This window comes from Rattus rattus, chromosome 3 (genome assembly GCF_011064425.1).
Source record: "Rattus rattus isolate New Zealand chromosome 3, Rrattus_CSIRO_v1, whole genome shotgun sequence".
NCBI lineage: Eukaryota > Metazoa > Chordata > Mammalia > Rodentia > Muridae > Rattus > Rattus rattus.
This window is the reverse complement of record NC_046156.1, coordinates 14474777-14545955: the sequence shown is the minus strand read 5'-3', so window position 1 is coordinate 14545955 and position 71179 is coordinate 14474777. Positions and strand designations below refer to the sequence as shown.

Here is a 71179-nt window from a genome sequence, read left to right as displayed (position 1 = left end):
GGGAGGGCTTGGGATGCTGCTCCTCCATGACTGATGGCCATAAACCTCTCTACGGGGTGGGGGGTGCTGTGTGTGTGTGGGAGGGGGGCTGTAGCTGTGTGACAGGGGCCTGGTGCCCAGGAACAGGTGAAGCGCCTACCATCTTGTCAGTGTCTCCTTTCTGGCCTTAGCTCGACCACAGTCCCACATCTTCTTTTAAACATTTCCCCATCTACTTGTCTTCTGGAAGAGGCCCAGTCCTGTAACTGGTTGAGTTTCTCCCTTCCACCTGCCACTAGAAATACTGAAGCCAAATTTATGGCATACCACCAGCAAATACATGTGTTTTTAATGCAGTAATCTCTCCTTTGAGTCTGTTCTCCTACTGTAAGTTTTCCTATCTTTTTCCCATTGTATCTACTTTTGTAGGAGAATGAAAGTAATCAGCACGTGACCAACTGCACCCTGGGTAGAGCATCCAGACTGCGTATTAAAGACAACAACCCCAGGGCCGCGTGAGTTCTCCCGGGCTGAAAGCCATATTTAAACTCATAATTTCGAGAGTGGAAAGGGGATGTGTGATGCCACATTCCACACTTAGAGTGTGAGACTTGTGCTAGAACACTGAACTCTGCCATGAGTCAAAGCGGCCCCCATGCCCTGGGCTTGTAATAATTTAAAACTCTTGCCTTCAGAATGGAGAGGGCATTCGGTCAGGGGGTTAGGGGAGTGAAGTTTCGATAAATATTTTGACTGTGCTGAGTCCAGATATTTCTGATAACTTTCTTTACAGCTCAGAGTAATAGGGTTATTATTAAGATGTAATTATAAATTCATTTTTAATTTTGAGGCAGGGTCTCATGTAGCCCTGAGTGTCTTAACCTCTCCCTGGCTGAGGCTTTGCCTTGAACTCCTAACCTACCTGTTCCTGCTTCTCCAGTGTGGAAATCAAGCCTGGCTTTTGTTTTCACTCCTGCAGAGAAAGGTAAATAACCAGAGGAATTTGGCAATAGTATAAAATACAGACTTGTATTTGTCCCAGTCAATCTGCTTACAAAAAATGAGCAAACCATTCCTGTGACCATAATTAGGGGTCAACTTAGCCTGTTCAGATGAGAACGACTCGAAAAGCCATGCATTTTGGATAAGTACAGTTCTCTAACAGGGAGAAAGCTCTTCTAATCTAAGTAGGAGCCTAAATAAAACAAGAAGTCCAGGCACTGTAAGCGCCAGGGAGTTCTCTAGGCTGCTAACCCCAGGATAGAAGTTACCTCACGCACCACCTCCTCCCCAAGCCCCTTCCTTCTGGGGCTCCCTGTGTATTTTGCCAGCCTCCACATCTGCACTTAGTAACGGTAAAGAAAGTGAATCATGGCCTCACACAGGACAAGTTACCTGCTTCACAAATGTGGAGAGCTGAGGGTCACAGAGGGAGGGCCTGAGGAGGAACTGGTCCTGGGCCCTGATTCTCTCCACAGGAAGTCTGGTGCACAAGAGAAGAACAAGCTTGGTGCTTAATCAGCAGAGCTGGAAAGTCAGGCATGGCGCACATACCTGTAATCTCTGTACACCAGAGACTGAGACAGAAGGATTGCCATGATGAGTGCAAGGCTGGCTTGGGTAACATCGTGGGCCCTAGGCCAGGCTGAGCTACAAAGTCAGATCCTGTGTCAAAATTAATTAATTAATTAATTACTCTTTCCCTCTCCGGTCACCACCTGGAGAGTAGCCGCCACCATGTCAAAGCATGGGTGATAGAAGGTTGTTCGGAACTGCTCGTTTCTTTTTTTAAAAAGTTTATTTATTTATTTATTATATACAAGTACACTGTAGCTGTCTTCAGTCACACCAGAAGAGGGCACTGGATCCCATTACAGATGATTGTGAGCCACCATGTGATCGCTGGGATTTGAACTCAGGAAAAGCAGTCTGTGTTCTTGACCACTGAGCCACCTCTCCAGCCCCCAGTTTCTTGATCACGAGGAATAAGCATAAATACAGCACGGAGTTCACTAATCTGAAGGCCCGAAACTCCTTCCGCTACAACGGCCTAATCCACCGCAGCTGATGGCAAAAGGGTCATGGAGGCTATGAAACGCAGATCCGGTCAGCGAAAACCTGCCGCTTCTTAGTGAGCACCACCACCAAGGAGAATAAGGCTCGGGCTGCCCACAGCAGCAGCAGGCACGTGATCTGAAAGAAGAAGCACCGCCCTGACCTGCGCTGACCTGCGCATGGCAGCCATCCGCAGAGCCAGGGCCATCCTCCAAAGCCAGAGCCTGTGGTTGTGAAGAGGAAACGAACCCGCCCCACCAAGAGCTCCTGAGCCCCACACCCCAGAAGCAATAGAGTCCACTGACTTGTTCAAAAAAAAAAAAGTAATTAATTACCAAAAAAAAAAAGTAAAGAGAGAATGAAGAGTCAGAAACGTCTGAGGGGAAGGAGTTGAGCGTTGCTGTTGAACAACAGGGAAAGGCTGATGTCACTACGCTCACAGTTACTGTCACCTGGCCTCCTTTGACCTAGTGTCTGTAGTAATTTCTTCTTCCTCAGATCCCTCCTCTGGCCTCTCTGGCAGCTGGGGCCAGGCACGCGGCCTTGAGTCAGTCTCATATTAGCAACCTTAGCTGAGGTGAGGAAAATACGAGACGGTACAGGGAAGAATGGCCCATTGTCCAGAGGTTTGGGGCCGTCACCACAGGGTAGCCTGAGTCTGGTGTCTTGTCTCTTCCCGACGTGTGTGAGCTGCAGTGTCTCACTGTCCTGGTGCCTCTAGTGCGGTACCACTACACCTGACACCACACCTCTGACACGGAGCCTCTGGTGTTCTTAGCGTCCTTTGCTAAACATTTTCCTAAACTGATCAGACTGTGGTCTGTTTTACGAGGAACCCTGCTTTCCGCAAGTAAGTATTCTCAGATCTTTTGTGCGTCTCCGAAGCTTGTTTTGAAGCTAGGTGAGTAACAGATTCCTCTTCTTGAGGTTACAAACGTAATTTATTTCTTTGAAAGTTTCCAATTTTGCTTTCTTCTGGAAGGAGAAACAAGTTCTTGCTCTTAAGATAGTTGGCTTCTAAAAATACCAAGGAAGATGGGAATAAAACGAGGTAAGAACATGAAACATGAGACTTGGTTAAATTAAGCCAAGGCTACCCATTAATTACCTTTTGTAGCATTGCTTGATGGCTTTCGTTAGATTCCATGTAGGTTAAATTCCATGAATGCAAACTTTTCTTCTTTTTTTTTTTTGGTTCTTTTTTTCGGAGCTGGGGACCGAACCCAGGGCCTTGCGCTTCCTAGGCAAGCGCTCTACCACTGAGCTAAATCCCCAACCCTCAAACTTTTCTTCTGATAAGCTCAAAGTCACAAGTCAAAAAAGTAAAATTAAGTAACTTTAAGTCAGCAACAGAACAGCCACCAGTTTTGGTCAGGCTCATGAGGTCCACTCCAAGCACCCCTGACTATGCTTTAGAATTGATTAGGAGGACAGACACTGAGGTAAACACCTGTGATGGTTTGTATATGCTCAGCCCAAGGAGTGGCACTATTAGGAGGTGTGGCCCTGTTGGAGTAGGTTTGTCACTGTGGGCGTGGGCTTCAAGACCCTCACCCCAGCTGCCTGGAAGCCAATCTTCCACTAGCAGCCTTCAGATGAAGATGTAGAACTCTCAGCTCCTCCTGCACCATGCCTGCCTGGATGCTGCCATGCTCCCACCATGATGATAATGGACTGAACCTCTGAACCTGTAACCCAGCCCCAATTAAATTTTACCTTATAAGAGTTGCCTTGGTCATGGTGTCTGCTCACCATGCGTCAGCAGTAAAACACTAAGACAACACCTAAACAAAGATTCGCCATCAATAAACAGTGATGGTAGTTATGAGTTGCACAAAACATCATTTTCCAGGAGATATTTGACATAAAGAAAACTGAAGAGGGTCAGTCTTATTCACAGGACCCAGCCAAGCCTAAGTTGGCTGAGTAGCCTGGACCACCTAGTCAAATGGGTCTACACCCTCTCTCCCAGCATGGACAATTGTGTGAGGGGTCAATGCAGTTCCCACTGCTCATGTGTTCACAGAGAGAAAGGAATCCCCCCCAAAAGAGAGGGACAGATACACTGCACTCCCTTCTGACCCTTTCCCTCCTCTTCCCCAAGGCAAAGTGGAACGCAGGAGAGGTGACCACCGTGTGGCTCCCAGTGTTGGGAGAGAGCTAAGGATGCCAGCCCCTCTTCCATCCAAGCATGGAGGGTCCAGGGATAGTGCCCGCCATTTCTCCCCCATAGTCTCAGTTCACTGCTTTCGGTCTCAAGCTGTGTGTGTGTGGCAGACTCACGGCCGTCCAGTGACTTGGTGGCTAGGTCTTTCGCAAGAAACAGGTTTCTTCGTAAAAACCCATTTGCCACAAGTCAGAAGCTATTTCATATCTTCAATCTTCCCCCGTGTGCATGCGTGTGTGTGTGTGTGTGTGTGTGTGTGTGTGTGAAGACATGTGCATGCCACAGTATGCATATAGAGGTTAGAAGACAAACTTTAGGTGAATCTATTCTCTCCTTCCACCATTCTCTCTGTCTCTGTCTCTGTCTCTCTGTCTCTCCCTCTCCCCCTCTCTGTCTCTGTCTCTCTATCTGTCTCTCTTTCTCTCCCCCCTCTCCTCTCTGTCTCTCTCTCTCTTTCTCTCCCTCTCCCCCTCTCTGTCTCTGTCACTCTATCTCTCCCCCTCTCCGCTCTGTCTCTCTCTGTGTCTCTCTCTTTCTCTCCCTCTCCCTCTCTTTCTTTCCCTCTCCCCCTCTCTGCCTCTCTTCTCTGTCTCTCTCTCTCTCTGTCTCTCTGTCTCTCCCCCCCGGTTTTTGAGATTTGGTTTCTCTATTTAGCCATAGCTGTCCTGGTCCTCTGGCCTCGAATTCAGAGATGTGCCTGCTTCTTCCTCTCAAGTGTTGCGATTAAAGGCATTTACCACCATTTTTTAATCATTAAACTTTGGTTGGCTCTAATGCAGTGACAGATCGGGGATGGGGGGGGAGGGCCAATGTAACAGACTCAGCATGGTTAGATTGGCTAACTGAACATCTCAACTCACGTTGTTCGAACCGACTAATAAAAGAGGGACCAGGTGGTGTGCTGTTGGTGTGCAGAGTGTGGAGAGGGAAGGGAGCCACTCCCAGATGGACGGCAAGAGAGGACGGCCAGAATTCCAAACGTTTAGCCAGAGAACTTGACTTCCCGTATCTCACCAAGCTTGAAGCAACATTTTAAAAGCACTAACTAGCAGCATAGGGGGGATCTAGGGACCGCAGGTGTTGAGGATAAACAGTGCAGGGTCATACCCATCCCCAGGTTGATATGAGCACACGGTGTGTGTCCTACCGGCTTACAAGGTTCTGCAAAGATATTCACAGTGTCTATAACAGAAAACTAGGTTGCTGGTCCTCCTTCGGCCCATCGCCTTTGACTAGAGAGAAGGAAGGCACACCACCTCTTCAATGAAACCTAGAAGCAGTAAGAGAGGACTTCCCAATTTTAATTTAAATCCAGTAGAACCATCCACGCAAAACTCCTATTTCTAATCAAAAGCAAAGAAGAAGCTGGAGGAAATGCACTTCACTCTCAGGAAGGAATAGCCAGCATGGACTTGGCATTGAACTAGTTGGGAAAATTAGAAAATAATTTAATTGTTGGATGGAGTTGTCTGCAGCAGGAGATCTGTGTTTACTGGTGTGGCTGAGCTCCCTATCACTTCCATAGAGAAGTATTTCATGACTCCTAGTCGAAGAAGACCCTTCTTCATTTACGTGCTCGCATTGGCACAAAACCACAGCTCTCATCTTAACGGGAATAAGATTCTGAAGCCATTTTGAAGGACCATGGCCGGGTACCCCAGATGTGGGCTGCTTCGAATTCCATGGCTAACATGGATTCATGAAGTTTCATAGTTCTCCAGGACAAAGAAAGTCATAAACAGAGGCAAGTTTACAGTGCACTGGTATGTGCATTGTAGAGGTGGGCAGTGTGAGACGGGAGAGCTTTTCTGCAGGCTCCGGCTGCTGTGGGGTAGCATTCTTACCTTCTGGGTTGGTGGAAGCTAATGGTCTGCTAAGTCGATGGATTCTAAAGGGCGTCTATCTGTCAGTCACAAGGCATTAGTCCAGACATAGTGGGGGACAAGGAATGGCTCTTCTGGGGAGACTAGAGCTAGCCCAAGAGCAGGAGATTAGCACCTGGACCTGAAACATTCCAATCTCTCCCCAGTACTGAAATGCTAGTCAGTCAATCAATCCCTGCAGACAGAGCTTCTTCTCTGCTTTCCTCACACGTTCTTGCACAGGTTTGCACAGACACAGTCTTTGCCACATGGTGTGATTTGACTGAAGACTCATGTGTGAAACCAACAATGCTATGTGCTGTGTTCACAGCGCCATGATGAGGAGGGGTGCCTCTCTGCTTCTCTTTGGTTTCCAAGGTGCCCCGTTTGAATATACCTGTTTATATTTCACTTGAGAATAGCTTTGACCCATTAGCTTGTCTGTCAATAACAAAATTACAGCTGTCATTGAGGAGGTGAGAAAGAAATCACCCAGCGTCTCCCGTAAGGGGGCTTTCTATTTTGCCAGTGACCCAATTCAGCTGCTTTCAAGCTCTGTAATTATCACCAGCTAAAGGAAGTTTAGCTAACGGTTCCGATGTCTTACTCTACTTGGAAAGAGTACACAATGCATAGGGGTGGGGAGGGTTAATTTTTTTTTTTCTAACCCAAGTAAAGAAAGTGAGTTTTCTTTCTCAGTCCCTGAAACAGGTGGCCTGCCAGCTCCTGACCCATTAGACTATAATTAGTGCTTTTTCTCCAGGTCAAAGAGATGTTGGTTTTGACATTTTCATTGGACTCAAAGCACAAGCCAGTATGAGTGTGCAGGTTAGAAAGTACAGGGGGCGGGGCATTTGCTGCAGAATTTCTTTCTTTGCTACTCACTGGATTCGAGTAGCACTAACTCAGTGGCATTTAACCTGGCCACCAGGCACCCTGCCACCTCATTACTGTGCTCTGTTCGCACAGTTACACACTGATAAAAGGCCTCTTCATCCCAAGCTCTGCCTGCTCAATCAGAAAGCATGAATAACATTTCCTTCCCCAGTCACGCACCTCCCAACTATGCATTCCATCAATGTTCCCGGCCACGGTGCTTAGCGATTCGGTGGTTTTACAAGATGCATATCCGTGGTCTGATCGGGTGGAATTAGGAGGCAAACTGCTGCAAAGCCTGGAAGTTCTCAGACCCACGACCGGCATGGCGACTCCGGACATTCTGAACGTGTGGATGGAAAAAACAAACAAACGTCCAAGTGTGCTTCTTAAGCTTCAGTGAATGGAACAACCTGAATCTTAAAGTACAGATATCTACCAGTCCCTGTTCTTGTCATTTCAAACTGCTCTTCTCGTGACTCTAACAACAGGGCGTACAATGACTGGGGACGCTAACCGGCCTCATTGGTTCTGAGCTCCCTGCTTTCACTCATTCAACTGGAATACATTGTATAGTCCAACTGAGTGCACCAGTTACATATTTCCAAAGGGTTTTGGGAAAACATCTCTGTCCTGTGGGAAGATCAGGCTGAGCTCTGATCTTGTTCACTCCGTTTTTTTGTGACACTGCAGCTTACCGTCTATGCCTTGACCTGGGGATTCCATGTAGCAGCACCACACGTCTCCGTTTTGAGCACCAACACAGAAGCAGGATGAGTCTGCATCATGTTTGTGTAACAGACACTGCCCAGCACCACCCACGAGGCACAGACTGGTCCCTCACGCCTTAAAGTAAAAGTTGCCATCGATAAAGTTTTCAAAGTAGACTGGGAACACGTGAACACGCGTGTCTACTAAGACTGTATCCAAGAAGCCAGGGCCAAAACCTATTAAACTGTTACATCAATGAGGGGCATAACACCTCACTTGACCCTATAAAGAGGACACACTTAACACGTGATGGCTGACAGACCCCACCGACCTGTCACCTGACCACCTAGTATGTACACCAAGGGACAGACAGCCCAGGCAAAGAGCTCCCAAGGGGCTGTGACCCAGCATAGACATGTGACACTGCTGCCCATCCTCCCAGACTTATCACACCCTGTGTGTCTGTGGTCTGTACCTCTGTGACTCAGCCTGGCCCCATGGCCCTGCTACTCCGCTGTTAGCTCTACCGGCCTCTAGCTGACCTCCACCGAGCTTCTCATTATCTTACCCAGCCACCTGCAGAGACTGTCTCTGCCTCCAGTAAGGCCCCTTTGAGCTCTTCAGTAACCTACATATATGCAAATGGACACATGTGTAAGCCAAGCTGTGCGAAGCATGATGTGTGATCTGGATGTTAATGTCAGTGAGTAAGACTGTCATCAAAGAACTTGTATTTGCCAAGGGCCAGATAGCAAACGAACCCAACTACATTCTAACCCGCAGCCGACCAAACTGACCTAGCTTGTGAGTTTAGTGTTTTAGGACTCCTGACACTGTGGAGAGACATGAGCGTGTCCATCCACGTTTCTGCATTCTCCCGTAGTAGGCAGACAACATCGGCGTGTTCATGTGGGCTTGCCCATCCTCCCAGACTCATCTGGGGCTACGTCAAGGCACGACATCCACCCACCCTTTACTCTGGATGTTCTAGAACTTACACAGCTGTCTTGTCCAGTTAGGAAAACTTGAAGAATGCCAACCCACTCTCTGCTGTGCACTCTTTCCCACTGGAGCACTGTAGTGATGGGAGAAGACACAGCTGAGAGAGTTACAGATAGAGTCCCCTAGTGCTTCCGATCTCTATTTAACCTGCCATGCTGTCTATAACCACTGTCTTGGTGAAGTGTTAGGAGATAGCGGAGAAGAAGGCAGCTCTCCCCATTCTGCGATCCCCTCCAACCCCACCTGGCCTCCAAGGAGCAGAAGAATATTCAAGGTTCTGTCTGTAGCTGCTGCGATGGAGGTAGAGGTCTCTGGGTTGGACGAGAAGGCAGGGTTGGGAAAATGGTTGGTAATGAATGAGTAGCTACTTGAGGAAAGGAAGCCGGTGGCATCGCTTTGCGATTAGAATGATCTGGGGAGCAATTAAGTCTCGCTGGGATTTTTGAGGTTCAACAGAGGCAGAAACCAGCATCTTGTCTCAGAGGGATTCCCAGGAGTGGAGGTGCAGAGAAGCAGTGATCTAGAATCATCTAGAAGAGTCTCGTGGATGGGACCCTGGTGAGGGTAGCTGAGACGGAAGGGGCCTCTGGTTGGCCTAGGTTTTTATTAGACAACCCAACAACAGGGAAAAGAGAGAAGAGCAAGGTGGTGAGGCCCAGTGTTTGTCAACAGATGGTCGCCACTGAAATGAGGTAAACCACCTCTGCCGCCGATGCTTGGGTCAACGCGGAAACCAGAGCTCTCATCTTAGAGGGAATACGAGGTAGTTCATTCTGGAGCCTTTTGGGGTGACCCTGGCATGGAGGAATTCAGGAAGTTTTACAGAACAAAGAAAGTAACAAACCTTGGCAAGTTTAAAATGCATGGGTGAGCAGGGCCCAGCAGAAAGGTGGCTTCAGCAAGATGGGGAAGCTTTTCTATAGGCCCATGATGGTGTCTGGTGACACTCTTAGCTTTTGGGTTGGCGGAAGCTAGTGGTTTGCTATTACAGATTTCAAAGGACATCTATTCAAGGACATTAGTGCTGGCACAGGGGTGGGCAAGGAATGACTACTCTGGGGCTAGAACTAGCTAGCTTAAGGTAAGGTAATTAGTCTCTGGACTTGTAACACTCCAATCTCTCTGCAGTACTGAGCTAGGTCAGCCAGACCCTGCAGATAAAGCTTCATTTCAGGAGCCCACACTTACCTTCGAACCCTCAAAGTCTCTCCAACTGAGACACAGTCACAAGGAAGAGCTTGATCAGCCCCTAGAGCTGAGGTTCCCTCCCGTTGAGGAAACAGTGAGACCGAAAGGGAGAAGTAGAAAACACAGACCTCTGTCTCTTAAACACTTTAGTTTGGGCCCTAAGCTCTAAACTCACACCGAGGGGCTTGGGGACAGAGCTCAGGGGTCGAGAACGTGTCTATCACATGAAAGGCCCTAGTTAGACCAACAGTGCTGTGAACCCACACAGAATTCTCACCCTGCCTAAGAAAATAACAGCAATGGTTAATTTGAGCAAGGAGGCTGTTGCTGTGCAACCCAGACTGGCTTTGACATCCCATCCCCCTGCCTTAGCATTCTCTGTGCTTCTCTATGGAAGTCTTACAGTCAAGCCTTGTGGTTTTAAGTCTTCAATCTGTTTCCAGTTTGGATCCGTTTTCTCTTGCTTTTTGGTATTTTTTTTAAATCTTCATTAAAATGCAGTTATATCATTTTCTTCGTTGACTACCCTCCCTCTAACCCCTCCTGTGTCTCCCTCCCTCTCAAATTCACGAATTCTTTTTTTTTATTATGTGACATAACCACATATTTATCTCTATGCATATAGACACATACAAATGTAACGATGTCGTGGCTAACCGCTTGGTATTTATTAGATAACAGGTTAGGGAGCTCCTGCCTTGGAAAGGCGTCGTTGGTCGCTTGTAGTTCTTTGTCTGGCACAGGGAAGCTACTGCTATTATCTCAATAAAATAGCTGTCACGTGGATTTTTTTTAAATACTTGCTTATTTGAGCCAACATCCAAATAAGGTACACGCACCGTATTTGCTTGATACGTTTGTTGTGTCTCCTTTTCTTCTTCTGTAAGTTTCTTCCCCTCCTTATTTTTCTTTCCTCCTATTGTATTTACTGGAAGAACCAGATCTCGCGCCCTGCAGGCTTCTGTACACTCTGGCCCGTTGATCTCTATCACACCCTTAACCAGCACCTCTGTCTGCTACTGACTCCATACTTCCTGTTAAGCTATTCTCGCCTTCTAATCTTCCTCCACCCTTTCAGTTGTGTACAGCCTATGATATTCCTGAGCCCTGTCTGAAAACACAACCAACGGGTAAGAAAGATTTGCTGGGAGGGAGGGAGGGGAAGTTGTCATGATTTTCAGTGACTTTGAACTTTGACCTGTGAGAACCAAGACTCACGGGCTTCACTGATGAGTGGCTTTCCCTTCCGTTCTACCGTCTAACCAGTGCTTATTCACGGATGGCTCCCATTTCCTCAGGTCTTCCTCGGAACACCAGCCAACGCAAACACACACAAAGCATTCCTACATCCCGGCTACCCTACCATAGTGTGTCTATTGTCCTTTTGTTTAGCAGACAATGCCTGGTGGCCCTGGGATAGCCGATCCATTCTTATTCACTGCCGGACTGAGGTTTTCCTCAGAGAACAACTTCCGTTTCATTAGACATATTGAATGGCTGACTTATTTCCAGACAGACTTCCATAGAAAAGCCAGACAAGGTCTTTCCCCTGGGAGGCTACTCTGCTACTATGGGGCAGCATTTGATATACTCGCAGTTGGGAACTTGTTCTGAAGGCAAAGCCCATGGGAGAGAGGGTGCCGGGCCATATTCAGAGCAGAGTGTTGCCATTTGAAAATCAGATAAGCTATGGTGGGCTGGCGTTACCGTAAGTCCCTGTGTGTGTGACTGCTGGGGCACGCGGCTATCATTTTAGCTTAGCCTTTGGATGATAGCAGCATTGGTTAATGTTCTCTTTCCTGACCTCAACACCTTGTCATCCCTAATACCCTTAAAACCTCTCCATACCCTGTTATGAAAGGAATAACACATATATGAATATATATGTGTGTGCTAGTTAGCCAACTACATTCTTAGACTGGCTTTGCTATAAATACTTCTCAGTTGCATACATGCTCAGATCTATCCTATCATTTTGAAGAGTACAGTTATTTTTATTGCACTGAGTTTCAGTTTATAACAAATGAATTTTGCAAGCAGACTAGGGCATGGGGAAAGGGAAACTCTGAATTACATTACTGGAGGAAGTGCATTATGAGTTGGAATGTCAGTTTGTGAAGGGAACATTGACAGGCTCAGAAGCAGAAACTGACGAACATGATGAGATGCGTTTCCCTGACAGGGCATTCATTCCTCAGGCAGAACCCTGTGAAGGATGGGATTCCTATTCAGCAGACAACACCAGGCTCCAATGCGTTTGGGTTGGAGGGGAATGGAAAGTAGGTGAGGCTGGTCTTGGCAGCTTGCAAAATGGATTTCTCATTTAACTGCATGTGTGGCGCTGTGTTATGATCACTCCTAACAGAAACAAGTGAGGTAAAGAGAGATTAGGAATCTTGCTCCAGATAGAGCAGCCAGTAAGTAGAGTAATAGGATTTGAGAAGAGGTGGATGCCATCTGCACGTGTGTCTCACCCACCCACTCCACCCACCACTCTCTACTTCATATGCCCATCCCACAGGGCACAGGCCCCATTGTGCGTGTCTGCTGAGTTCCGAGCAGCCTTCTCTGGAGACTTAAGGGCATGACATGGCTGATGACTGTATTGCACGGTAGCTCTCCAGTCTACAGGGCATCCTTGAACAAATTGCTTCTCCTCCCAGGCTGGGCTCAATTCTTAAGGTTCCTTGTACTTCTTTTTTTTTATTGGATATTTTTTATTTACATTTCCAATGTTATTTCCTTTCCTGGTTTCCAGTTCATAACTCCCCCATCACATCCCCCCACCCCCTTCTTCTATGAGGGTGTTTCCCTTCCTCAACCACCCCCTTCCCACCATGATATCCCCCTACACTGGGGGGTCCAGCATTGGCAGGACCAAGGGCTTCTTCTCCCATTGATGCCCAACAAGGCCATCCTCTGCTACATAGGCATCTGGAGCCATGTGTACTCTTTGGGTGGTAGTTTAGTCCCTGGGAGCTCTGGTTGGTTGGTATTGTTGTTCTTGTGGGGTTGCAAGCCCCTTCAGTTCCTTCAAACCTTTCTCTAACACCTCCAATGGAGACCCCATTCTCAGTTCAATGGTTTGCTGCCAGCATTTGCCTCTGGCTGAGCCTCTCAGGAGACAGCTATATCAGGCTCCTATCGGTGTGCACTTCCTGACTTCATCAATATGGTCTAGGTTTGGTAGCTGTATATATATGGGCTGGATCCCCGTATGGGGCAGGCTCAGAATGGTCATTCCTTCAGTCTCTGCTCCAAACATTGTCTCCATATCTCCTCCTATGAATATTTTTATCCCCTCTTCTAAGAAGGACTGAAGCATCTGCACTTTGGTCGTCGTTCTTGAGCTTCATGTGGTCTGTGGGTTGTATCTTGGGTATTTCAAGCTTTTGGGCTAATATCCACTTATCAGTGACTGCATATGATATGTGTGTGTGTGTGTGTGTGTGTGTGTGTGTGTGTGTGTGTGTGTGTGTGTGTGTGTTTGGGTTACCTCACTCAGGATGATATTTTCCAGTTCCATCTATTTGCCTGTGAATTTCATGAAGTCATTGTTTTTGATAGCTCAGTAGTACTCCATTGTGTAGATGTACCACATTATCTGTATCCATTCCTCTGTTGAAGGGGATCTGGATTCTTTCCAGCTTCTGGCTATTATAAAGAAGGCTGCTATGAACATAGTGAAGTATGTGTCTCTGTTATATGTTGGAGCATCATGTTGGTATATGCCAAGGAGTGGTATAGTTGGGTCCCCAGATAATACTCTATCCAATTTTCTGAGGAATCTCCAGACTGACTTCCAGAGTGATTGCACTAGCTTGCAATCCCACCAAACCAGAGGAGTGTTCCTCTTTCTCCACATCCTCACCAGCATCTGTTGTCACCTGAGTTTTTTATCTTAGCCATTCTGACTGGTGTGAGGTGTCAGGGTTGTTTTGATTTGCATTTCTCTGATGACTAAGAATGTTGAACATTTCTTTAGGTGTTTCTCATCCACTCGATATTCCTCAGTTGAGAATTCTTTGTTTAGCTCTGTACCCCATTTTTAATAGGGTTATTTGTCTCCCTGCAGTCTAATTTCTTGAGTTCTTTGTGTATTTTGGATATTAGCCCTCTATCAGATGTAGGATTTGTAAAGATCTTTTCCCAATCTGTTAGCTGCTGTTTTGTCCTAATGACAGTGTCCTTTGCAATTTAATGAGGTCTCATTTGTAGATTCTTGATCTTGGAGCAGAAGCCATTGGTGTTCTGTTCAGGAAATTTTCCCCAGTGCCTCTGTGTTCAAGGTTCTTCCCCACTTTCTTCTATTAGTTTGAGTGTATCTGGTTTGATGTGGAGGTCCTTGATCCACTTGAGCTTAATCTTTGTATAGGGCAATAAGAATGGATTGATTTGCATTCTTCTACATGCTGGCCTCCAGTTGAACCAGCACCATTTGTTGAAAATGCTATCTTTTTTCCACTGGATGGCTTTAGCTCCTTTGTCAAAGACCAAGTGACCATAGGTATGTGTGTTCGTTTGTGGGTCTTCAATTCTATTCCACTGATCTACCTGCCTGTCTCTGTACCAATACCATACAGGTTTTTTTTTTTATCACTATTGCTCTGTAATATTGCTTGAGGTCAGAGATGGTGATTTCCCCCAGAAGTTCTTTTATTGTTGAGGACAGTTATCGATATCCTGGGTTTTTTTGCTATTCCAGATAAATTTGCAAATTGCTCTTTGAAGAATTGAGTTGGAATTTTGATGGGGATTGCGTTGAATCTGTAGATTGCTTTTGGTAAAATGGCCATTTTTACTATATTAATCCTGACAATCCGTGAGCATGGGAGATCTTTCCATCTTCTGAGATCTTCTTCAATTTCTTTCTTCAGAGACTTGAAGTTCTTATCATACAGATCTTTCACAGAAGTATTTTATGTTATTTGGGACTATTGTGAAAGGTGTCATTTCCCTAATATCTTTCTCAGCCTGTTTATTCTTTCAGTAGAGGAAGGCTATATATTTGTTCGAGTTAATTTTATACCCAGCCACTTTGTTGAAGTTGTTTATCAGGCTTAGGAATTCTCTGGTGGAACTTTTGGGGTCATTTAAGTAAACTATCTTATCATCTGTAAATAGTGATAGTTTGACTTTTTCCTTTCCAATTTGTATTCCTTTGACCTCCTTTTGTTGTCTCATTGCTCTGGCTAAGACTTTGAGTACTATATTGAATAGGTAGGGAGAGTAGGCAGCCTTGTCTAGTTCCTGATTTTAGTAGTACTGCTTCAAGTTTCTCTCCATTTAGATTGATGCTGGCTCCTGGTTTGCTATATATTGCTTTTACTAGGGTTAGGTATGGGCCTTGAATTACTGATCTTTCCAGGACTTTTACCATGAAGGGGTGTTAAATTTTGTCAAATGCTTTCTCAGCATCTAATGAGATGAACATGTTGTTTTTTATTTGAGTTTTTTATATAGTGGATTAAGTTGACAGATTTCTATATATTGAACCATCCCTGCATCCCTGGGATAGAGCCTACTTGATCATGATGGATGATCGTTTTGATGTGTTCTTGGATTTGGTTTTCGAGAAGTTTGCATTGATATTCTTAAGGAAAATTGGTCTGAAGTTCTTTTTCTTTGTTGGGTTTTTGTGTGGTTTAGGTATAGGTGTAATTGTGGCTTCCTAGAAGGAATTGGGTAGTGTTCCTTCTGTTTCTATTTTGTGGAATAGTTTGGATACTTTTGGTATTAGGTCTTCTATGAAGGTCTGATAGAATTATGAACTAAACCCATCTGGTTCTGGGCTTTTTTTGGTTGGGAGATGTTGTTGTAAAAATATAAACTATAAAGAAAAGTATTGTTTTCTTTTACCTCGCTAGGTCCAGCACCTCAGTGCCCCAAGATGTCTGCTAGATATCTTGGCAGAAACACATCCCAACTCCTTGGCAGCAGCCCAGTGACTCCAGCTACCACACACTTTCCTACACTCAAACTGTCACATAAAAGAACACACAACACAATAATCTTTGACCCAATTGGTAAGATATAATTGCCCACCTAAACATAATAAGCCCAGTACCATCCATCCCTTAAAAACATTAATAACAACTTGTAAATACACAGAGTGGAATCTTAACGTCACCTGCCATGGCTTCTCACCCTCTCCCTCCTGTCTCTCCTCCTTTCTGTTTCAGTCTCCTCCTCTTCCTTCAAACTCTTCTCCCCCACCCATCCATCCTTCTCCTCCAGTGACAGGCCTCCTTCTACCCTGTACCTGCCCCTCACCTGTACTTTACAAATTCAATGGGGAGAAGGTTCTGGTGAAGTCACCTGTGTCCTGAGTACTGACTAGACAGCTGTCCTTAGGGCAGTGGAATTAGCATCAAAATACAGATAACTTCAGGGTAAACCACAACAGGGAGACTTTTAATTACTGCTTCTATTTCTTTAGGAGTTATGGGACTATTTAGATGATTTATCTAATCCTGATTTAACTTAGGTTCCTTCTATCTCTCTAGAAAATTGTTTGTTTCATCCAGATATTACAGTTTTGTTGAATATAAGCTTTTGAAGTAGGATTTGATGATTTTTTGAATTTCCTCAGATTCTGTTGTTATGTCTCCCTTTTCATTTCTGATTTTGTTAATTTGGACACACTCTCTGTGCCCTCTGGTTAGACTGGCTAAGGGTTTGTCTATCTTGTTGATTTTCTCAAAGAACCACCTCTTTAGTTTTGTTGATTCTTTGTACAATTCTTTTTGTTTCTACTTGTTTGATTTCAGCCCTGAGTTTGATTATTGCCTGCCTTCTACTCCTCTTGGCTATATTTGCTTCTTTTTGTTCTAGAGCTTTTAGGTGTGCTGTCAAGCTGCTAATGTATGCTCTCTCCAGTTTCTTTTTTGTTTCTACTTGGTTGATTTCAGCTCTGAGTTTGATTATTTCCTGCCTTCTACTCCTCCTGGGTGTATTTGCTTCTTTTTGTTCTACAGATTTTAGGTGTGCTGTCAAGCTGCTAATGTATGCTCTCTCCAGTTTCTTTTTGGAGGCACTCAGAGCTATGAGTTTTCCTCTTAACACTGCATTCATTGTGTCCCATAAGTTTGAGTATGTTGTGCCTTCATTTTCATTAAATTCTAAAAAGTTTTTAATTTCATTCTATATTTCTTCCTTCAAATTGTCATTGAGTAGAGCTTTGTTCAACTTCCATGTATATGTGGGCTTTCTGTCACTTTTGTTGTCACTTAGAGTCACTTAGTCAGTGGCGATCTGATAGGACGCATGGAATTATTTCAATTTTCTGTTGAGGCCTGTTTTGTGACCGGTTATATGGTCAGATTTGAAGAAGGTACATGAGGTGCTAAGAAGAAGGTATATTCTTTTGTTTTAGGATGAAATGTTCTATAGATATCTGTTAAATCCATTTGGTTCATATCTTCTGTTAGTTTCTCTATGTCTCTGTTTAATTTCTGTTTCCCTGATCTGTCCATTGATGAGAGTGGGCTGTTGAAATCTCCTACTATTATTGTGTGAGGTGCAATGTGTTCTTTGGGCTTTAGTAAAGTTTCTTTTATGAAAGTAGGTGCCCTTGCATTTGGAGCATAGATATTTAGGATTGAGAGTTCATCTTGGTGGATTTTTCCTTTGATGAATATGAAGTGTCCTTCCTTATCTTTTTTGATGACTTTTAGTTGAAAATTGACTTTATTTTATATTAGAATGGCTACTCCAGCTTGTTTCTTGGGACCATTTGCTTGGAAATTTGTTTCCAGCCTTTTACTCTGAGGAGGCATCTGTCTTTGTCACTAAGGTGTGTTTCTTATATGCAGAAAAATGCTGGGTCCTCTTACATATCCAGTCTGTTAGTCTATGTCATTGATTGAGATTATGAATTATGTCTATGAATTGAGTCCATTGATGTTAAGAGATATTGAAGAATAGTGATTGTTGTTTCCTGTTATTTTTGGTGTTAGAGGTGGAATTATGTTTGTGTGTCTCTCCTTTTTGGTTTGTTGCACGAAGATTACTTTTTCGCTTTTTCTATGGTGTAGCTTCCCTTCCTGTGTTGGAGTTTTTCATCTATTATCCTTTGTAGGTCTGCATTTGTGGGGAGATGTTGTGTAAATTTGGTCTTGTCATGGAATATCTTGGTTTCTCTATCTGTGGTAATTGAGAGTTTTGCAGGATACAGTAACCTGGGATGGCATTTGTGTTCTCTTAGGGTCTGTATGACATCTGTCCAGGATCTTCTGGCTTTCATAGTCTCTGTTGAGTAGTCTTGTGTAATTCTGATAGGTCTGTCTTTATGTGCTACTTGACTTTTTCTCTTACTGCTTTTAATATTTTTTTCTTTTTTTTGTGCAATTGGTGTTTTGACTGTTATGTGATGGTTGGAATTTCTTTTCTAGTCAAGTCTATTTGGAGTTCTGCAGGCTTCTTGTATGATTATAGGCATCTCTTTCTTTAGGTCAGGGAATTTTTCTTCTATAATTTTGTTGAATATATTTACTGGCCCTTTAGGTTGGGAGTCTTCACTCTCTTCTATGCCTACTACCCTTAGGTTTGATCTTCTCATTGTGTCCTGGAATTCCTGGATGTTTTGGGTTATGAGCTTTTTGCATTTTACATTTTCTTTAACAGTTGCATCAATGTTTTCTATGGTATCTTCTGCCCCTGAGATTCTCTCTTCTATCTCTTGTATTCTGTTGGTGGTGCTTGAATCTATCACTCATGATCTCTTTCCTAGGTTGTCTATCTCCAGGGTTGTCTCCTTTTTTGATTTCTTTATTGTTTCTATTTCCATTTTTAAAACCTAGATGGTTTTATTCAATTCCTTCACCTGTTTGGTTGTGTTTTCCTGTAATTCTTTAAGGGATTTTTGTGTTTCCTTTTTAAGGGCTTCTACTTGTTTACCTGTGTTCTCCTGTATTTCTTTAGGGAGTTATTTATGTCCTTCTTAAAGTCCTCTATCATCATCATGAGATGTGGTTTTAAATCCAAATCTTGCTTTTCTGGTGTGTTTGGATATCCAGTATTTGCTTTGGTGGGAGAACTGGGTTCTGATGATGCCAACTAGTCTTGGTTTCTGTTCCTTAGGTCCCTGTGCTTGCCCTTGCCATCAGATTGTTTCTGGTGTTAGCTTGTCTTGCTGTCTCTAACAGTGGCTTGACCCTCCTATAAGCCTGTGTATCAGCACTCCTGTAGACCTGTTTTCTTACTGCCAGATCTGGGAACAGAGATCTGTGGGACTCGGTCAGCTCCAGGCACAGGCAGAAACCAGGAGGGTCCTGTCCCAGACTGCTCTTAGGTTTGGGTGTCCTGAGGCCTCCAGGCAGGTTGCTTGGAGCAGAAGAGTTGGTCCCACCTCTGCTCTCAGGTGTGTCAGTGCTCCTTGGTGACTAACTGGCTTTCAGCTCTGGGTGCAATACTCTAACTCTTTTAGAAAAGGTAACCTCAGAACACAGACTAAACCAATCGTTACCACAGTTTGGGCACTGTAAAGCTGAACGCTATGCCGCGTCTCTTATGTTTCACTGCCGACTCTGTATTGCCCTGGGATATTAGCTTTATTCCCACAGATTTCCTGTAGGCCAGGCTGTCCATCCCCCTCTCCTAAATTGAAGTAATAGCTTCCTACCTGGCCTTCTTGCTCCCAATTTACCAGTGCCACCTCGCTTGTCCATACAACCTTTGGAGTAGCCTTGTTAAACATTACATCAGATCAAGTCCTGCCCTGTCCCACCTAACTGACAGACTGATTTCCCCCACTGTTTTTTTTTCCTTTGACATTCCACTTGCACAAAGTATTAATGTTATAAAAAACATCTAGAACCTGTGTATGTGGCAGAAGTGACTGTTTTCAGATTGGACTAAGAAACCTAGGAAGGAAGAGCACCCTGTGTTCTGTGTATGGTGGTGAGAGATGAGGCCAATGACATCACAGGGGTTCTTACAAGAAAAGGAAGAGGGCAGGTCACAGGCACTGGAACACAGCACCCTGGCAGTTTGAAGACGGAAGCTAAGGAGCCCAGGAATCCTCTGGAAGCTGGAAAAGCAAGGGAACAATGGAGAGAGGGCAACCTTGGCCCTGCATGATACTTTGAATTCTGTCCAGTGAATCTATTCAGGACTTCTGCCTGAACCACAAGCTGCCACTGTGAGTTACAGTATGCCACTGTGACTCTGACCACTTTTTCCTGACCCATTTGATGTGAATCCCCTCTCACGGACCTTCCATGACTCAGACGTACCGATCTCACTCTTGCTGGTTCAAGACTTTTGGGTTTACTGTTCTCCTTGCTGGAGTGACCCACCCATACATATGACTGCTGCCTCTGAAGACTGTCATCCACCACTCATGGTCACATACATTGCCAGCTTTGGAGAAGATCAGATCAGAAGGAGCAAAGTGCTCAGATAGACTGAAGTGGGGCTTCTCCTAAACGCTTGTAAGATGGACCTGTTATGAAACGCTTCTCCCTCTGTAGACCATTGCCCTTGGAACCTTGTCAGATTTGGAAACTAAGGACAAGTCAGAGAAGTGTCCTACTCATTCCTTTTCATTTCAGCATTTCGTCGGTTGCCACAGAAGATGTCCAAGAATGGAAGCGAAGATCTTTGCTGACCACAGCACCTGAACCATCTTCACGGAGTTTAGAGCTTCTTTTCTGTTTGAACAGCAAGCTCGGTACTTACATCGTATTATCGCCATGGGAAAACACAAACATCCATTCAGCTTCTTCCCAGGAGGCCAACTGAGAAGCAAGTCCCACAATTCCTTGCAAAGATGGCGCTTTCCTCAGCCTGTGGGCGTGGCCGCAGGGTTGATGCCCCACACACACCGAGGGCAACGTGAGTCTCCTGAAACGTGTCTTATGGCACTGGTGTGGGCACGTGGAACCCAGGCTTGATGGAGTTAACGATCATCTCAGACCATTGAGCCGCAATGAGAGAGATGCGTTGGCTGTGAGGAGGAGGAGCCGTGGGTCTGAGGAGCAGGGCAAGAGGCTGCAAAAGCTTCTTACAGCCCGCACCTTGGTGACCAGTCTGAGTGGGAGATGCAGAGCTGCCTCCAACAATCAGGCTCGTGTCGGGGAACGAGTGCTGCCTCTTTCGAAGTCCTCCTCCCATAGCTCCACACTGTGTCCCTTTGTGTTGTGTGACTGTGACTGAGACTCCCTGGCCAACACCGAGTCTCATAGCCACCTTCAAGTTTAGGGTTGGAATCAATGTATCCTAAAGCTGCTTCCAGGACAACAGTAGAGATGCCTTTTTTTTTTTTTTTTTTTTAAAGCCTTCACTTTTTTATTCTTTGTGCACAAAGACTAGCACAATCGGTCTCACTGGGTAGACCGTAAACTAATCCATTCAGGTCGCTTAATCCAACTTGATGAAGCCTATGTCTTTGACGTGCTGATGGAAGCACTAACTGCACACGCTCAGCCATCAGACCATGGTGGTTAGAGCAGACGAGGCAAGAACAAGAACCCTGGCCGAGCTTCCGTGGGCGACTCCAGTTCTTAAGGACAACCAGGATGCTGTCCTGGTTGTGGGAATAGGAGCTGGGTAGTCCAAAGAAAACATCTTCTGCCCACTCCTGTTACTCAAGGTGGACTTTCAGGCCTCAGGACTTTAAATTGGGAAGATAATTTTGAAGATTTCAGGGAGGAGAGATCCCTAGATAACCCCGCCTCACCAGCAGCCCACTCCACTCGCAGTAGGAGCCATCTGGTCTGGATTTGTCTGTTGTATCCACTCTGCTTACTGTTCCAGCTTCAGGCCCTCTGCTTGTGAAGGCAGCTTAGCAGCATTTAAATAAGCTGAGCTCTAAAAACACCCTGATTATAAACAGCTCATCGTGTGTTAGAAATGCAAGCTGCACTTTCGAAGATGGCGGCCTCCAGAGACCACGGCAGAGTTTCTGGCCCCTTCTGTTTTGTTCATTTTGCTTTATTGTCCAGTATTGTTGAAAAAAAGAATAATATATTTGATTTTCAACAATTACCCTCCTACTAAATAATAAATAAATGATATAGCAAACCTTCTTTACAGATAAACTTTGAAGGACCAATTTTTGTTCTGTAAGGCAATGCGTGTTTGGACATTTTAGATTGTGCTCGCATCCCTATACTGGGTCTGCAGGAAAGAATGAACATGAACTTAAAAGTTTAACATTACATTGTGTGTGTGTGTGTGTGTGTGTGTGTGTGTGTGTGTGTGTGTGTGTCTGTCTGTCTGTCTGTCTGTCTGTCTGTCTCTGTGTTTTTGTGTCTGTGTTTCTGTCTGTATGTGTCTGTGTGTCTTTGCATGTGCGTCTGTATGTAACATGGGCATCGCTATGCACATGTAGAGGTCAGAGGACAGATTGTAGACGACACTTCTCCCTTTCTACCCTGTGAGACCCAGGATTTAACTCTGCTTGTCAGCCTTGGCCCCAAGCAACTTTACCCATAATAGGATCTAAAAGGGGTTGTTTTTATAATGGAATCCTTCATGAGTTTGCACGCTATCCTTGTGCAGGGACCACACTAATCTTCTCTACGTTCCAATGTTTAATGCACGGCAGAAACGAGTACTAAAGGTTTAGTTTTGTATGGAATTGGTAACTGATGGTGTTAATAAGATTTTTCTGATGTAAGTTGCCAACTTAAAACAAAAATTAGACTAGTTTTTACCTTTCTCTAAACGTCACATCTTACGATCTTTACTTAATACTTTATAAGATTTATGAATGAGCAGGTAAGAAACATTCAATGCGTTGAAACAATTCTACTTGGATATGGAATAAACTGTAATCTAAACACACTTTAGTCATACATATGTCCTGGGGCCTCTTTCCCTGCAGGCACTTCAGTGGGTGCCAATGGTGTTTTCCTGTATCTTCCATCCCCTTTCCTTGGGTGACAGGTTTCTCTCCCTGTGGCCTCTCCTTTACTGTCTTTTCTGGTGCGACTACCCACTGCAGCAACTACCCACTGACCAAAGCTAGGCTTCTTGTCGCCTTGTTTCTTAGGATGCCGTGGTCCAGTTGTGAGGTAACTAGGTGACCTCTAAATAGAGGAAAATAAGTCTAACTGCTAAAGGGCTGTGCTACACACAAAGACAAAAGTTAAATCAAAGACTTTAGCTTTTTTTTTTTCTGTAAAAAGAAGCAGGAAAATATGGTGATGCCTGGAGAAAATAATATAAGCAAGAAGGTTGTTTTTTTAAATGTTTGTTTGCTGATGAGAACGATTTGTCAGTGAGAGAAATATTTGAACCTAAGATGTAAGAAAGCGTCTTATGGGTAGTTGTGGGAGAGGACCCTAGGGGACAGAGAAGATGGTGCTATCGTGCAGAAAGGTGAGCTGCTGCTCTCCCACCACAGAAGGAGAGGCAGAGTGTGTGGGCAGAGCCGCAGGGAGAAGACGTGTTTGGTTGTGTTGCTGCTGGTGTTTGTCTTTAAAAATATGGCCAGTGAAGTAGGAAGAGGGTGGCGAGGTTCTGAAGCAAGAGACAGGATAATCAAAGAAGACGGTTACTAGGAACACGAGGGTTGATTGGCAGCACTGGGGGATGGCTTAATATTTGGGGACAGAATAACCATAGTTTTCTTCAGACATATTTAGACTCTAAAGGGCGGTAGACAAGATAAGGAGGAGGTAACTCTAAATCCGAGGATGGACTTGGGGAGTGGCCTGAATGCGAATCATCCTCATAGACTCGTGTATTGGAATGTTTGTTCCAGCTGGTGGAACTGTTTGGGAAGGGTTAGGAGGTGTGGCCTTGTTGGAGGAGGTGTGTCCCTGGAGGCAGGCTTTGAGTCTTCGACAGCTCACACCATTCCTAGTTAGCTTTCTCTCAGTATCTTTATTGTGACTCAGATGTCAGCTCTTGGCCACTGCTCCAGTGCCATGCCTGCCTGCCTGCTGCCATCATCCCCTCCATGATGGCCGTGGACTCTCACCCTAGGCAACCATGAGTCCCCAATTAAACGCTTTTATACACTGCTTTGGTGCCCTGTCATGGAGGTAGAATAGTAACTAAGACAGGTGAAGACAATGCAAAGGAAGCATTAGAAATGTAAGAATATGTTAGAAGGAATGTTGTGATGAGGGGCACTGGGACTAGGGCAGACAAGAGAGGAATGGGGGTCTTGGGAGATAAATGGTAAAAAGTAGGAGGGCCAACAGAACAAAGTGCTTAGCAAAGCAGAATGTTTAGATCTGGGGTATTGTATTAGTCAGGGTTCTCCGGAGTCACAGGATTTATGGAAAGTCTCTCTATATTGAGGGAATTCACTGTGATGACTTACAGTCTGTAGTCCACCCAGCAATGGGCAGCTGTGAATGGGAAGTCCAGGAATTCAGTAGTTGCTCAGTCCCACCAGGCTAGGTGTTTCAGCCGATCTTTTGTATAAGCTGGAATCCTGAAGACGTAGGTTACAAGAGATGTGCTGGCAGGTAAGGGCAAGCAAGCAAAGGATGAAACCTTCCTTTCTGACTTATGTAGGCCTCCAGTGGAAGGGGTGGCCCAGATCACAAGTGAGTATCACCGTTCCTAGACCTAAGCTTTTCTTGGAACTTGCTTTGTCCCAGTCTGGCCTTGAATTCAGTGATCTGCTTGCCCATCTCCTGGGATTAAAGGCACGCACCAGCCTAAGCTTTTCACAGTTCTTACGCCTCAAGATCTGGATCAAAAGCATGTGTCACCCCATGTCAAGATCAGAAGCCCGTGTCTTCCAGTCTCAAGATCTGGGTCACAGGTGTGCCCTCCATTTCTGGATTGTGGTTCATTCCGGATGTAGTCAGTTGACAACCAGGAAGAGCCATCGCAGGTGTGATGGGGTGGAAACTGAAAATGTGGGAGTAGAAAGTTTGAGATGAAGGTGATTGGCGGGTGCAGATCTTTTAAGTGACAAGGGAGGAGAAAACGGTGACCAGTTGCAGAAGCAGAATGACAAAAGACAAGCTCACTGGGGATGAAGGGGCTGATGAATGGAGAGGTCATAGAAGAATATGGGCCATCCATCTAGTATTAACCTTACCAGGAATAATGGCAAAATAATTAAGGGGAGAGCAAATGCCCCCACCAAAGGACTACATGGTAGAGGTTTGCATCCCAGTGTGGCTCTACAGGGAGGTTGCAGAGCCTTTAAGAGGTGGAGCCTGGTAGAAGATCTCTAAATCCCTGGAGGCAAACCCTCAAGGGAGTGTGGAGATGCCAACCCTTTCTTGATCACTATCAGGATGGTTCTGTCAATTGCTGAGCTCTTTATTCGCTGACCCAAAAGTGAAGGGACCAACAGATTACAAACTGAAAGTTCCAAAACTGTGAGCCAAGACAGACCTTCACTCTGTATAAGATTGTCTTAGGTATTTGTTAGACAATACAGGAGTCAACAGGAAGTTCACTAAGACAGAGAGACAGTCTAAGGAGAGAAGCTTTGACTGGTGTTAACAGTGGTGTGGAAGGGACAGCCAGGAGCGAGTGAGCTGGGCACATAACCTGATGGCCTGGTAGAACATGACAAGCAGGAGAGAAAATCGATCCACACTCACACAGACGGCAGAGAATTTTGTGGCTCTGACAAGGAGCCGAGATCCTGTCAGGGTTAAAGGATGAGAAACCACGCAGAGAACAGTGTGGTGAGCAGGGGATTTCTTTCTGATGACAGAGAGTTAAGAATGTGAGTGGGAGATTTGGACCAGAGAAGCCTGGACATTCCTTGGTCACAGAAATATTGACAGGGTCATCTGGTGGTCGCTTAAAGAGGGAATATTAGTTCAGATTATTCTTGGAACTTGAGTTAGGCAAATCTGAGATAAGGAGAGAGCAGGACTAAGAGAATCCGGCTGAGTCAGGATCTGTTCTTTACTCCTGCAGCCCTTTGCTTTAAGCTAGCACAATTCCGTCTTTACTGCAGTCCTCACTACTTTTCCGTGCCATGACTGTTGTCTCCTGGTGTCTTACATGGCTTATCTGTCTTTGCCTGATTCTCCCCATGGCCCCAGGGTTGTCTCTTTGTAGATTGTTGTTAAACAGATGCCTCTATTGCTCACCTCCAAGTACGGTTTTTCCAGGGCTTCAAGTCACAGCACTAGAGCTAATAAGATGGCCTCACATTCTGGGCTTCTGCTAAGTGAGTAGATCAGTTTTTGTTTTTGCTACACAGAGGGGAAGAATAACATTTTTAAAGATAACTTTTATATCGATAAATTGAATCTCCAAGAAAGTTTGAAAAAAAAAAAGAAAAAAAACCCAGCTTCTATAGAACTGATTGATAGGCAAAACGGACAGAGAGAGAGAGAGAGAGAGAGAGAGAGAGAGAGAGAGAGAGAGAGAGAGAGAGAGGATATCTACCCAAACTTTTGAATAATAACCTGCTCTAGCTGATACCCACCAGGAAACAGATCTTGGCTGGTTAACACAGCTCCGTAAAAGGTGGCTAGCAGGGTTGAAAGGTGGCTAGCAGGGTTGAAAGGTGGCTAGCAGGGTTGAAAGGTGGCTAGCAGGGTTGAAAGGTGGCTAGCAGGGTTGAAAGGTGGCTAGCAGGGTTGAAAGGTGGCTAGCAGGGTTGAAAGGTGGCTAGCAGGGTTGAAAGGTGGCTAGCAGGGTTGAAAGGTGGCTAGCAGGGTTGAAAGGTGGCTAGCAGGGTTGAAAGGTGGCTAGCAGGGTTGAAAGGTGGCTAGCAGGGTTGAAAGGTGGCTAGCAGGGTTGGAGAGCCACTCACAGTTAAGAGCACTGGGTGCTCTCCCAGGGGACCAAGGTTTAATTCCCAGCACCTTCTTGGCAGCCCACATGTCTGTAACTCCAACCCCAAGGAATCCGATGACCTTTCCTGGCTTCCACAGGCATCAGACACTCATGTGTCGATGGACACTCGTGCACATAAGACACGCACATGCATACATTTTAAAGTCCTTTACGTTAGGCTAACCTAGACTCTGGGTGAAGGTAAACAGTCCTTAGTGAGGTCAATGAAAGCCCAGCCATGAAGGCTACTGAGCAATTTATTCCATTTCACGTAGGAGCTGGGTTTCCTGTGTACAGTGTTTGTGTCCGTGATGACTGCAACCGGATTCTGATCACCTTGGAGAGACCTTCCATTGTCTTCAGTTTTCCCACTTGCCTTCATCCTTGTATCCCACGCTGTTACATGGCCACCTGTAATTTTTCATCTCACGCTTTTAGCAGAGACCAGATCTGCTGACCGATGAGCCCCAGGGACCCTCTTGCCTGTGCCTCCTTCGTGCTGGGAAAACAGACACGACACCACACCAGCGTTTTACATAGGATCTGGATGTGGGACTCTGGCCCTCATGTCCACAAGGCAAGCACTTGCTAAACAAACGAGGCCTCATCTCCAGCCCCAATAAATCACTTTTAACCCGCTTCTCAGTGACAATTTGCTCCCCAGTCATCGCAGTCATTCCCCTTCCCCATGTCAGCAAGACTTTTAACTTTGTGTATCTCACGCACCTGGGGACAAAGCATCGTAGCAGGTGAGGAGGACCCATGGCAAGAACAACTGTGGGGTGAGCCCCGGTGGCTGTGAAAAGAGGGGTGACAAGGAGACCCTAAGCGCAATCTCAGGCAGACTAGGTTAAGGAGACAATATAGAAGAGAGGAAAGGACACGGAATTGACTGACTCTCAAAATTACTACACTAAGAGGCTCTTGAGACCGGGATGGGCTGCTGGGGGAACATTAGCCCATTCTGAATGTTTCCACTAGTTAATCAGCTATCTTTCACAGAAGTGATGGAGATCAATAGAAAAGAGGAGACTGGCACCGGCAGATGGTTAGGAGGGGCGCTCGAGCGACCCAGCGCTGAGGTGCACCTTGGAGGAACTGCTAGCCCCTCCCTGCTCATCCTCATCTGCAAGTACAGGCATTAGTGACAGGATTATGGGATTAAGGGGGTTTGTGTGGGAAGCACTGAAGTGTGCTTCAGAGGGTGGAGGCACTCCGTGAATAGATGAGAATACTGGGAATGGTTACACGTGACACAAATGGACAACAGCTCCAAATGTTACAGTTTTAGACACATCGGGTGGCTACCTAAGGAAACTCGTTTTCCTCACAAGCCAGACGAAAGGCGTGGTTTTATCCTTCTTTGTTCTTTGTTCCCTTTTAGTAGCTGCTGTATGTCAGACCACAGTTCTTGTCTGGAGTTTTCACTTTAAGGACACTGCCCCTTGAAAGACCAAGGACACAGAAATAAATGAAACAGGAGGTGCTCAAGCTCAGGGATCAAACGGTGGCACGTTAGACAGAGCTTGTGATGTCACTGTTTCCAGAGTGGTGAGAAGCTCTTGAGGGTTTGTCCCCATCTTTAAGTCACAGAAATGCCCCTTCTTTCCATCTGTGATGCTCCTTTCTCCCTCCCCAACCCCTCCACACCAGCTATAAATGCAGCTTTTGCCCTCCCCTCGGATGTGCAGGGCTGTGGCCTGTCTACTGTTGCCAGAGTTCCAGGGAGACCATGGTTAACCGCTTTCTTTATTTTTGGCTCAGTCCAACTTAGAATTTTCTCTCATATTACTTTTTGCCAATACTTCCGATTGTCTTAACCCCCCATGTTTGGTTCTAAATTTGGGGTTTGGGCTGGGTGGCATAGTCAAGTTGAAGCCTATTACAGAGCTTGAAAATCCCCGTCTGAATAGTGCTAACTTCAGGCACAGCTGTTAAGATAAAATAAATCCAAGGCAGCCCAGCAACTAAATACAATCGTTTCTCTTCTTAAAGGGACAGGCAGACTTACATGGTGGTGTCTGAAGCGTGCTGTTTTAATTGGTGCTGAACTGGTCACATATGAAATTCTACATGGCTGTTTTGATTTTGATTGAGAGAGGATTCTACTCAACAACAATTCAACGTGAGCAGTAATCTGCTGATAGTTACTGAGTATGTCTGAAAACAAATTGTAAGTGCCAGAGAGATGGTCCGGTGGTTAATAGTGGGTACCGCTCTTGCAGAAGACTGGAGTTCGATTCCCAGCACCCACAGCAGGCAGCTCACAACCACCTATAACTCTAAGGTGATCCAGTATCTCTGACCTTCTCAGGCCCCCGATTTACATATCCCCCAAACCCACCCCCCACATAATGAAAAAATACAATAAAAATTTAAAAAAAGAAACTGCCTAGGGAAATATAAATCATAAGAAGAAATACAGATTCACAGATAAGACTGAATTGGCAATTGGAGAATAAAAAAGGTTCAAACATTTAGTGGATTCCAGCAACTTAGCCTCCTAAGAGTCTGACCTGTCTTGCCGGAAAACCCATTAAAATCATCTCAGGACAAAACAAAACAAACTAAAACCTACTTGTAATTGATGATGGAAAACTCTTTCAAGAAAATTAAGGAATGGCTCCGACCACAAATGTACGCTAGAAACTTTTGTCCTATCCCGGCATGCTTGTCATGTAAGAGGATCTATCAGAGCTTCCCTGTAAATATCAACAGTACACCTCAGATATGACTCAGTTCGTAACAGGATTATCTGCACGTCACTCTTCCTGGCAGGTGTCTGTTACATAAACTAACAGCGAGCAGGAAGACACAGTCATGTGGTCTGAAAAAAAATTAATAAATTTTGGGGCCATTGCACTTATCAAAATTCTTTTCCTAGTTATGAGATAATTAGAATAAACAGGACTCTGGAGACAGCTTTGCCATGCGAGAATGCAGGCCTGAGCTCCATCCCATGTAAAAAGCTGGGCGTGGTGATGGCACACCCTCAAATCCCAGTGTGGAGGGGAAAGATAGGCAGAGCCCTGGGGCTCACTGGCCAGGCAGTGCAGCCTAATCCACTGGCCTCCAACCCACTGAGAGACCCCTTCTTCCAAAACCAGTACGCAGAGCACTGACGCTGATCACGCACACGCACACACACACACACACACACACACACACACACACGCACACGCACACTCGCATGCACACACATACATTCATGTGCACACAGCAAAGAAAGTAAACGTAGTTCTGAAAAGCTTTCTTCCCTTCAACGTATAATTCTAACAAAAGTCACGGATCAGACCGCCCTGTAATGATTTGGATCTTAAATGCCCCCAGAGGCTCACTCCCAGATGGTGGCACTGTTGAGAGGCCGGGGAACTTTAGGGTGTGGAGAACTGGGCATGGTGGCGTGCATACCTGTAACACCAGCATTGTGTGTGTTATGGGGCGGGAGAGAAAACAGGAGGAACGCCAGGACTTGCTCACAGCTGTGCTAGTTCTAGGCTCAGGAAGACACCCTCTTCCTAAGGAATGAGGCTCAGAAAGAACAGGACGCTCAACATCCTCCTGTGGCCTCTGTGAGCACACAGCCACATGTGCCACATAGGAACTTTCAAAAAGAGATTGCACCTCGTTGGAGAAAGTGTGTGGGATGATGTCACAGATGAGGCAGGTACAGGATAGAATGAGGCCTGTCATTGGATGAGAAGGAAGGATGGGCGGGAGAAACGTTTAAAAGCGGAGGAGGAGACAGGAACGAAAGAGGAGGAGGGAGAGAGTAGCCGGGGACAATATGGCAGCTGACGTAAAGATTCCAAGCTGTACCTTTACAGGTTGTTATGAATATTCTTAAGGGATGGATGTGTACAGGGCTTTGTATGGCCAGATGGGCAATTATATCTTATCAATTAGATCAAAGTTATTGTGTTGTGTGTTCTTTCGTGTGTAGATTTAAGTGTAAGGGAGTGTGGGGCAGCCGGTTTGGGCCGTCACAGAGTTGGGATGTGTGTTTCTGGTATGGAAACCAGGCTTGGGAACTAGGTTGGTAGAGAGATTGCTGCCAGGCTCAGAGAGAGGCCTTCGGCAGTGTGATAGGGGATGGAGCAGAGCGGGTGAGAGACTTTGCTGACTGAGAATTAAGATATCTAAAAGATATCTTGGGGCACTGTGGTGCCGGACATAGAGTGGATAAAATAAAGATAAAATAAAGATAAAATAAAGCATTTTATTTATTATATTTTTACAACAACAAAAGTGCCCCTAGAAAGGGGTCTGCCCCGGCCTTTTCCTCTTTACTTCTCAGCAACCAAGCGATGAGGAGATCGGTTACTCACAAGCCCCTTAATATTCTGAGTACATTCCCCCAAATAGTGGAGCCAACTCGCCATGTCCTGAAACCTTTTTTAAAGTGTTTTGTCAGGGGGTTGGGGATTTAGCTCAGTGGTAGAGCGCTTGCCTAGCAAGCACAAGGCCCTGGGTTCGGTCCCCAGTTCCGAGAAAAAGAAAAAAAAAAGTGTTTTGTCAGAGCAATGGGAAGCTAATACAAGCCCCACGGTTTTTCTTAATTCCTCCATGCTACTAGCATGAAGAGGTCCTGTACTGACTTCCATTAACATCATATTTGTACCAGTGAAACAAAACGTCACAGCCTCAGTTCACTCCTTGAGAGCGTTGTTGGTTTTTGTCACTGTTATTATTAGATAGCACTCTTGGTTGAAGGAACAGCAGCCTAACAGTGGCTTGGAACCTTTGTGAGTTACTAAACAGAACGCTCAGAGGAAGGCGGTCCCAGCAGGTGTGGAAGTTCAGGGACCACCACAGGCCTAAGAGGCTAAGTCAAACTGTCAAAGCAGGTAGCGTGGTTCAGAGTTTAACAGTCATCGTTTCCCTGTCTGCCGAGGAGACTGGCGCTCCTGTTGTAGACAGAGACCTTTTTTTCTATTGCCTGGCCGCCACCATTCAGCAAACACTCGCTAAAGCATGAGGTCAGACTAGGACTTGGTGAATTTATATGCAGAATCAAGTGTTTGAGTTATTCGAGTTATGCTGGATTGTGCTTTTAAACAGATTTTTGTATAGCTAAATGACATTTTGGGGTTATGTAAAATCTTTTAGTTCTTTGGAAGTTTTTTTTATTTGTCAGCTGAGCAAAGGTCTATATTTAAATTTTCAAATCTAAGAGAACAGAGCAAACTATACTGTTTTTAAAAAGACAGGGGCATCTGCTGTTTGGGAAGATAGCTGTGTGTGTATGTATGTGTGTGCGTGTGTGCATGTGGCGTGTGTGTGTGTGCATGTGGCATGTGTGTGTGTGTGTGTGTATGCATGCATGTGTGTGCGTGTGGCATGTGTGTGTGTGTACACGCACACCACTTGTATACTGGAAAGGAAGGGGAGACTGAGCAAAGGCCAGGTATCTGGAGAATAATTGAGGGAAGTTTGTTTGGGGTTAAAGGATGGTATGAGGGCTAAAGTTGTTTTAAATTTAAATTACATGCTTAAGAGACCTATAAAACAAAAATGCTTCTAACCTGTAAGTCCAAGGACAGTAACCCCCTGGAATGCTGGGGATGTTGTTCATGTGAGATAACAAGCCATGTGTTTTCATTTCTGTATACAAGGTTGGTTGCCACAACTACACAGGATGTGCTAGATCATATAGAGGAGGGGAGTATGTGGACAGGATATGTCGGGATGCAAGCTTGCCTCTGATTGGATGAAGATGGAAAGTACATACATAGCCTTGTGGGTTTTGCCTTTAATAAGCACTGGACTGACATAATTAATGGCATTTTCTGGGAATCTCAGATATGGACTTGGCTGGTATCCACCATCCTGGCCAGTATTTAATAAGGCTTGCTTCAAACCTGGCTTGGAAATTGTGGTGGTAGCATTAGTCTTACCCAATGGTATTAACGATGGCTTTACTAAACTTGAGACCGCACAAGCTTTCCAAAGTTTATAGCAGTCACAAGCTGGGCCTGGGCATCTGTAGTTCTGGGCGCGTAGGAGCCTGAGGCAGGAGGATCGGCTGAGCTGAGAAGTGTCTGTCGAGAACCTGAGCTGATGTGGCTGAAGTGTGAGATGGGAATTTAAAGCAGTCCACCTTAGTGTGCTTGCAGTTCACGTGTGTCTCATGCGTTTGCATGCTCTACTGAAGCAAAGCATCTCCTGTAACCCTGCCCAGAGCTGAGGAGATGGACACAGAGGGCTCCTTGAGTTTGCAGACCAGCCAGTCTAACCAAGTCAATGACTTCTGAGTTAAGTTGGGGAGATTCTCTCAAAAGATGAAGTGTTACTAAGGAAAACACTCGATGTCACCTTCAGGCCTCTACATTCACACACACGTATGTACATGTGAATGTCCTCACACGTGTTCTCTCTCTCTGTGAAACCTCCATGGCTGACACCTAGCCACCTTTGTATGATATAGTTTATCAGTTGCTTAAATGATTTATGCATGAGCAAATTTTGCATGACGTTTTAAAGTTAAAAACTCAACCTTGGGACACGTAAGTCGGGAAGCACTGTGTTAGTGTCTGCTAATCATTTCAAAAGCAGCCATGGTGTAAATGTTCTCAGCAGATCAGACCAAAGTCTAACGTGCCAAGTGGGGAACACCCAGCGTACTGCTGTGTGCGCATGCATTTGCGTGTGCGTGCGTAACCTGGACCAATAGGAGAAGTGTGTGTGCTCTATTTTCCTTCAATAGCACTTTTGAGTCATTTCAATTAAGTCAACTAACAGCTCACGCCCAGGGCTGGTCAGAAAGATGTCTGTAAATGCCGCATAGCATCACCAGTCCACACAGACGCGGAGAGGGTCAGGTTCCCTTAAATTTACAGCTATCTTCTGAAATCAGAAAGCACAGCTTTCTGGAAGTGTGGTCCTTTGTTTGTGTGATGGGGTGGAGGTGGGATTGAACCCAGAGCTTTTTATAAGCTGGAGCAAGTGCTCTACCACTGACCCATATCCCCAGCTCGTGGTCTGGCTTGGCTTTGCTTGCTTTCTTCATGTATAATGTATATGTTTATGTATATGTATGTGTATACACACACACACACATATATATATATACACACATACATATACACACACACATTCAGTAAGGCTTAATTTTACCTACCCTGCTGTCCTTTAAAAGGTAGACCTGGCCAGAACCCAGACGTAATGGAGGCAGGACCATTAAGAGAAGTGACTCAGCCCATAGTCTCATCTGTTCCAGCACACGCAGGCCCTGACAGGAAATCTGCTTCGGTGAATCCCAGAAAGCATTGCTTATTGAGCAACCCAGATGGTATGCATAGCAGCAGAAAGCCGTTACTCTGAGCTCTGAATCTGCAAGCCAGAAGCAGCCTTGCGCCTGAGGGTCTGTTTGGGTTTTGGAAATCCTGTCTGTAAGAAAGGAATGGCTGAATTGGGGGTGGTTCAGAAGCTATTTAGCAGAATTAAGGTGTTTTAAAATGACACGTGTTTCTTCCCCCACCTGCCTCCTGCCTCCTCACAACAGTTGGTGCGGCCATGAGCAGCTGAGGCGACAGATATGAACTTGAACACAGCCCCTGCCCTCCCATTACACTCCGGTGGGAGAAGACAGACCACAAGCAAGGAAACAGATTAGGAGGGCTGCTCTACATCCGGGTGAGAGCTGAATGGCGGAAGGAAACCATGTAGAGCCTCCGTGGGAAGAAAGTTCCAGAAAGATTCATCTAAAATGTCCCCCAAACACTCATGTTGTTGTAAATTTTACAGCAACACCAACAGGCCTTTAAAGGTGTTGTCCCCAGCCTCTGGCGCTATAGGGCAGTGGAGGAACTTCTGAGTGAGGGGCATAGTGGAGAGTCGGTTATAGGGTTATGTCCTTGAAGGGGATTGAACACTGGCCTCCTCCTCCCCACTGCCCCCTCCCTGGCCCCACTCCACTTCCTGCCTACTACAAAGTGAGCAGCTTTGTTCCAAGGATGCTGCCACCACCACCATGTTCCCTCAGCCTTGACCCAGCCCCAGAGCAGCAGGCTAACTGGCAGTGGGTGTGAGGCGGCGTGGTAAACCTCTCTTCCTTTAAATTTACTTCAGCTATTTCGTCACAGGGGTGGAAAGCTGACTGAGGGGCCAGGGGACTCAGAGGGGCTGCTTGGCTGGCACTTTCTGTGCTGAATAAGAAATCCCAGAACCGTAAGTTCAGCGTAAGCCAAACGTGAGTGGGAGGTCCCACACTAAGTACACAGGGAAGTAATCAGAGTCCGAAACCAGAGTGTGGATGTCTGGAAAGTGGGCCTATTCTCAAGGGAAGACTTTCTGTCATACAAACGCTGACCATACAGATGTGAGCCACATCTTTGGACAAGGTGTAGACGTCACCTGTTAAAGTGCTTACCTTGAAATAGAAAGCATTCACCTGAACAGTCACCAAGTGTTGAAATGCCAACCAAATGCCTGGGGCACTGAGGACACAGCAGACAAAACGGCCCTTGTTTACTGAGGCTTTACTCTAGCACATCAAACAGGCAGTCAGAAGAAATGACAACGTAAGATCGAAGGTTAGACAAGAGCAAGGTAATCTGATGCGTGGGGTCCGGAAGGGATTCTAATTTTAAGTGAAGGTGTCTAGTTAGGCCTCACATAGATGGTAGCATGTGTGTAAGGGATGCGAACACTCAGGCGTTGAAGGGAAGCTAATACAAGCGCTAAGAGAAAGTGCTTAAAGACAGGGTTGGGCAGTGAACTGGTCCTGAGGCAGGGCTGTCCACTGAGGCTGAGGAACAGTGAGGGAGACAGGTATTAGCTGCTGGTGAGCACAGCTGTAGGATAGGTCAGCGTGCTAAAAGGATTGTGTGGAGAGAATCAGGCCATGAGAACCTTACAGCTGGAAGAATTTTGGCTTTAATGATCCAAAGCAGAGAGAAGTCATGATCTGACTTATGTTTTATAACAGTTTTCCCACATGCTGGTGGGTAGACTTCAGGGGAGCAGGGGTGAAGATTTTCATGTTCTAGAAAACAAAACCAGCATTACGTATGCTTCCTTTAATTTTGCTCGAGAGGAAAACAGCCCAAGGAAAGCTGAAACAAACCCTTGCCCACCCCCCTTTTCCTAGCCATGCCAAGTTACTTTCTCTCAAGCCCAGAAAGGTCCCTTTCGGCTTTGGGCTACAGGTGTCCCTCTTGTAGTCTTTCAGACCTTGTCCTGTGTGTCGGTCACAATCTTTCTAGGCAACGGACTGAATACCTGACCACAAAGCCCTTACAAAGAGCCTTGTACTATCCCGTGTACACAGCAGTCTGGAGCTGTTATGCAGAGTCCCAAAGGTTGATTTAGCCATGAGGGGACTCGGGGATGCTGGTGTTTTCGTGCTTTTGTCTTGCTGGTGTACAAGGTGCTGCCACAGTTCTAAATGTGTCTGAGACTGGAGGGGGCCAGCAAGGAGTGAGGAGAAAGACTTCTTATGGGCTTGCGGGATAGAGGGCTCCCCTCCAAGGGCCCTGCTCCTCCCCCCTATTCTGTACGGACTGGACTTGGGTTCTGTGAGCAGCCCCTCAATCAGTCCCTGCCAGGGAGGGACGGAGCACAGAAGTTTAGATCAGTGGATCTCAAAGGATGCTCTGTGGTACCTTTGGGAGAGTCTCCCCAAAAGTCCTCCCAAGGGAATCTGTTGGGTCAAAGCTACTTTTGCTGTGACATTAAGACATCTGCCTTTGGCACTTTTTTTTTGAGTACACAGTGGAGTGTTCCAGAGACTAGCGTCACAGAATGTAAACCACTTGGGAATTTGTATGCCTTCTACTGTCTTGGTAACAATGTATGCAAAATTTTAAATACCATGAAATTTTAAAGAAATACAGATTTTCATTAAAGTTTGTTATTTATGTTGACATTGATTAATTTTTCTCAAGTTTTATTTCCATGTGGTTCTTATCCAGAGATGTGACCTAGACAAAGGAAAGTCCCTGGGAGAACATGGTACTTTACTGTGTGAAGTGTGGCAGATTGGACTGACTTGGCTAACCCAGGAGCGAATGCTCCCTGTTTCCTTGACAAAGTGTGTAGGATGTTATAAGGTGAAGGCAGGTACAAGATAGAACAAGGGCTGTCATTGGAAGAGAAGGAAGGATGGGTGGGAGAAAAGTTTGAGGGAAGAGGAGACTGGAATGGAAGGAGGAGGGAGAGAAGCCTCAGAGAGAACATGGAGGCTGATGTTAAAATTCCACTCTGTGTATTTACAGGTTGTTATGAATATTCTTAAGGGATGGATGTGTACAGGGCTTTGTATGCTTAGATGGTCAATTATATCTTATCAATTGGATCAGAGGTTATTGTGTTGTGTGTTCTTTCTTGTGGAGAATTGAGTTTGGGAGAGTGTGCGGTGGCAGAGACACTGGGCCACCACGGAGTTGGGATGTGCGTTTCTGGCAAGTTATCTAGCAGATATCTTGGGGCACTGCAGTGCCGGATCTAGTGTGGTAAAAGAAAGTCATTTAATATAATTTTACAACAACAAAGTGTAGTAGTAATGTGCCCTAAATTACTGTTTCAGATGCCAAGAACCAGCCTCAGCTTGGAGAGGAGGTGTGTCTGAGCAGCAAAACAAACAAACACCCACCCCTCTCGGTCAAATGGCGGTAGATGGTACAAGCTGAGGGCCTGTGTTCTGCTCAAGACAGCTTCCCAGACATCCCTCTGATGTCTAACAAGAAAGGGAGCTCTCTCTTACTAGAAAAATAATCCTAAAAACTCTCCATAGCTCATCTCTTGGAGACCAAAATCCCACAAATCAATTCAGCCATTTACCCCAGGTTCCCTTCTGATTATCCCAAGAGTCGGCATTCCAGGACCCCAGCCCCTTGATTCTTAGGGACAGCTAGCGCATTTTTTTAACACTGCAAATGAATTCAGAGATCTGCCTGTCTCAGATAATAAACTTAACTAGACGGGACCCTGTCCTGAGGTTACCATTCTGACCAAGCCTGAATGAAAATTAGATTTGTCCCAGGCTGACCTTGAACTCAGGAATCTACCTGCCTTTGTATCCTTCTGATAAGCTGGCTCATAGTGCAGCTGCCTCTGTTCTTTTAGGTCTGTGAAACCCTTAATATAATTCATATTGCATCCTTATAATTTGCTTGGTTGAAAAATATTTTTGAACACATGTTTTCAGAGTTCTTTCCCACAGCCTTAAGGGCTGTCCTGAAGGCCACAGTGTTTACCATTTTTGCTAAGGATACACTCTTGCCTCCTGGACTTGTGCCATCTCTGATTATCGTGGAGTCATTGACCTTAAGGGGGAGCATTCCCTGAAGGAGGAACATGAAAATATATACAGTCGTGGAGGCCCACTCCAGGGGCGGGACCTTGCATGGCCAAGCTGGACTCAGCATTCAAAGAACAAAGGTATTAAGATGCTTCTTGAGATAGGAAAAAGAATGATGTTTTGGAGAGTAGACAACTGAACTTTCAGAACACCCTTTGGGTGCAGAGAGAGCAAACACACCCCATTAATGGTCTGACTTAGGGAGCAAGTAAATTACTAGCCGAAATTCTCACTAGCACTGCTCTCCAAAGCATTTTTGTAATGATGTGTCTGTCCTTGCTACCTGTGTTCAGCATCTAATCTGTCTCCCTCCTCTTCTAACGCTCATGTCTGCACTCTGATCCACTTCCCAGCATTGAGGGTATGTGTAGTTCTCGTTCCTCTCTCTTGTTCTTCTGTGGCAGTGGGGTATTCCCTGTTTTCCTCTTATGCTGTTTTGGTCTCAAATTGTTCACAGGAGCCACTTAACCCCAAACTTCTTTTTCTCGAGTAAACACCTCGCTAGAACTCCACCACCCCGCCCTTTACTATGGATTCTCCATTTTCCTTTCTGGAGGAACTTTTGGTGGAGACAGTAGGGAGAGGTAGGTGGATCTGGCCAATTGCCGCTGTCATACATTTTCTTTGCACTCACTGAGTGGGCCTAGGGAGTTTTTCCATCAACTTCTAGTTCACAAGTACCATTGTTTCTTCATTTCCCTTTCCAGCTGTCTCCTCCCTAGGTCCCTTTCTTTGCTTAATTTTATTCACTACTCGAGCTTTACTAGCCCAGGCTAGCCTTGAGCTCCCAATGACCTTGAACTTCAGTTCTGCTAGTTCACAGACCTGCAACCTCACGCACGCTGTGTGCAGTCCTGCGGCCTGAACTCGGGGTTTCTTGCCCACTACCCGGGCTCTGGTTTTCCACTGATTTTTGTGCCATTGGTGTGTTGATTCCCGAGGCCACTTGACCTTCCTTCTCCAGTGCCTGACCCAATTCTGGATGCCCGTTGGTGTCTCTCCGATCTGGGGAGCGCACCCGGTTCTCCTTGGGAGCGTTGGGGTTCAGGGTCGCCTCGGAGGCCCGGCTCTAAAGCGGCTAGGACCCTCCTCCTGTCCCCGCGGAGAGCTGGGGGCGGGGAGCGGCGGCCGGGTGAACCCGGGTGTAACAGGTGCGGTGGCCGCAGCTGCGCGGGGGAGAGCGGCTGGGGTTGTCGTAGGCTAGTCCTCGCTGGACCAATGCGGGCCGCGGTTGTTCGTCGCCTGGCAACCAGCGGAGCCAATGGGCGGCGCCAGCGCAGGGCGGGGTGGGATGGGCGCCAGCCGAGGAAAGCGGCGAGAGGCGGGCCGGGCGGACCGGGCGGGCTGGAGGCTGCGCGGAACCGCTGCGTGCCGCCGCGGGTGCGGGCCCGCGGGCTGCGGGAGGCGTGAGCCGCTCCCGGTGCCGTGACGGTGAGCGGCGGGATTGTGACGCGCAGCCAGGGAGGGCGCCGGGCTGGACGTGGGCGCAGGCACCCGGGCGGGCACTGGGCGGGCTCGTCGCGGCCGTTGCAGCGGTTGGAGAGCGTTGCTGCCAGCCGCCTGCAGCGGGAAGTGTGAGGTAGGTGCTGGGGACCCCGCGCCCTTGCGGGATTCGGCGCGGGCATGCGCGGGGTCCCTTCGGCCCGCGTGGGCTCGGCGATCCCTCAGAGGCTGCCGTAGGACTTAGCGAGTGAGGTCCGCGGTAGGTGGGTGCTTCATCGTGGTCCAGCCCCACGTTTAGGGGGAAGAGCTTACATCATCGCAGGGGTAGACTTGCTGGAGAAATTATTTGGCCTCGATTTTTCCAGTGGTGCACAGTGAGTGAATGGTGAGCTCTGTCTGGTCAGCACGTAATTTCTCCTAGTGCAGGTCGCTGGGTTATGCAAGTCACCTGGGCCCAGGAAATAAAACTTGCCGAATAATTCCCCATCAGCACCAGTAGAGGAATCTTTTCATTAACCCCCACAGTGTATCAGATCCATAACCGGCAACGCTGATGCAGTTGTGAGAACTGGGAGTTCCTTCTAGACTGTATGAAAGGTGGAGTCCAATGATGAGAGCCTCCTGGATTTGAGGTTTGCTTCCATTCGGAATAGAGTCCAGGCCTGGAGTCAGCTGGAAATAGTGCTGCCGTGGAGCCCGCAATCCGTGGAAGGGAATCTTTCTAGTCCATAATTTGATCTCGAACGGAAAGGTCCGTATATGACGTGACACACATTTACGAGGCTGGATAAAATTCGAAATGGTCGCTCCAGCCAGCAAAACTTAATCCATCCAATCTCCTTACTCCCCAAGAGCTTGTGGGCCCAGGAAGCGTAGAGTGTTTATTCAAACTAAACAAGGCAAGCTGCCATCCCTGTCGACACTTCGTCCTGCCTGGTGTGCATGAAAGTTCCTCATACAAAAAACGATTCTCTGAGAGGAGGATTAGGAATGGATAGAATTCAAACCAGGGCGTTTTTCTGGTGACTGCTGGGGCCCCTACAGTCATTTTACACCCTTCCTTTCCTTCTTGTTCTCCAGCTGTACAGGGAAGATAATAGGCCCAGGGATTAAGTAACCAGGCTGAAGCAGCTTGGAGATAACTGCAGAAGCTGGGTCACTCCAGGATGAAACGTGAAGCTCTCTCCATGACACATTGAGCCTTGTGACAAGACCTGTTAAGTCCATAGCATCCTCGACTTGCTCAGGCAGGTGTACAGGACATGGAAAAGTTAACTGTTCCTGCTGTCCCTGAGACCTCAAACCCAGCCCAGTCAAATTAATGTACTTGGGCTCTCTTAAAAGTGGGCAAACCAGCTTGTTGGCCCAAACCGGTTAGGATATAGTGAATGTGCCCTCAGTCAGCATTCAGCTAGAGGGGGTGGCTGGAGGGAGGGGAGGAGGGCAAGGAGGGAGGTAGAGGGAGGGAGGGAGGGAGGGAGGAGAGAGAGAGAGAGAGAGAGAGAGAGAGAGAGAGAGAGAGAGAGAGAGAGAGCGCGCAAGCAAGCAAGCTTGCCTAGAACTGTGGCTGCCCCAACCTTTTACTCCAGCTACCAGGAGACTGAGGCGAGGACAGCTTGAGCCTAGGAGTTCCAGCCCTAGTAGAACAACACACACATCCTACTTAAAAACAAGCTCCCTCTCATTCTGAGTGCCCTCACACAGTCCCTGGGGAACCAGACCAGGGCCATGCACATGCAAGGCAAGTGCTCTGTTGCTGAAACCCAGTGTGCCTTTATTTGGAGGCAAGGTTGCCTTGTTACTAGCTTGCCCAAGCAGTCTTTGAACTCCTGCCTCAGCCTCCCCGTAGCTGGACTTATAGCCCCGTGTTTCTAGGCTCAGTTTCAAGAGCGAATTTTAGTGATAGCTTCTTGTATCTTTTACACTAGCTGTGAACTTACCTTGCTGGCTTACCCAGTTGTTCATAACAAGAGGCTGTGTGAGTGTTCTGCGTCTTTAATTATGGTTAGGTGCTTATGAGCATACAGCTCACTTAGACTCATGAGCTTCTAGGATGAGACAGTACACCATCCGTTATTAGTAATGGGAAAACCTAGATTTATACGGTTTGATGCTGGTCCAGTATTGTGTGTAGTGTAGGAGCGATTCACTGTATGTTAATAAATTTATTCTTTCAGTAAACATTTATTATCAGACACTCAGCTGCCAACTGCCAGGCCTAAGGATAAAAAGATATGTTGCTCTGAATATTTGTTCTGGGGGGTGGGGTGGGTTGGTGTTGTGTGGAGAAGGGGAGAATGCAAGTGTGGGAGGGCCTTATCGAAGAAGGCCTCTCAGCTGTGTCCTGACAGGCGCTCACCAACTGGTGCGAGCAGCCAAGCAGGTGCCGGTTACAGGTGGCTGGTGTCCTTGTGGCTGCTGCGTTATTGACAGCATTAATAACAGTGCTGTGACCCTGACCAATAAGGAATATCCACACGGTTGTGTTGGGGATTCTATTGCTTCTGATGTAGAGTGTGTCTGCCCACGTTAATAATTTACACAGTCTGTGGGCTCTGGACCTTGATGGTCTAGATAAGACCTGAACGCTTTCCCCAGGCTTAACTGAAGCTGGCAGGAGCCTTAACAGTGCAGCAGTGGCTGCTCAAGCGGGTCCTCTGTGCCAGGACTGGAGAGCCAAAGGTGATGAAGATGCTGCCATGGAGTCCAGTCCAGGCCCAGGGCGGGCCCTGAGGGATGGGAGGTCCAACAATCTGGGGCGGAAGCAGTGTGGGAGTCAGAGAGGAGACTCGGATCAATAGCAAGTCTTAATGGAAACTGAAGAGACTGACTACAGTCCTGAGGTTGTGCGGCTGCATGCTTCTCCTTCCTCAGTCTCCCTAGTCAGATACTCCATTCACCACCACTGGACTTGTCCTGTTTGTAATGGAGGAGGGATGCGAATACTATGACCTACTTCCTGATGTATCAGTTGTGCTGGCTACACACATGTGCCCTGGTAATACACAGAAATAGTGAGCATTTGGAGCACCCGCTATCTATGTGATATGGATTAGTCAGGCCTACTCAGGCACTCTGGAGGCCAGAAAGAAGGATTCCAAGTTTAAGGCCATCCTAGGCTACTTGGAAATTCTGTCTCAAAAGCAAAGCAAAAAACTATAAACAAGCTGATAAAAAGCTCTGATTGAGGGAACAGGTCTCAGGCAGGATAAAGGCCATTGGCTCATCTGTGTGCCTGTGTACCTGGAATGTGACAAAATCAGAAGTACTAAAAATAGGACATTTGGGTGAAGCCCTTGAGTTTTGTTTGTTTTATGTACCTATTCGTGGGTGAATTTTGCGGATGATAATTTCCTCACAGGGTCAGGTTGGCTGTGTCTGCCCTCAGCTGTGATCTCCATTGAACACCTCTGTAAGCCTCCCTGTGTGCTCCGCCCTCACCTTGTCTCTACACTAACCGTGTCCTTCTGCCCAGCTGCTTTATAGAATAGCCCTCTCTGTCAGATTAGAATTAAAGGGGGTGACAAGATCGTAGATGTGGTCAGCGAGGAGCCATGCTGTTCTAGAAGGAAGGGACAGCTTCACAGCCTTCCACCATTCACTCCCAGTGCCTGCTGGGTCCAGAGGGGCGGGGCCTGAGGTCCTGGAGCACTGCCGCTCCCGTTCTCCTCCTTCCAGGTCTGTAGCTGTACATAAACTGTCTCTCCGTCAGTGGAGTAGGGCTGGACCCACCCATTGCTTTCCTACGGCCACCTAAGGAGAAAAGGACGCAGCCAGTGAGCTACATGTGGCCTGTGTGGATGCTGCAGTGGTCACTCTCTCCCTTGCTAGCTTTACATATCAGATGGTACATGCGTTCTTAATTCTCACCCCACTGATTTTTTGCCAGTCTGTGGAGAGCTTCATAGATCTCATAGCCAGAGTGACTGGTCTTTATACTTTAAGGGAAGACATAGCACAATGAATCCCAGGACTCTGGGTCATTGTGCCCCAAGGCTAGGACTGGAAAGAATTTAAAATATTTTTTAAAGCGTGATTAACTGTATTGAAGGTTTATAAAGGATTTTAACTACAAATAATTAGCTAGTTCGTATTCCTTGGTCACCACACATTCTGTGTGTTTATATGTATGCTCTATGTGTGCATGTATGTTTATATGTGGGTCGCATGGGCATGGGGAGTCACATACACATGTATGTATAAAGGTAAGAGGACAACCTCGTGTGTGAGTCCTTAGGAGCCTTCCTCCTTTTGTTTGAGACAGAGTCCTTTACTGGCCTGGGACTTTGCCACATATTGATGGAAAGAACTAAGGACAGATTACAGATGTCAACTACACACGTATCTATAGCTACAAACCTGGAGGGAAAACCCACAGTATTCCAAAGATCCTTACGTACATCCCGGCTCACTCTTAACTCAGAATACTGGGAGTAAAGGACGGGAACTCTCTCACCTGCCTTAACGCTATCAGATGCATGGCTAATGGTAGGGCACTTGTGACTCCCTGGTTTGCCTGTCTGTGCCTCCAGTCTTCCAGCACCTGGCTTTCCTGTGGGTCCCTGGGATCCAAACTCAGATCCTTAGGCTTGGGAGACAGCAGTTTACTGACTGGGTCCTTTTCTCAGCTCTCATCACAGTCTGTTGTGACCTTGTTTTTAATAATAAAACATGTAACACAAAGGGCCTTTGACAGTAACCTCTATATAACTTCTCTGTCCCCTTTCTGTAGGCAGTGATTACTGAATCCTGCATTCTTGTGTCGTTCATAACACAGATTTATCACATTTGTTTTCTATATGTGCAGAAAGACCAAGTGTAGATAGCTGTAGATAAGCTGTCTCATAGCAGATTTCCTTCAAGCTTAACGTTTCTAAAGTAAGTTCTATTTAATTATGTCCTGTCTCTTGGAAGGAGCCTTCTGTTGTGTGTCCCTCATGATCCTTCTGTGGTATGTCATAGGCTTCCTATGGCTGCATAGCTGCTCATCTTGGGACTAGGTCCTCCTGTTCCCAGCGAGTGCTTGGGTTGTTGCAGGGTTAGGCCCTGAGCTCCTGTCCTGCTGCTGTGAAGGGCTCTGCTGCTTCCACACCCACCTCCCGGAGTCCGTGTGCACCACAGTGTCTCCTGGTGCAGCCGCACTTGGTTGTGAGGCCTGCACGTTAGTGCACAATGCTCAGTTACTTACGTTAGACAGAAAGTCATGTCTTCAGGATTTTATCATAATTTGCATTCCACACTATTTTATTCAGCCTTTGCCCAGTTGGGAGATATTATTAGAATCCTGCCTTTGGTGGAGTTCACAGAGGAAGAGATTGCTCTGCGGGGCCAGATGGCCAAGAGAGTAGCTATGTGGCTGGGGCTGGGATCCTGGCTCCGCCAGCTCTCTGCCCCTCATTAGCCCGGTGACCCTGTCTGCATTACTGTTACATCTGCCTTAATCGTCTCTCCCGTGGAAGGTAGTCCACTGTACACAGGGATGTGGTGAGGTGGACTTGGGATCTGGGAAGCATTTAGACCAGCGTCCTGCACTCTGCTGATACTTGGCGTGTTCTGCACCTGAGGTCTAGTTACGTACCTGCATCCGCCTTAGCAGATCAATATTGCAGCCCTATCATGTAGGCAAGGAGATCAGCTTGGAGAGATGGTTTGTGGGAAGTGACTTAGGCAGAATAGGATCCCAGACCTGTGACCAGGCAAAGAGACCCCCTTTGTTTATACTGCATTCCCTAACAGAAAATCTTCCTGAAAGCCCTAAACACAACATGAAGGCAAATTAATAAGGTGATGAGGCGATGAGAGTTTTTAGTGTGGCCCTTCTTGCATGGAGTAGTGTTCTTTAGCTGTGGCTGTTTAAGTGTTCCATCACCACACTGCAGTTCTGCTGAAGCCTTACGTCTGTGGGAAATATCCCTTGTACTACGCCAGAAAGGTGGAATGACTTGGATTTTAAGTTTGTAAAACTGAGGTTGAATTTAGTGTGTTTCTACTTGTAGGTGACAGAGCGTGATATAATTACAAGCTATAGTCTCCTCTAGACTGAAATTATAATTAAAGATGTTACTCATATTTTAAGTAAGTAAATTTCATTTTTGAGAGGTTAGTGACACAAATCATGCTGATAGCTGGATCTTCAGTTCTCTGACTGAATTTAGAAGATTACTAATGTTGAAGGATTTCATTTTAACAATTTTATTTTCGTATTCCAACAATCTGGTAACTCAGCTTGGTGATATTTTAGCAGAAATGTTAGTGAACTATCTGAGAATCTCGTGCAGTATTTGAAGGCCGTCTGGCACCATGGCACGGTGTTCCTGTGCAAGGAGAAGCTGCTGCTACTTCCTGACTTGGCGGGCGTTAGCTGTAGAATTCTGACGCAGGCGCGGTGTACTGTCCTAAGCTTGTCTTGCAAGTCAACTTGGGAAGAGCACTTGCTGTGTAAAGAGGCCCTTGTCCTGAAGGTGGGACACTGGCGTGCTCCTTTCCCTGGTGTCATCGTCGATAGAGGGCAGACCTAGGGTGACCAGGACAGGAGACATGGGCATTGGAGAGCGAGCACAGACTGGGCGTGGGCATCTTTCTTGTTGCTGCTTGCTGACACACACATTTGCCAGGATGGACACCCTGACTTGGAGTTTTCACTGATGAGTGTGGGTCATTTATGGGTGAACAGAAATGTTAAACGTGCACTTACCTGCAAAAGATAGGACAGGTAAGAGCATGAGAGGTGAAAGACACGGTTGGTGGCCGGAACAACAGAGCTGTGTGGGCTTTGGGTCCTTGAGTAAAGATGCGCTGTGTCCTGCTCTATGCGAGGGACTTGGCTACAGAGACTAGGACATTCCCTACTTCTCCTGAAGCCTATGTATGAACCATTTAGCATCACACACAGAACAATAAATAGAATAGTGGGTTCCATTCCTCATAAGCCAGGCGTCAGCAACCGTGGGGCCTGGAACCACTTCTAGCTCCACTTCACAGGATGCATAGAAAGGAGTGTTGCGGAGACTCGGAAATGGCGTCTTCTTTTTACAACGTATAACATGTGTTCCTGAGTGACAGATCATCTCAGCCTAGTACAGCCTCGTACCTGTCTCAACCTCACAACAAGCACGTCCTACCTCACAGCTTCCGTGCATCAAGGGTCTTGGCAGAGCTTAGCTGAAGGCCTGTGACTCAGGCCTTATCAGGGCCATCATCCTTGCCTGAGCCAGGGCTTAGGCAAAATCTGCTTCCAGCTTGTTCTGACTCTTGGCAGGCCTGGTGACCTTTTGGTCACAGGTGTCAGTTCCTTGTCATGGTGCTCTCAGGGGTGCTCACAGCAGGATGGCTTGCTCTGTCCAGAAAGAACCTGACAGACAGTGAAGGGAAAACTCAAATGGAGCAGCACAGTCATAGCCTGATCTTCAGAGTTAAGCCATGTCATGTTGCCTATACTGTTAGAAGCCCATACCCATAGCAGAGTGACCCAAGGCTATCCCAGCAGGAGCAGGACTAAGGGGGTTCCTAGAGACTGCCCACACTAAAGCTCTACGGACTGGGGAAGCACCTGAGTCTTTAGAAGGGATAACAAGTTCCACTGGGAAGGATGGCTATAATTAATGGGAACTCGAAATATTTGTGTGAAATGCTTAGTTTTGACATTGAATTAGAATTTACCTTAGGGTAAAAATATTTATAAACAAGATGCTGGTGCCTGTGCGGACACGCTGATGGGCTGGTTTGGGTTTGAGTCTGACTTGTGTAGGGATGACATGCTCTGAGTTATGACCTGCACATGCTGAACGGCGGAGGGCTGAGAGGGGCAGCAACTGTGAGCAGAAGCGCAGCCGGGCAGCCTCGCTGAGCTGTTTCCAGCGCTTGACACAGAAAGCTAAGCATGAGCTGGAACTGGCAGAATCAGCGATGAGCTGGGGGGTGTCTTCCTTCCTAGAAAAGCATTCCTTTTGGGATAGGTTAAGAAGGTACCGTGGGTGTGCAGAAGCCAGGCGTGAGGCCACAGCTCCCTATGCAGAGATGCGTGCTGAGCCTTGCTCTCTCTCCTGGTGTTAGATTACTGCCCGCTGTCTGTGAGGACATCAGTTCAGTCTCCAGGTCTTCTAAAGATCAACGATCAGCTTTCTGCTTCTGTGGTTGGACCTGTAGTGTGGCGCTGATCTAAGCTGTGTGTGCTGTGGCCGTAGCCTCCTTATTGTCAGGAGTGCTTACTGTCAGTGCCTGCTCATGGTGATGATAGTGACCCTGCTTAAAGAAGCTCCTGCCTCAGACCCCTCAACACCTTCTCCTTCACAGCAGAAGTCCAGCCTGCTGCCTTCCAGCCTTGCTTTCTGAATGTTCATCTTACTTGCCAACTGCGATTCACGTCTCTGTACCTTCTGTTCCCCTTGTTTGGGCTACACGGGGCCATTTCTTGTCTTGGCCTGACTGCATAGCAGTTAGACCTCTGCTCAATTTCGCCCTCTTGTGGTTGCCGTGACCCATGCCTCAGAGAAACAGCTTGAGAGGAGGGGAGGTTTCTCTCTCTCCACCACTGTCCTGGTCTCACTGGGAGGCTGAGGTGTGGCTGAATGTGCAGTGGGAAGCACAAAGGGGCAGCAGCAACAGTGCACGCCCTTAGTCCCTCACTGAGGAGGCAGAGGCAGGCAGGTCTTGGAGTTCAAACCCAGCCCAGTCTACAAATGAGATCCAGGACAGCCAAGGCTACACAGAGAATCCCTACACACACACACACACACACACACACACGGAAGAAAAAAAGAGAAGACCCTAGCTCACCTTGTCACAGTGGTAAGGAGCAGGGCAACAAACACAAGGCATTCGGTCTAGTAACTGATTCCTCTAGTTGGGGTCCACCCCTGGAGTTTCTAGTACCCCCTCCCCCCCAAATAGTGCTTCCAGCTGGGGACTTAGCCTTTAACTTACGAACTTCTAAGGTACATTCATGTTCAAACCGTAACTGGTCTATCCCAGGGTAACCTTCCCTGACTGATGTGGAGCTGTCCCACCCCAGCACCTTCATATTCTTGTTCAAACTGTAACTGGTCTATCCCAGGGTAACCTTCCCTGGCTGATGTGGATCTGTCCCACCCCAACACCTTCATATTCTTGTTCAAACTGTAACTGGTCTATCCCAGGGTAACCTTCCCTGGCTGATGTGGATCTGTCCCACCCCAGCACTTCATATTATTGTTCAAACCGTAACTGGTCTATCCCAGGGTAACCTTCCTTGACTGATGTGGATCTGTCCCACCCCAACACCTTCATATTATTATTCAAACTGTAACTGGTCTATCACAGGGTAACGTTCCCTGGCTGATGTGGATCTGTCCCACCCCAACACCTTCATATTATTGTTCAAACTGTAACTGGTCTATCACAGGGTAACGTTCCCTGGCTGATGTGGATCTGTCCCACCCCAGCACCTTCATATTACTGAGCGTGCGTCTTATGAAATTCTAATCACCTGCTAAGTTGTTACTTGCTTCTGACTTTTCTCCAGCTTATTCTTCCCACAGTGAGAACTTACAGAGAGAACACATCCTCCTTTCTGCCTAAAAACTGTATTTGGTGCATAGTGGGGGTTTAGTCAGACCTACTCAGTGAGGGAAACTTCATCTTGCCCTCACTATATCATGTCATGGTCTCTATTAACAGTCATGGGTCCAAATCTCGAGCAGTGTACACTTGGTTTGACTTCTTAGATATTAATAATTTATACATCCTAATGAGTTATGTGTCTACCCATATAGTAACCTCCTTAGATCAAGATGTTTCTAGAACCCCAGAAGGCTATCACATCCCCCATTCACTCTGCCCATGGGATAAGTCATAGTTTCTTTTAATTAGCTTCTAATATTTAAAAATGGGAAGATTTTGTATTAAAGTCCAGAATTCTATCATGTCTGAAAGTTGGAGGCTGCCAGCGCGGCCAGTCAGGCTGCAGTGAGCGCACTGAGCAGCGGCCGAGAGCCACACGTGCCCTTCTATTTGCTCACGCCACCCTCTGCCTCCTCCTGCCTGGAGACCTGCCTCCAGTTGCCAGGGACAATTTCCCTTGAGTTGTGTTTCTTGTGGTAGAACTACGTCTTCTCTCTTAAAAGGTGGAAACATGAGTAGGAAACAAAGTTATCATCTTAGTCTACTCACTGTATTTCTAGTCTATGATACCTCTTAGCCACTTTAATTCTACAGGTTTGTTTAAATCTGTACACAGTTGTATGCATGCCCAGTTTTCTGTGGAACATGTTTATGCTTTGGTTTTCCCTATCATGAAGAACAACATCCTGAAGTGAACCTTTGTGCACATTATCTTAGGATAAAGTTGTGAGTGGTGTTAACAGACCCACGTTGCCAGCTCTGCTCTTGGGGTGTGAGATGATGTTGCCTCCCAGTCCTGGGTAGGAATCTGGGCCAGGCTGTGGCTTAGAACATAAAGATTTCCTAATATAGTTAGGAAGTATAAAACATGGAAGTACTAGCCAAGAAGGTTTCTCATAAATGAAATCTGCACCTTAAAGGATATACTGTAGAAATATTCCATATTATATGTTATGGTGTACCTTAGAGTCAAGTCAGGCACTGTGCATCTTGGGAAATATTTAACCTTACTACAAATATATTCAATTTGTAATACACATGCACACGCACACACACATATACACAGATACATACACATAGCCAGCGTGTATATGTGTATTCTAGTTTTATTTCTGTTGTTGTAATTAAACATCCTGATAATATCAATCTAAGAGAAAGGGTTATCTAAAGGTTTGTGATTCCAGGTGGTGGTCCATCATGGTTTCAGAGGCAGGGGCTGAGTGAGACAGTTGGTCTCTGTGCACCCACTGTTGAGAGCAGTGAGAAGGACTGCTTTGCTCAGCTCACTGTCCTCTCTTGTACAGTCTAGGGCCCAGCCACGAGATGGTGCTGCCCACATTCAGCTCTTTCCGCACCCACAGCATGTCCGCACACCAACCGATCTAGATAAGTCAGTCCTCACTGAGATTTCCTCCTGGGACGGGGGTTCTAAGAGTGTCAGTTGACAGTTAACACTAACCAGCACAATATATACTGCTGCTTCCGCTGTGTGCATAGGAGTAAATACTTCAGACCCCTTCTGGCTGCAGAGAGGGCTCAGTGGTTCAGAGCACTTCTGCTGTTGCAGGGGACCTGGGTTCAGTTCCCAGGACCACGTGGGTCCTTCCATTTTTTAACTCCAATTCCAGAGGATCTGATGCCTTCTTCTGACCTCCATGAGTACCAGTCATGTACATGGTGCACAGGTAAAACATTCATGTGCACACAAAGTGAAATGTCAGAACTCAAAAGGACATACAAACTCTTTGTACATCGGCTTTCATTGGGTTTCATCTTCTAAATCTGATGTCTCTTCCTTTGCCTTCTAAGGAGATGCTCACGTAGGAGAGTGACAGGAGCTGTTGTGCATGCCCCAGCACTGAACTGCCTTCTCAGGGACCCTGGCTCTGGGACTGGCTATGGGAGATTGGATGACTGTTACAGATCCAGTTCTGTGTACAGGTAAAGGAGTCCAGCAGTCACCACCAAAGAGAAAAGGGCGAATTGAGGAAAACTACCCACCCCAGCCACGGAAGACACAGTAACTGGGAGCTGGCAGTGCTGGTCACGTCCCCAGTTCTCATTTTCAGTAAAGTTGTAAAAAGCCAATCCATGCTTCAGATGGACAGTAGATCATTTCCTCCATTTACAGTCTGTCTATTGGCTCCTTCAGTTTCCGCTTCCTTCGATCCCATGAACTGAGTGTCACAGACAAATGTGTTGATCCTGTTTTTGTAAATGCAGTAGTAGAAGTTGAAGTAGGCATTCATTTCACATATCTACCAAGGAAGGCCACTAATGTGCTTGTGTCATTTTGTCACAGAAGTGTATAGAGATTTCTCGTAAAAGTGTCTTGGCCCTAACTTTAAAGTACTTTGTATAAAACTCAGAGTCTGTGGTAATAGAGATTGTGTTAGCTTCGTAATTGCCTGAATGCTCTTTTATTTTCAGAAAACAAAAATCTCTCTCAATATACCTCAGAAACAAAGATGTCTCCATCAAGTTTATACTCGCAGCAAGTACTGTGCTCTGCAACACCTTTATCCAAGAATGTGCATGGTGTTTTCAGTGCCTTCTGCACAGGAGAGAACATCGAACAGAGTATTTCGTATCTTGATCAGGTAATGTGTTCTTCTAAGAAGCAAGAACATGTCGTGTTAGGTACTGGAAAATGTCAAGGCCACAAGAAAAGTGTTTGCCAAGCCTGAGTGGCCAGAGACTGAGATACGCAGAGAGCCCCTGTGAGCTGGGCTGACCCGGGGCTAACTGCTGTATCTGTGGCATCTGGCCGCCTCCTGCCTCGGGTTACTGATGACGATCCTAGACAGCTTACGCCAGGTCAGGGTGATTGTTAAGCAGGTTCTAGAAAGTTCATCAAAGAATTTAAAGTTGTTTGTATTCATTCTTTGAATAATTAATGTACTTAATGATCTAGGAATGATCTTCTGTTCTTCCCTTTTCACTGACTTGTCTAATAATCCATTGAAAAGCAATTCTATGTTGGAGGTTTGAGTTGACAAGTTAAACCTGTGTATTTCGTACTGCACAGTGTTTTGCAGATGGCCCATTGTGGGGTGCCCTAGAGTGCACGTGGGTTTGAGAATGGCACAGTGTTGCTAACTTATCACTGTGAGTGCAATACTCATGCTGACTGAACTGAGACACCCTGTTCTTTGACCGACGTCTTCCCAGAGATAACAGCTAAGAAGGCGTTTTCTCCCTTCAGGAACTGACTACCTTCGGTTTCCCTTCCTTGTATGAAGAATCCAAAAGTAAGGAGACGAAGCGAGAGTTAAGTATAGTTGCTCTTCTGAACTGCATGAATGAGCTGCTTGTGCTTCAGCGGAAGAACCTCCTGGCCCAGGAAAGCGTGGAGACACAGAATCTGAAGCTGGGCAGTGACATGGACCACCTGCAGAGCTGCTACGCCAAACTTAAGGTACAGTCGGTCATCCTCCTGCCTCAGTGCCCTGCCACAGGAGGCCATGGGCTTCAGATTCGATTCAGGACTGTGTTTAAAACCTGAGGTTCTTTTGCATATAGGAAGATGATTTCCAGAAATGTGCACACAGTTGTTACTCTGCTTCTCGTTGTCTGTGCTGAAGGCCTTGATTTTACTGTGGAGAGGCTTTGCTGAGTCTGTAGAAAGTTAGGAAATATTTACCTTCTGGGGGAAGTGAGGATTCTCTCACCTGATCCAGCCTTACTGATAAAGGAGAGCTTCATAACACATGGATGCCAAGAAAAAAAATATGCCCATGATCCTACGGTACATACTCATGTTCCTACGGTACATACCCATGATCCTACGGTACATACCCATGTTCCTACGGTACATACCCATGATCCTAGGGTACATACCCATGATCCTAGGGTACATACCCATGATCCTAGGGTACATACCCATGTTCCTAGGGTACATACCCATGATCCTACGGTACATACCCATGATCCTACGGTACATACCCATGATCCTACGGTACATACCCATGATCCTACAGTACATACAACAAAGAATGGGGTTGGGAGATGAGCCAGACAGCGTCTGACCCTGAGGATGTCCAGCACTGCAGGGAGACTAGTCTTCTGTGGCCACTGGAACCTTTCTCTGTGAAAAGGAACTTCTCACAGGGCCATACCACCTTACCATGTTGTTGCTGATTTCTGGTTTGCTTTCTTTTTCCTCCTTAGAAAAAGCTTTTTTAAAAAATGTTTTTCTATAAAAATGTATTCCTGATTCCTCCCTTCGCCTTTGAATCATGGTGTAGGAAAGACGTACACTGTAGGACGTACAAAGACACATATTGTCGGGAAATATAGTCCACACAGCCATTTTTCCTCCGTATTCTATAGTAGGGCCCGTTTACAAGAAGAAGCCTTTGTGAGTGTGCACGCTCTTAGCAAGTCGGCTTCCTTATGGCTTTCCATCTGTCAATTCTTGGCCTCTTCCTTCTACTGTGTCTACTTCCTACCCCACTCCTAAGAACAGATAATGAAAGCCAAAGTCGCATCCTCACTCTGTTCTGTTGGATGAGGAGTTTGGTGTAATGTCTGCAGGGTGCTAGAGTGCGCGGGAAAGTGCATGTGCCGTGCACTGCCCTGTTGGTGAGCTCCGAGCACTTCCGGGGTGCCCTGTAGGAGCTCCCGAGTTCCTCCATGTCACATGTTCCTGTCAGTCACACCTCATGTGTCTTCCCTGTCCTCAGAGCAGGTGCAGTAACACTGCTCCCACAGTGCTTTTAGCTTCTTTTTTCTTTTTTAAAGATTTATTTAATATATATATATATATTTACCGTAGCTGTCTTCAGACACACCAGAAGAGGGCATCAGATCTCATTACAGATGGTTGTGAGCCACCATGTGGTTACTGGGAATTAAACTCAGGACCTCTGGAGGAGCAGTCAGTGCTCTTAGCCGCTGAGCCATCTCTCCAGCCCTTCTTTTAGCTTCTTGTTTATGGGGTTTGCCTGAAGGACAGATAGATTCTCCCAGTGTGTATCCTGGCTACCTGGGGACACGCAGGGCTGGAGGGTCCGTATTAGTGCTCCCTAAGACTGTGAGCTGTGCGTCACACTGATCATGTCCTCTTATCAGGACCTGATGGACATCAGGCTGATCCAGACATCTAAACCTGGAACACAGCGTTTTTTCCACACACCATTGGCCAAGTGCCATAAGTGATTAGTATGCGTCTGTGCAGTTAGGTTGGAGCAGCCAAGTCTCTTCCTTAAGATGAGCTAGAACTACCCAGAGCACAGTGTCTGACCAGGGTCTCTTCTAACTTGGATTTGACCTGGAACAGAATCTGTTATTTAGGTTAGCCGAAGACAGAAATGTATAAGATTTCTAGATCTAATTTTTGTGATTGATTCACACCCAGTTCCTGCTCGTGGGTTTCTGATCAAGATTTAAAGAATTATTCAGAAGCTTGCTAGCATCTGGAAAAGGTGTTCCAAACAGAGCGTGCAACTTATATGAAGTCCCAGAGGGAGGAGAGGCATTGCATTTTCAAAGAATCACAAAGGGGTTTATGGAGGCTGGAGACTGAGGTTTGGTGGGGCCTGTGAGGTGTAGGGCCGGACCCTGGGCTCCAGATGGCATGGAGATGAGGTGGTACCAAAGGAGCGGAAGACGTTGTATGAGCGTCACTTTGCTGATGGGGTAGAGGGATTATGGGGCACACATTCCTATTTAGATGGGGAACGGAAGGCTCCGGGAGCCTCATGACAGTGCTAGTTTTTAGGAATTCATTGCAGAGTTTTTGTTTGGTTTATTTTAGTTTTTGGTTGACATACTCAAAATAGATTGCATTATTAAAATTTTACACCCTTATGTGTCTTACTCAGGTCCACCTCACATACTCCGTCCTCCTCCACCCTGTCATTCCATGGAGTCCCTTCTGCTCTCATGTGATGCATGTAGAGTGAAGTCTGGGTCTGCATGAGAGGAAATGGGGTGTAACTTTCTTTCTTATCCCCAGGCCCCCTCCCCCCACACCATCAGCCTCTCTTGCTCTCTGTTCTCTTTAGGTGTCCTCCTGCCTGGCAGCCAAGCTGTCCAACTCTCCTGTCATTTACACATGCACATTTAATCTGATCCACATAGGAGAGGAAACAAGGCATTTGTTGTTTGGAGTCTGGCTTTTTAGACTAACACCATTATCTTTTGTACCATGTATTTTTTTCATGAAAGTGATGTAATTTCATTTTTCTGAGCTGAATAAAACTCCACCATCCACAAGCACACACGGGCATGCCCCACCCCCTCCACGTCACATCTCTTTACACATTCCCTCCACATCACATCTCTTTACACATTCTTCCGTTGGTTTGTCTAGGCTGCTTCCTGACTTAGCTACTATGAGCACAAGAGGTGCAGTGAGCATGGGCGAGAAGTACCTCTGCAGTCCCGACGGAGACTCCTTCCAGCATAGACTAGGAGCACATGCTGGGTTGTATGGACTTTGCCCTCTTAGTTTCCTGAGGAACCTCCGTACTGATCTCCCTGGTGGCTGTGTCAGCTTATCAGTGCTCAGTCTCCTTTCTTTTTTCTTTTTTTTTTTTTTTGGTTCTTTTTTTCGGAGCTGGGGACTGAACCCAGGGCCTTGCGCTTCCTAGGCAAGGGCTCTACCACTGAGCTAAATCCCCAGCCCCCCGTCTCCTTTCTTTTGTGGGCACCAGCGTTTGCAGTTGCTTTGTTCCGGGATGGTAATAGCTGTTCTGACTGCTAGGGTGATGTGGAATCTCACTGCAGGTTTTCATTTGCACTTCCTTTGTGGCTAAGAGTGTTAAACACGTTTTATATATTTATGGTCATTTGTATCAGAACCGCAGACTCAGCGTGTTTGTCCATTTATTGAATAATTCGGAGCTTCGATATTTAAGATTTTGAGTCTTCCTTACACACTGTAAGTATTGGTCCCTACAGCTGTGTAGTTAGCAAAGGCTTTCTCCTGCGGTCACCGCCGACGGCCTCCTTTGCTGTGACTCCCTCTGACTCCCTGTGATCTTGCTTGTTCGTTCTCGAGGTTACTTTCTGTCATTGGAACCTTTCTCATCAGCTCCTTTCCCGTCCCTCTGTCTGAAATGCTTCCTGGTTTCCCTCTAGCAGCTTGACAGTTTGTGGTCTCACACTAAGGTCTCTGATCCAATTTGAATTAAAGTTTTGCATGGGCCGAGATGAGGGACCTCCTCCCTTCCCCAGTGTATACTTTTTAGATCATGGTTAAAATGGGGAGGCTGTAGCTGTGCGCACTTCTTTCTGCCTGCGGCTGTATTCTGTTGGCCTCCATGACTATGTTGCTGGCTCTGCTCTGCTGTTCTTTGTCACCGTGGCTTCGTGCTGTGACCTGAGGTGCTGGCCAGTGGCTCCTGTGCTGTGCTGTATTCTCACGAGCCTCGGCTCTCGTGTTTCTATATGAACTTTAGGGTTTTTTTGTAATTTCTCAGAGGTCAGACCTGGTCTAGGGCAGTGCGAAGGATTGTGGTCCCAGACCCACACTTGGGGGCCTTCCCAAGGATGACGGGATGACTGTGGGGGAGCGTGTCTTATGAAGTGTGCTCGGAGAGCATCACAGCCTTAAAGAGAATCCTGAAAACTTCAGTGGCAGCATCACAGAGAAGGAGGCGCTGAGGAAACCATGCTGTAGTTTTTGTCAGTTTTACTCCAGCGTCACACTTCATGTTCCAGGAACAGTTGGAGGCCTCCAGGCGAGAGATGATCAGCCTTCAGGAGAGAGACAGACAGCTACAGTGCAAAAACAGGAATTTGCATCAGCTCCTGAAAAACGAGAAAGAAGAGGTAAGCTGTCTGTTCTGTGTGTGAGGTGAACTGTTGGCTTTTGAAATGTAACATGTGACATAATGGTCAATTCTCTTTTAAAAAGAAGTGTGACATCCTGTGTCACACTGGCATGGTGGGTGGACAGTCCCGTGCCTGTTCTCCCGCTGCCCCAAGACCAGGGAACAGGGTGGGAAGGAATCTTACCTTCTGGGATCGGCAACAGGTGGGAAAGTCGGGCTGTGGATTGACCGGGTACCTGAGTCCATTCGACCCAGGGGAGGCGGATCCGAGTGCATTTCCTAAAGCTTACAAGACTCTTTCAACTTCACATAAAGAGAGAACATGGTAGTGTATTATATATATTATAATACATATATTATAGCATGTTATATATTATATAATATATAACCTATAGAAAGACAATGTATGTTATATAATACATCGTGTGGTGTATATAGCAATATATAAGATAATACATATGTATTATATATACTACAATGTAGTATATATTACAATATGATGAATATATAATATAAACATAAATATAAATTATATGTTATGTTACACATATGTATTAACACATAGTATATTGTACTATATATAGTTATATATGTATTAATTATATATAAATCAGATTTCTTGAGTTACTGCATAGGAACTGTATAGATCTGGATTTATTTTTAACCTTATTAGTGTTTAATAATGGAGAACAAATATCTAACCAAACCAAAAAATCATATTTATATACAATTTATATATAATATTTCTTGAATTACTACATAGAAATGTTTGGTCTGGTGTTGGTTGCATTTATTGACTATAGTTGTCTTGGCGTTGAGTAAGCTGCTACCCACTCTGCTCTGAGTGTTCTCCGGCTACCGGGGAGGCGGGCAGGGAAACTGAGAATCAAGGTCAACAGCACAGCTCTGTGAGACGCCGCCTCTCAGTGAAGAGAGGGCTGGGAGTGCGGCTCTTCCACCATCCCTGCGTGTCAGAGCCTTACCTGACTGAGGCCTTTCCACAGAGGAGGAGGAGTTAGCTCAGAACTGAAGAGGCATTATGTGGGAACACGGGTACTCGGGCTTGTTTGACCTTTTGAACTTTTGAGTTTTAGCAGATATGTCAATTCTTGTTTGATAGAAAGCATGTTCTCCTTCAGGTACAAAAATTACAAAATATCATAGCCAGTCGGGCTACTCAGTATAATCATGATGTGAAGAGAAAGGAGCGGGAGTACAATAAACTGAAGGAGCGTCTGCATCAGCTTGTTATGAACAAGAAGGATAAAAATATAGGTGCGCAGTAACGGCGGGGGGATGTTGGGGGTAAGGGGTTAGGGTGGGGGTTGGGGGGTGAGCGGGGTGGTGGGGGGGGTGGTGGGGCTAGCGTGGTGATGGGGGTGGGGCGCTGTGTGTGTCAGCATGGTGGGGGGGAGGGGAGTGGGGGGGGGTGGTGGTGGGAGGGGTGAGCGCAGTGGTGGATGGGGGGGGGAGTGAGCGTGGTGATGGGGGAGGGGTACAGGGGAGGAGGTGAGCGCTGAAGAGTGGAGGGGTTCATATGTTGTAAGGCTTCAGAGCGTAGATATTTCCATGCTAACTGCAAACTGAGACGACAGCTGACTTGTGAAAACAAAACAAAACATTGAGTCCTTTCGGTTAGCGTCACTATTTGTGTGTTGTCTTCGTTATTTTTCGGTTGCTGTAAGACCAACTAACCAAGGCAACTTGTAGAAGAATTTATTAGTCTTACAGTTTCAAAGAGTAGTCCATGACAGCCATGCAGGGAACAATGAGGCAGACAGGCAGGCAGGCGGGCATGCATGGTGCTAGGCGGTAGCTGAGAGCTTCCATCCTGAGACAAACCATAAGGCAGAAAGAGCCAGCAGGTCATGGCATGGGCTTTGGGAACACCACAGCTCACTCCACTGACCCACACCCCTTCTAACAAGGCCACGCCTCCTAATCCTTCCCATACAGTTCCACCCAGTGGGGACCACACATTCAAGCATGTGAGCTCATAGAGGAGGGGACATTCTCGTTCAAACCAGCACACACATACTTGTCTAACAAGAACCAGACAGAGTTGATCCATCAAGGAAAGCAAGGCGGACACTGATTCCCATAGGAAACTGAAGACTGTAAGCATCACAGTGGCTCAGACGTCAGGAGAGGACGATTATAGTTAGCTTTGTGAAGTGTCAGCTGCAGCAGCAGCCTGGAGGGTTGGTAGCTATTTCTCGTCCAAAGTCCAACCAGAAATTATAGATTTAGCCTCATTCGTCTTAGAATTAGAAGAACTGTTTTTTCTTGCACCAGATGAGTCTTCTCCGTCTGGGAAGATGGGACAGTAGTGCCGCTGGGTGCTCTCTCCCTGGGTGACGCAGTGAGCCGTGGTTGATAGGGCACAGCACCCTCTTTAATGGCTCAAGCACTGAGCTGAGTTTAACCTGCTTCCTCTGCCATGGTATGGACAGGTCCCCTAACAGCGTGTAAGTAGGTGTCTGGCTGAGTTCTCAGAAAGGCTGATTTCCAAGTGTAAGCAGCAGGCCTGCAGCCTGTGGTTGACCATCTGATAATGAGATTAATAGTGACATCGAACATCAAGTGCCTACTGTGTGCCAGATGCCGCACTCCCTCTGTGAAGTACCTTTAGATCCCTTATCCCTAACAACTGGAAGGCAGTTCTTTCTTTTTCCCAGTCAGGAAAGAAGCAAGCTTAGCATTTGAAGAGCGAGTCTCAGGCATGGTAGACTGATGGTGGAGAGGGTGAGGACTGATGGTGGAGAGGGTGAGGACTGATGGTGGAGAGGGTGAGGACTGATGGTGGAGAGGGTGAGGACTGATGGTGGAGAGGGTGAAGACTGATGGTGGAGAGGGTGAGGACTGATGGTGGAGAGGGTGAAGACTGATGGTGGAGAGGGTGAAGACTGATGGTGGAGAGGGTGAGGACTGATGGTGGAGAGGGTGAGGACTGATGGTGGAGAGGGTGAGGACTGATGATGGAGAGGGTGAAGGTAGAGGGTGAGGACTGATGGTGGAGACGGTGAGGACTGAGGGTGGAGACTGATGGTGGAGAGGGTGAGGACTGATGGTGGAGAGGGTGAGGACTGATGGTGGAGAGGGTGAAGACTGATGATGGAGAGGGTGAGGACTGATGGTGGAGAGGGTGAGGACTGATGGTGGAGAGGGTGAGGACTGATGGTGGGAGGGTGAGGACTGATGATGGAGAGGGGTGAGGACTGATGGTGGAGGGTGAGGACTGATGGTGGAGAGGGTGAGGACTGATGGTGGAGAGGGTGAGGACTGATGGTGGAGAGGGTGAGGACTGATGGTGGAGAGGGTGAGGACTGATGGTGGAGAGGGTGAGGACTGATGGTGGAGAGGGTGAGGACTGATGGTGGAGAGGGTGAGGACTGATGGTGGAGAGGGTGAAGACTGATGGTGGAGAGGGTGAGGACTGAGGGTGGAGACTGATGCTGTTTTGTATTTGCAGCCATGGACGTTTTAAATTACGTGGGCCGAGTGGATGGAAAGCGAGGCTCCTGGAGGACTGATAAAACAGAAGCCAGGTATGGACGGCCATGAGAGCTGACTGACAGTGCGGCCACGGTTTGCTGTCACCAGGTGTTCTCACACCCGTGCTTCTTCCTCAGGAATGAAGATGAAATGTACAAAATTCTGCTGAATGATTATGAATACCGCCAGAAGCAGATCCTGCTGGAGAATGCGGAGCTGAAGAAGGTCCTCCAGCAGATGAAGAAGGAGATGATCTCTCTCCTTTCTCCTCAAAAGAAGAAACCCAGAGAAAGAGCAGAGGACAGCACGGGCACTGTTGTAAGTGTTCTCTCTAACAGCCCAGGCTGCTACCCACACAATTCAGACCTGGGGAGGAGACTCAGTGACTGCTCTGTTGGTGTCTAGAACAGGACCGTCATGGCTCTTCACCCACAGTCACCCTGACAACCCAGAACTGCTCTCTGCATTTCTAGGCACATCCTGGGGAAATGGAGGGCATCTAGTACTTAATGAGCATCACCTCACCCATATTTCCCCTGGAAATCGTTGCCTGCATTGTAATGTTTAAGATGTTATGGTATGGAGAACACAGGACTTGTGGGAACCAGTTCTCTTCTACCACCCCACTGTGTGGGTCCCAGGTATCCGCTCGGGCTGTCCAGTTTGGTGGCAGGTCCCTTTACCTGCTGAGCCGTCTCACCTGACTGTTAAGGCTAACAGCAGGTGTGCCCTAAGGTTTTAGTGCCATGATCTGAAAAACGGAGACCCAGCCGCCCGCAGCTGCGGCTTAGAGTGGCACAGCGCTTCATTGAAATTCCACATTTGATCTCCTAAGACAGCTCCATGGGGATGGAGCCATGCACAAAAGTGTTTTCTCATTGCCCATGCAGTGTACATTTGAAACAGTTCATGTTTAGGCTTACCTGCCATTTATATAAGGTGTCTACACACGCACGTGAGGAGGACTTAGGGCGACAGACAGAGAGGAACGAGATGCTACAAAATCCAAAAGGATCTAAGTCCCAAGTGCTCGGGCTGGGAGTGTGCTGAGGGATGCCCAGTCTGTATTGTAAGAGGCACAGTGGGTCGCAGGCCAGAAAAACACTGATGGCCAGGGCCAGGGTGCGACACGTCTTTGTCCTCCTTCTCTGCTTAGACCCAACCAGTGCTGATGTCACAGTCTGGTCACCTCTGAGTGACCTAATGACCTGACTGAGGGCACCTAATGACCTTTCTTTTAATCTTCTCCCTTCTTTCTCCTGTGCTGGGAGCCAGCTTGGCCAGGGATGGGTTGAGGCTGGATACAGCCAGCATTGGGCATAGCTTTAAAGACGGATGGTCTCTGGCCTCCTAGCTCTCTAAGTGCCATAAATGCTTGGTGATAACTTATAAAAAATCTTAGGGTCAGGGATTTAGCTCAGTGGTAGAGCGCTTGCCTAGGAAGCGCAAGGCCCTGGGTTCGGTCCCCAGCTCTGAAAAAAAAAAAAAAAAGAACCAAAAAAAAAAAAAATCTTAAAAGCTTTGTTTATTCTATGGTTAAAAACTGTTGGCTTCTTTTCTCTTTAACTCTGTTCTTATTAAACATAACTCTCCGTGCTTTACTGAACTCTTTAGGCTTAAATAAGCACTAGGGAAACTTAACTTTCTTACCGTTCTGTAACTCTCAGTTCCATGATTCATTAAGTACTGAAAACTTAACTCTTTATTAATGTTATTATTTGTGCTTTAATAAACGCTAGTACCTGGCGATTAACACATGCTGTTTAGCCACAGAGAATTAAGAAAAAAGACCATTGCTAGTACCTTTCTCTGGTGAGTTTGCCAGAAGCCTCTCTGTCTAAGCTGGTTATCTCTTTATGAACAAGAGAGGAAGGAAAGGAAAAGAATTAAGATGCTTTACACAGGCGAATATGCACAGACACATACACATTCATACACTCACACTCTGGCTGGGCCCTACTGTCACAATCAACTCCACAAGTATTCATGCATGTTTACATATATGTATCTATACTACACACATGTAGACAGACAAGCAGACATAAACATTTGGCTGGCTGGTTGACTGGGTAGGTGGGTGGATGGATGGATGGATGGATGGATGGATGGATGGATGGATGGATGGATGGTGGGTGGGTGGGTGGATGGATGGATGATGGATGATGGATGGATGATGGGTGGGTGGGTGGATGGATGGATGATGGATGATGGATGGATGATGGATGGATGGATGGGTTGAAGCTCCCCAAGCCAAACCATTCAACAACTTTCTTTTCTCTGGCCTTTTAATGCCTTCTTAGACAAAAAGTTCTTTAGAACATTACTTCATAAATAAAATGTTACACAAAATGGGAGTTATAGAAGGATGTTGATATAAATTCAAAGCAAGAGATTTTACATGGCCTTGCCTTATCATAGTGCACACTTGTGACCCTCTCCTTCGACCTAAATGTTTTTCCTTGATCACAAAATTGTCCCAAGTCTATTTCTCTTTTTAGTGTAACTGTGAAAGCTCGTTGGATTTTATTACTTACTGTTATGAAGAGTAGTAGCATTTTACTCTTGATTCTAACCTTATTACATCTTTCTAGCAAGATGTCATTCTATTACATCTTTCTAAGACCATCTCTAAAAGCTTTTTTTCCTAAAATTATTTGAATGAAATCAGGAATTCCATAAAATCATTACCTATTTGTCTATATAGCATCACTACAGGACAGTCCATCTCCATAGGTCTGCAGAGATCTGCTCCAGAGAATGGTCAATACTTAGTTATATATTAATATATATTTAATAATATATTTATATACTTAATATTAAATATATTTATATTTATATATAATTTAATAATAACAGGGATCTTTCCTCAAATGTAATCTCCTCAGTCTTACCTAAAGGAGTGAATCTGTCACAGCTTTATAGTCTATGACAGAACCATCTCAGGAAGGTCACTTGCTAGTTTCTGGCTTCTCCTAGATGGCTTCTGGCACGCCTGAAAGGTATTTTTTGAATTATTCAAGTATGTCTGCCTGCCATGGATGTTGATAAGAAATAAGGGCTATTTCATGTAGATGTGTGCTTGGCCCGCACCGTTAGCACTGTTTCTCTGAGGTAACTTAGCAACATTGGACGTGTTCTTAGTACAGCAGAGAAACGTGTCATCCCTGAGATGGCATGAGGAGAATGAGGATTAATGTCTGACTCTAGCTGATCTCTAGAGGTCGTTTAGTGAAGTCGCCTGACCTACAGACAAGTTGACACTGCCCAGAGCCGCGTCCGACCTCTGGGCTCTGTGGGCCTGGCCTGCTTCTCTAAGCCTGCACTCTGCCTTCGTGCACAGTTTGAGGGTTGAGTTATGGCAGCATCCAGCACAGTGCTGCATAGGCAGGAGCTGCCTCTGCCCAGACATCCATTAGCCAGATTGGTAGAGATTTAACTGGATCAGGAGTGTCTGTGTCGCCAATGTTAACTTCTTTGTATTAGGTATTAGCTAATAGATCTTATCGGTCTGGTCCAGTGCCTGGGTGCAAGGCCACTGTGACGCTTGCGTGTGCCCTCTGTGCCGTAGGTCATCTCCGATGTAGAAGAAGATGCTGGGGAGCTGAACAGAGATGGTGTGTGGAGCCTTTCCTGTGACACTGTCAGGGAGCAACTTACAAACAGCATCAGGAAGCAGTGGAGAATTCTGAAAAGCCATGTAGAAAAACTTGATAACCAAGGTAACTTCTGCTCCAGGGTGTGCAGGGTGGGCCCCACAAACAGTGCTGTGGGCTCAGAGCTGCTGCTCACAGCCAGGTCAGACTCTGCTGGTTTGTTCCGGGTTTCACACTCACTGAGAGGAGTGCGCTTGGCTTCAGAACAAACCTCAGTGTCCAGTGTTGTCTGTGTGCCGGCAAACCATGCGAATGTGGGTTTCGTAGAGGCCAGAGGCACTGTTCCCTGGAGCTTGTACAGGGAGCTATAAAGCACCTAACAGGGAGCTGGGGGGCTCTCAGGAGCAGCGCACACTCTGAACCTCGCAGCCGTCTCTCCAGCACGAAAGTTCCTAGTGATAAATGAAGCCCACTTATAATATATGGAAATGTTCTAACTGGTGAGTCTTCATCCAGTGCCATGAGCCGTGAAGGGCACAGCACAGTTCTCACTGTAGCTCCCACAGGGCTTTGCGTGAAACGTGCTCATCGTCTCATGTCCATTAATAGAAAGCCTGCCTAGACTTGAGTTTGCAGGATGTAGCGTGTGAACTCGGTTGTTAGTACCACTCTTTCCAGCACCATCAAGAAAGGTTATACACTGTGATCTTGTGTGTTTGCTGTGGCTGAGCAGCAGCTCCTGAAGGCTGGGAGGTGAGAACGGAGGCTCTGTGAGGTGCATTGCTAACCTCATGACAGGCAGGGATGATGTGGTCTCTAAGGCGAGTGTTGGCAGCTGTGCTCGCCCTCGAGTCTCTTTAGTCCTAAATGCATAACTGCAGTTGTCAGAACTCGGAGTTGTTTTTCTTTAAAATGTTTAATTTTGTCCCGGTTTTGAAAATGCAAAATGTCAGAGGCAATAACTTCCTTTTACAAAACCTATGAGAAGCCCAGAAGGGTAAAGGTTCTGACAGTCTTTCGGTTTTTAAATGTCTGTTTAAGAATAGCATGGGCTGACAGTGGTTGTAAAACCTGACTAGTTCCTAGTTGTTGTAGTTAGGGTTTCTTGCTCATAAGTAGCACGGGAAGAAAGGTCTGTTCACCTCACAGCTCACAGACTGTCAGGAAGGGAGGGCATGGAGGGTGCTGCTTTTGGCTTGCTCCTCGTGGCTTCCCTAGTCTGCTCTCTGCGCAGCCGCAGATCACCTTCACAGCACGGGGTTGGGCGCCCACCACAGTCAGCCGTGTGCTCCCACCTCAGCCCGATCCAGGAAATGCCCTGCAGGCTTGCCCACTGACGAGTATGACAGAGGAGTCTCCTCAATGGAGGTGGCATCTTCCTAGATGACCCTAGCTTGAGTCGAGTTGACAACCAGCTAACCAGTACCCTGGGGTTCTGTCAGCTTCAAAGGTGCACTCAGAGGGCTTTCATGAAGAGGACGTCATCTCACGACAAGACCATGAGCAAGAGACTGAGAAGCTGGAGCTGGAGATTGAGCGGTGTAAAGAGATGATCAAGGCTCAGCAGCAGCTCTTGCAGGTAAACAGGCCTGGCAGGTCCCCCTCCCCCCGTCACTGAACGGCTGTGGTGTGGCCTCAGGCAGGCGCTCCCTGCACGTCACCACGGCATCTGGTAGGTGTCTGCTTCTTCATCTGCAGAAGTCGGTAGAGTTGACATTTCCCATCTCAGCGGAGTCTGCCCTGGTGGTTAGACCTTATCTCTTCCTCATGTGGTCCCTGCTTTACCACGGGAAGCAGCAGGTGGGAAAGCTGGTTCTCACTGGCTTGCTGATTCCACATAAAGAGTGTCCTTGGCCAAACTGACCTGCCGTCCTCACTGTCACCTGAATCTGTGTGCCAAAGGTGTCTTCTGACTTACTGTGCTCTACAATTTAACAGCAACAGCTGGCCACCGCGTGTGATGACGACACCACCTCACTGCTGCGAGACTGTTACTTGCTTGAAGAAAAGGAGCGCCTTAAAGAAGAGTGGTCCCTTTTTAAAGAGCAAAAAAAGAACTTTGAGAGAGAAAGACGAAGCTTTACAGAAGCTGCTATTCGCTTGGGGTTGGAGGTGAGGCTGCAGGGCTGCGCAGTGGGCAGTGGGGGGGTTGGGCGTCAGGCTGCAGGGCTGCAGGGTGTGAATGCTTCTAGGTTGTCTCACTGTCCATTTTTTCTGAAGCATCACTGACCACCTTACTGTTGTGGAACATTGACCAGACTGCTCAGACATGAGTTCAAGCCAATAGAAAGTCTGTATTCGCTGACCAGTGACTACACTGTATGTTTGGGATCCCAGTGTATCTCTGAACCTTTCTCAGAGTGAGGTTTTAACACAAAATCCATATCCTGGGTTGACATATTTCAGTTAACAAGAACAGTTAGCCAGAAGTCAAAAAGCAAGATTAGTACATTTAGAGACTTTCCTATAACTATGGAGTTTGATGGATTAGGTCTTTATGTTTGGGCAGGTGGTGCTGTCTGTGTGCTGTGTTAGACAGCCTGAATGGTGCTTCCATCATGGAGTCAGTTGTGCTATGCTCTGTGCCCTGTTACCTTACAAATAACTGGAAGTTGAGGGGGGCTGAGCATATGGTAACTCTGAGACGGTCTGCTCCTTTGGGCATCTCTCTCTCACCCCTCAGCATATGTGGTGCTGGAAGGCAGTACCCAGAGCATGCTGGGTAACAGAAAAGAAGGCAGTACCCAGAGCATGCTGGGTAACAGAAAAGAAGGCAGTACCCAGAGCATGCTGGGTAACAGAAAAGAAAGCATAGTAAAATACTGTTTCCCAACCCTCCTAGAGGAACGTATGCATTCCAGGTTAGCAGTGTGGATTTTGTGTGTACAGTCCTGCCTACAACGCCTTCTGTCGGTAGAACATTGCCTCCGTAGTGCTCTTTCAGAACTTGAAGACACAGTGTCCCAATATGATTTTAAAGCTCAACCTATACAAACCTGTATTGTGGAGTGAGACTGCCCTCCTCCTTCCATTTTGGAGCTGGAGGGGCTTGGTGGGTGAGAGTACTTGTGCGTTTGCAGAGCCTCCAGGCTGGCTTCCCAGTACTCAGAGCACTGTAACTCCAGTCCCAGGGGATCTAAAGCCCTTCCGTAGCCCCGGGGGCACCACACACACAGGTACATATACATACTTACTAGCACTCATGTACATAAAATATTTTTCTGATATCAGTTTTATGTTGCGTGTTTATTAGTTCTGCTAATAGTGTGTTCACGGGAAACCCAGCAGTCGATGGACTATCAGTGAAGTCTGCGATTTTCATTATTTAAAGATTATTAGCCTATGTGTGCGGGTGTTAGACCTGAAGGTGAACATGTGTGCCTGGTGCCCTCAGAGGCCAGAGGACATCCTGTCACCTGAGTGGGTGCTCGAGACTCATGAGCCGTCTCGCGGGAGCTGGGAGTGGAGCCCAGGCCCTGTGCGGAGCATCAGGTGCTCTTAACCAGTGCAGCCGCCTCACTGCCCCCAATTTTAGTTTCTTAAACGTGATTTTCTTGAGTCCTTTAGTTTCTAGGTGACTATTTCATGTAAGAAGGTACAGGTTGCAGAGGGGAAACAGCTGGAGAAGTTCCTGAGAGGGAAAGAGAGTTAACAATGGAATAACTGCCTTTGTCTCCGTCCCACTAGAGAAAGGCGTTTGAGGAAGAGCGAGCCAGCTGGGTGAAGCAGCAGTTTTTAAACATGACGACCTTTGATCACCAGAACTCAGAAAATGTGAAACTTTTCAGTGCCTTCTCAGGAAGTAAGTGCTCACGTGTGTTAGTTGGAATGTGTCCCAATCAGGCGCAGAGCGAGCTTGCAGCCCCAGTGCATACAGGATGGCCTGTCTGGAGCTGAAGACTTAGTCTAAGTGTTTTAATCTCTCTCTGCCTACCCGTGTTCAGGTTCTAGTGATCAGACCCAGGAACTCAACCTAGAACAGGCTACCATTCTACCAAGGAGCCAGACCCCTAACCCCCAAAAACCAGCTTAATGGTTTATTTACTTAAGTCAGAGTGAGGCTCATGGGAGAAGCATGCATATGAAAAGTGCTCTTGTGGGTTTATGATGATGCTATCCATGTTCATGAAAATTTGTGATCTTAGAAACTGACCATTTTTAAGCTAGGCCCCTCTCTCTGGAGATTGTGTGACAGAGATGGCAGGTAATTTATTCTTTCTCAAAGTCCACTCTGAATTGCAAGTGCTTGATCCTGGTTCGTGATCTCCGTGGTTGGTAGTTTACCATGTGTCCTGTTCTTTCTCTTACTCATAACCAGGTTCTGATCCAGACAATCTTATAGTCCACTCACGGCCACGGCAAAAGAAGCCCCACAGTGTCCCTAATGGGGTACCAGCTTGCACTTCCAAACTGGCTAAGTCTCTTCCGACCTCACCTTCAGACTTCTGCCCGCCACGCTCACGTGTGTCTGAGCACAGGTATTTGTTTTTAAGTGATCGTTTCACACACTTCTAAAACTGGTTAACATTGTATTGCTTAGAAGAAGTTGGTGTGTGAGTGTGTGTGTGTGTGTGTGTGTGTGTGTGTGTGTGTGTGTCTTAGGACAGTGTACACTTTGGAAAGAAATTAGATTGACTTATTTATTCTGTCTGCACAGAGATTGCCAGTGTGTGAGGCTTAAAGCTAGGTTTAGAACTCTAGTAGATCCAGTCCACTCCGGTCTGTCTCTGCTCACATTTGAAGTCTAGACGTCTGGGCCAGGGTGGTGCACAGCTTTCACCCTGTACTCAGGGACCAGGCCGTCTTGCTGCACGTGGCAAGTTCTAAGTCAGACAGCGCTACATACGAAGACACTACCTTAAAAGAGAGACTAAGGTGATTATGTCATGAAACATTTAAAACTCTAAGTACTTTGATCATGCTGAAGACTGCCGTTTTGACAGTTTTTCAGAGTACCTAACTTAAGTTTCTTTGGTATGCTCATAGCGTGGGTATTGAAGGGCAAAGAGCCGAGGAAAAGCACTTCCTCAGGTTGCTAAGAAAATTCCTGCCTCAGGTAGAAGTATTAAAGCAGCTTATTCCCTGTCCTCAGGGCACGTGCATATATAATTTTCTAAGATGATTTAAGTCCGTTTTTAGGTCAGTAATCTAAGAACTGTGGAGCAAATGTGAGAGATTTTATTTTATTTATTTATTTTTTTGGTTCTTTTTTTCGGAGCTGGGGACCGAACCCAGGGCCTTGCGCTTGCTAGGCAAGCGCTCTACCACTGAGCTAAATCCCTAACCCATGTGAGAGATTTTAAACAGAGGAGGTAAAGGAAAACACGAACTTTAATAAAATAGCATTGCACATTTCTCTGGGAATGGATGTGGAGTGCCGTGCAGTGGGAGAGCAGGTTGGAAGGCACGGTGGGAGCTGAGAGATGATTATTTCTTTGGGATTGGGTCATAAAAGGAGCCCAGAGCTAGTGAAGTGATGGGAGGTCAGATATGGGAGTGGCCATTGCTGTGCAGGACCCTGCCGCTCAGCCTCACCCCGTGTGTACACGGAAGTCTGAGGAAAGCACTTCCAAGCGCATCCTCCTGATTTCCTGAGTGGGTCTAACATCATTAGTGCAGACGTGGGGGTAGTCAGACGTGAGACATTCGGGAACGCCTGCTCTAAACGATGACCAAGGAGCACATACTAGCTTCTGAGATTTACCTTGTTTTCCCAACAGTCCCGTCAGTGCGCTGACTGTGACTCCTGAAGAAACCAAACCGAATGAGGTTGGAAGAGAAAGTACGGACCAGAAGTGGAGCGTGGTGTCCAGACCCAGCTCCCGGGAGGGTTGCTACGGTGGATGCTCCTCGGCCTACACAAGCTCCCACGTGGAACGAGATGACTTACCATAGGTGCACGGGCTGCAGCGCTGTCCTGGAGTGCATGAGAGGAATTGACACGGGGTGTAGCATAAAGTCAGTCATCTACCGTAAGATGTCGGAGTTGTTTGTTTGGACTTCCCAGTCTTTCCCCAAAGAGCTGAAACGCTTTAGAGGATGCGAAAGCTTTGCCTGTGTGTTAGTAACAGAAGCATCTGGCTCTGTGAATAAAGGAATGTATGGTGTTTGGTGGGAAACAAAAGCACTAGAATGATTTCCTCTTCCAGGTACTGAGAATAGCACTTTTAGGGACTGATTCTTGTAAACATTAAATTTTTGTCCCAAGTATGGTTGGCATTGGAAGTTTAGTCTTTACTTGAATGTACACTGTAGATTTTTAACAAAGCAGTTCTATATTTATTATGTTTAGTGTGATTTTGGGATTACCTCTTTCATATGTTTTGTCTGTACATAAATATACATGACTATGTTAAGAGGCTTTAAGGTTTAAAAATTTCACACCATGCTCGAGTATAGCATTTCATGCCAATTAAAATGTTTTCAGTGGCATGGTGTTTACAGATGTGTTAGGACCACTGCCACATGACAGTTAAGATTTTATTTTTAAGCCATTTGGGCAATAAAAATTCAAAGCCACTTCATAAGCTGAGTTCAGATAGCTAAAACTACTAACATTACATTTTTGAGATTTATAAAGCATTATATTTTATTTTATATGTGACTGTTATAATTTCTAAGAGGAATGTGGATTATGAAGCAATGGGGGAAAGACAGAAGTATCTGACTAATAGTGCAAGAGCATTGGGTTAAGGGACAGGTGATGAGGATATGGGAGACCTGGGTGGTGATCTTTTCCTTACCAACGGTGCGGTGCGGCGATCTCTGTACCGCCAGGGCTTTCTATCATTGCCAATACTTTTGTAATTAAAGAGATTTTCAACTACATACCACTACTAAAGTAAGACAGTGTAAAACTTTGGCTTTTGTAATTGACACTCTGGACACTGGCGTGTCGTTCATTTCTAGAACAATCGTAGGCTCTTTTCTGTTTCTGCTGCATGTTTCTTCATGAGAAGTATGTTACTATTGACAGTAATGACACTGACAGTGACTGTAGACGTAGGCCCAGACTTCTCCTGGGTGGATTTTCATCCAGCAGCTTTTAAGTGCCTCGCCCTGCTCGTCTCTGCACATAGCCGCCGACACAAGCCCTCGCTTAATGACGCAGATAGTCCGTCTGCCTTTCTCTCCCCTTGCCCTGCTATGACTGTTGCATTAAATTCATCATGCTGCCAAAAGACAAGCTCCGTGTTGTCCATTCCCTGTGTGACTGCGGCTTCTGTAGCTGCAACCTGCAACTTTGCCAAATACAATATTCCTGTTTGTCATTAAAACCGTGCTTTATTCATGAGGAGGGTTTTCTGGAAAGGAACACCTGCTTTTCGGCTGTGTTTGCATTTCAGCATGGGCTGAATTCTCATACTGCAGAGACATTCCAGAGACTCGAAGGTTAGAGGGAAACTGTA

At 46.5% G+C, this 71179-nt stretch overlaps 1 protein-coding gene across 3 annotated transcripts; it reads left to right on the top strand.

Annotated features, from left to right (window-relative positions):
- Window positions 1–39170: 39170 nt before the first annotated feature.
- On the top strand, window positions 39171–70956 carry Ssx2ip (SSX family member 2 interacting protein). Of its 3 annotated transcripts, none has more exons than XM_032897207.1 (14): window positions 39171–39292; window positions 50711–50842; window positions 51332–51501; window positions 52107–52319; window positions 56570–56680; window positions 57822–57957; window positions 60155–60230; window positions 60315–60495; window positions 63746–63896; window positions 65213–65349; window positions 65709–65882; window positions 67458–67572; window positions 68089–68248; window positions 69491–70956. In XM_032897207.1, exons 2-14 carry the CDS (start codon window positions 50800–50802, stop codon window positions 69663–69665), a joined length of 1842 nt encoding a protein of 613 aa, XP_032753098.1. In that variant the 5' UTR covers window positions 39171–39292; window positions 50711–50799; the 3' UTR covers window positions 69666–70956. The 3 variants fall into 3 exon arrangements, with proteins under 3 accessions (XP_032753098.1, XP_032753097.1, XP_032753099.1); XM_032897206.1 differs by lacking the exon at window positions 39171–39292 and adding an exon at window positions 39316–39440; XM_032897208.1 differs by lacking the exon at window positions 39171–39292 and adding an exon at window positions 39505–40551.
- Window positions 70957–71179: the final 223 nt, after the last annotated feature.

What these genes read in the sequence shown, in the direction of transcription:
- Ssx2ip (XM_032897207.1), top strand. Translation starts at nt 50,800, where the DNA reads ATGGGAGATTGGATGACTGTTACAGATCCAGTTCTGTGTACAG. An exon ending in GCTGCTACGCCAAACTTAAG is followed by an intron (nt 52,320 to 56,569) that starts GTACAGTCGGTC and finishes TTCATGTTCCAG; the next exon opens with GAACAGTTGGAGGCCTCCAG. An exon ending in AGGACAGCACGGGCACTGTT is followed by an intron (nt 60,496 to 63,745) that starts GTAAGTGTTCTC and finishes TCTGTGCCGTAG; the next exon opens with GTCATCTCCGATGTAGAAGA.